Here is a 52119-nt window from a genome sequence, read left to right as displayed (position 1 = left end):
ACAATAGCTGCATTAGGCAAAGCAATCTGGCAGGCAACAAACTGACCAGAGTACTGGCTGCATGAGGTCTGAACCTTGCCTTCACCAAATGAGGAGTGTTTTCTGGATTGGACACTGGACAACTGTTAAAATAAAGATCATGCTCATCAGAAACATGCTTAAAATACATCTATAGGTACATATTATTATCTTAAAAGTAACCCTCAAAAACAAATTAATGGAAATTTACATGCTAGCATACTAGAAGACTGACTTAAAGTGCAGTGTGGTCCCTTCTTTTAATGTTGGTCCTGCTGAGGTTTCAACAAATCAGCCATTCACTAAACATTCACTAAACATTTTTTAGTCAGCCTTTTACTTTAAATGGGAACGGCTCAAATGCTATGACTATATTTCAAAAGCTATTCTTGAATTTCTGAAAATAGTTTCTTGATATTTTAGTGCAATAGTCTCCTTTTCAATCAAATGTCCAGTCAGATGTTTCAATGTTTTAAAAACTACCTTAATTCCAAATATGAAATGTCTTCCAACAAAGCAATCTTTCACTGCCTGGATTAAGAGTGTGTGCACCATATCACCAGCATCCTTCTTTAAATCCTCCATAAATCTATAAAAAAAGAAAAGGTAAACATGGTTTATTGTCCTTTTATGCATTCATATCTGATTTCACAGTATGTACATCATACATACAATTTATTCTTAATGCAAACACCTCTACAGTATCACTTCAAACGTAACAGTAACATAAAACAGAGTTTGTGTCTAATATGTATCCAACTATAAATAAAAATAAAACATGCCACTTTTTAAAATTTGTACTGATGCTCCTAATATGGAACGGAATAAAGTCCTGATCTAACACTAGGTCATATTAAGTGCATAATTTCAAAAACAGGGTGAGATTGACATTTTTTTAGTTAAGTGAGTAGCCAGACACATTAGAATTGCTAATTATTGAAGATATGTAGGACTAGACCCTTAAGGATCTTGTAGGCAGAGAGCTTATGCTTAAATGCATTTCTAAATTTCACTGGGTGCCAAAACTTAAAAGTGTAAACACAAGTGTATTATGATGCATATGTTAATGTTTAAGCATCCTAACAACTGTACCTTGAATAAGCTGTACGGTATGGTTTAAGAAATCTAAGCAAGCAAAATCCCATTAATTAAGTAATTATTTACATTCAGTAAATAATGAATAAAGGCACCAATATTCTAGCATTTGTCTTAGATAAGACGTCAGTACTGCATTGTTAATTAAAAAGACAGTGGGTAAAAATTGTACCTATGAAGAAATCCAGCAGAAACACCAAAGTAAGGATCCAGACAGCTGCCGAATACTGCTACTCCAAATATATCACTGTTTCTTGCGACACCGAAAGATAGCCTGTACCTATACTTGACATCGTCCACTCCACAGATGAAACCACACTTCTTGCAAATACATCTGTGAAATGAAGATAAAAACAATGATTTGCCATTGTAACATTATTTTTCATTTGACACCTCTCATCATTATTTCCATTCTTACCCAGACTTATTTATGAACAACCTGGACACGCAGTTCTGACAGCACGGATACAAAATACAAGGGTCTTGGAGAGACAACACGGAACCACTGATCAAGACCCCTCTCGGATGCATGTGGTCTTGAAAGAGATATCACATTTAAAAGAAAAGTACATGTGTAAAATGGGTGAAAATTAATTGACGTCTGTAGTGAAACGCATAATCCCATGTCTATTACAAAACCACACAAACGATTTGTTAGCGTTTTTTTTCAAATTCCCCCCCTCCCCCCACGAAAAACTGTAACAACCAATCAGAACTTCTCAATGAATACTAGACAAACCAAATTACGATAGGTGGTAGAACCAATCATCATTCGATCTAACGAAAAAAAAGGCGGAGTGTAACCTTGGCAACTAGGCGGTCACTTTAGCAACAGTACTTTTCGACAGAAGTAAAATACTCGCTGAAGGCGTAAGGAACAACTGTTGTGACCGTGTAATGACGCAAGTTTAGTATTTGGAATTGATGCACAACTGAGTTGACGTGCATTCATATTATTTTTAATGCCTGCTATATAATTCTTTATTCAATGTATCGTAAGCGGTTTAACATACTACTTCGACAGATATTTTTTTAGCATTTCTTTTGTGTCAAAAATAACTTTAAGGTTATACAGAGAAACTCTGAATTGAGGAATAAATGAACAAAGTGAACACATAGCTAATTGTCTCCGAATTCCCAGAATTGCTATATTACTCGTACTGATTTAAGTCCCCCACCCCCCACTTTACTAAGGTTAACTACATCTCGTTAGTGATGCCGAGTTTCTTTTCCTTCCTCTTTTTAAACTCGAACTGTCTCTCTCGTCTTCTACAGATAAACCAGGAAGTCTTTTGCGCTGTGATTAGGTCCCATTGCTGCTACGCTTCACTCCGGTTTGTCTATGGAACATGGCATCTCATCTTAACGCAGTCATAAGACTAAATGTCACTAGTTTCCTTGCTGTAGGTCTAATTTGTTTTCACGTAATTTCTGCTTTTAAATCACCGCTTTTATCCAGACGAGGGGTTGTCTCAAATCCTGAAACACGGACAAACTTCATTAATTATAAAACCTACTACTTTGAACAGAAGGTAAGTACAGTATTCCGTCACTCTCGGTGACCATGAACTGTATATGGCCAACCTGACTTGTGTGTGTATAAAGTTAAAACTGTTTTTTGTGTGTAATTTTAGTCTAATGTAAAATATTTTAATGTAGCTGTACGAGTATTGCATTAGTTATCTGGATTGCTTTTCGATAGTGGGTGACCTGTCTTCAGATGTTTTTGTGCAGCAGCATTTCATTAATTTAAATGTTAAAAAATAGTCAGAAAACTTTCATTTTTTAAAATAGATTTTGTTTACTTATTAAAGTAAACAGCAAAATAAACCTGTGCTTAGGAGATGACCAATTACTTGATTATGCCGGTTTTGCTCATTTTGGAAATGACAACCTACCTTTAAATATTTGCATTTTATTGGTCTGTTTTGTTAGTTATCTGTTGGTTACAAATAACATATCTCTGTTGAAATGTATGCATTATCATTGCAATTTACTGTTTGTGCTTTACTGAAATGTAACTTCAAGTGCATGAGCTCCGTGGAGGTTTGACTAATTAGAAAGAGAAGGCGCGGTGTTACAGCAAACTTTTTAAATTAGATTTTAATTTGTCGGAGAGTTGCATAATTAAATCACCGAGACTCCGGAAGTTGATCTGTATGCCTGCTGTAACTATTTCTAAATGGAATTATGGACATTTTGGTAGATTCTTTTACTTTTGAGGGAAAGTATGACGGTAAATTGTTTGCGCAGCTCATTAGTAACTGCTGACATTAACAGGATTTCCCCTAGTATTCTATTTACTACTGCATAAACAAAAGCAGCGCTGATTACTTTTGCATACGATCTATTTCCGTTTTGCCTTCGCTGTGTGGAAGTACAAAACCTATTAAACAGCTTCTGGTTGTGCTTCTGTTCGCAAAATAACACCAGAGCTCGCAACTTGACGAAATAGGTCCTGCACAGGGTGTGTATTCAACTTTCCTGAAAAACTACCCAATGTGGTCAGCATCGTTTTTAGTTGTGCATTTCCTGAAGGAAACGCCTGAAATCACTGTCGCCTGCAAATCACTGATACGAAGGGTGTTTTTTAATATGTGCTTATTTTTTTTTCTACATGCTCCCACGTTGAGGCCAAAGTCGTCTATTTATCACTATCCTTTGCAAAAGAGAATTGCATTTGTAACTTGCCGACAAATAGCGTGTGGTCAGGTGACGTTAACTATAGCTGAACTTAGTCATGTGCTCATCACAAGACACTGTTTCAGCATCGGTTCTTCATAAATCTGTGCTGCTTTAGCAGTCTACAGGAAGTCTGCAGTCGATACGTTTTTGCTTACCAATTGAAAGACCTGAAATATTGATTATATTTCCTCAAGTGTTTTAACAGTGCTTCACTATATTAGTAAGAGGGTATATGTTTACAGAAAAATCTGTAGCTGCCTAATTTCCATACTGTAGATTGTTGCTGTGCCTACTCTATTATTTTTGCACGCAAATAGCAATGCGCTCCCTGTCTGATAGTTAAATAAATATGATCGACTTCTTAAGAGTCCCATAAAAGGCTGTCATATGATACTGAATCACTCCTGGAGGAATTCTTCGATTTCCTTAGGGACACAATTTCTCAAGAATTATTTGTCAGGACTTAATTTGTGACATGTACAGAAAAAACATATCAGTGTGCTGTGCTTCTGTGGACTGGGGTGCCTAGACTCTGGAAAGAATAAGTAGTCTAGCAGTTGTGTGTGTAGAGGAAATCCTGAAACCTGCTTCTGTATCTAGGAGGGAAAAAAAACTACAGGAAATCCTTTTATAGCTTCAGATTTAACAACTTGTAGTAATCTCCTCTATTGAAATGCACGCTACTATGTACTGTTAACTTTTTGTCTTAGATTTCTTAGGAAGGTAAATATTCTGTATTTTATTCGACCTTGTTTTCACACGAGACGTGCAAAATATGATTAAAATGACTGTCTAGCCTGTTTTTTTCAGCACTAGGAAAGAATCATCTCAAAGTCTAAGGCAGTTTTTTTTTCAGACTATATGTAGCGATTGGATTTAAAGGTGTTGCATTACTTTTACATGGATCACGTGTTGTCAGTTAAACAGGTTGTTGTAGGGTTCAAAGTAACGTTTGTGTTATCTTAAGAATTATAAAGATGTATTATTCTATGGAGCCACAAGGGGGCAATGTTTAACTCTTTCCGTTTTGGATCAGTGTTACTGTATAGATGTTAATGCACTGGACCTTAGTACTTAAAAAAGAAAATATTTTAACACCTCTCAGTAGAATGTATGTGTCTTCTTTAATGACGTTTATATGTAGATAATTATACCTCTGGGCGTTTCTTGTATATAAAAGGCCATCTAATCAAATCATAATTTCAGCACTTTAAGGTTCACTTGTTGCAGATTGACAAAAGGTGGCGCTCTCTTCGTTTCTCCAATACGGATTTTAATTTGGCGTGAACGCAGGGTTACTATCACGTATAAAAGGATTATGTACTTGAACAGTAAATTGAAACTTCGCTTCGCATGAATTATTATTAATACATTATTTTATATGCAAATTCCTCTGTTTTTCACGTGTAAAAAATGTGTAGAATTTTTGTTTGGAATTGTAATTTGTAATGGTGATTCTTGGCCTTTCAAAGTCAAAAGAGAAGAGTACTTCATTTTTTCCCCAGGTTATACAGTATATTTGAGTAATTTCATGAACATTTTATTTACATACCTTTTGCCATGTTACTACTGCTTGATATAAAAGAAAAATATATCATTGATATATAGGTTAGAAGTGTTTGCATTTTCAACAGGCTACTTCTGATGGAATCCATAATTGTGCTGACACAATAGAAAGACTGGTGAAGGCTTTGGAAAGAATGACTGCTTTTCTGTCCGAGAATCTTTTTTTTTTACGGATAATATGCTGTTATTATGTAAGCAGCAGAGAAGAAGGGGGGGGGGGACTTTCAGTGAAGGTTATTGGGTGGGTTTCAAGTAGGGAACATCTCCTTTGTAGCACACAGCGGTGGTGTTTCGGTTGCTCCTCTGTGAAGTTATCTGCGGTTTTAATTCCAAATGGGGAGAGTGCAGAAAAAAAGGAAGGGCACTCAATAAGCACTGATGTTTAATGAAAGGATATCACAGAGCTCTGCTAAACTGGAACTAATTTGGCATCCCTGAAACTGGCTCTGGATTTTAATACAAATTGAGGCTAATTATCCTCACACACAACCACGGGGCTGTCTTTTCAGAACGGGGCAATGGCACAGGGCCAGGTTGCTTATATTTTGAAGACACCCCCAGATTTGCACTGTATCCCTTGCAGGTGGTCATACATCGCACTCTCAAAACCCTTTCCTGTACACCCCTTGACGCTAGCTCCACGTTGGCTTGACATGCAAATCCGCTGAAAGGCAGTGAGCGTGAGAAATGAAATGCAGAAACGACTAATGCATTTCTGTTTGGTCATTGGTGTTTCCTTTATTACAGATTGATCACTTTGGCTTTGTTGAAGATGCAACATTCAAGCAGAGGTACCTAGTAGCTGACCAGCATTGGCATAAAGATGGAAGCCCAATCCTGTTTTACACTGGAAATGAAGGAGACATCACCTGGTTCTGCAATAATACAGTAATGATTCTTTCTTTTGGTCTGCACTGTATTGGTAGTATTTGGTGTACACTGTAGATAAATATGACTGTTTCCCATGGATGTGCACATGATCAAATCTACAATCATGCAGTAGGTACAGTATTTTAAGCACTGCTTTGACTTTGGAGAATATATGCTTGAATTTGGTAATGTAGTAGTTAAAACATCTGGTCATCTAATGATATAACTGATAACTTAGATTGCCATGAAATTTCAGAGAAGAAAAAATGCTATATTTCCTGTTATATAGATTGTTTACCATATCAACCCATTCATAATATATTGGAGCCATTTTCTCATGGCTTTCTTACTGGTCACCAAGAGAATACCCAACATTTGGCTCTATTCTAATGAGAGAAATGATTGTTTTCAGCCCAAGAGACCCCAGAAAACATTAAACTTAGGTGGTGATGCACTTCAACCACTACTGACCTGGGTGATGTGCAGCATCCATTACAGAATATATACTATATAGTATCTGGAGAAAATTTCACTCTTTTTGTTATGGGTGAAGTGTATGGAGGCCAGACTGTAGAAGTCTAAAGTGTAATTTTCCCAGTACACAAGATTAACATTTCTACTCTTGTGGACTGCTCCATAGGCTCTTTAATGGCGTGTGCTACCAGCAGAACCTCAGTTTAATGCCTCATCCAAATGGCAGCTCCTCTTACGGCAGTGTCCCTGGTCACCATACTGGGACTGGTTTACCCCTGAGAGAAGACTGCCCACTAGTGATCCATGAACAGTTCTTAGAGCTGTAACTTGGTTGTCTCTGTATGGACCAGCCCTGACCTTGCTAATGAGATCAGTTTACAAGGAGATAATGCTGCGGTCAAATGCTAGGAGAAAGTGTGTTCAGCCTAAACATGTTTAAATTTCTGTTTCTGGGGATCCGCCTCCTGCAAAAGAACATGCTGAGGTTAATTCCATCAACCGAGAATAAAATAAGTGTTTCAGAATAACACAGTTTGGAATTAACCTCTGCTTGCTCCTGTAAATCCTTTTGCATTGTAAATATGCTCAAAGCTCTTTTCAGGAAACATTTCTTGATGGTGAGTAAATGTGATTGAGTCCATTGTTGAGCTAATAGAAAGTAATGACTTTTCTTTTATCTACAGGGTTTCATGTGGGATGTGGCTGAGGAGCTTGGTGCAATGCTAGTGTTTGCAGAACACAGATACTATGGAGAGTCCTTACCATTTGGAGACCAGTCGTATAGTGTGAGTATGTTATGGTTTGTTATATCTGTACTGACCATCCCACTGTTGCACTGCAGAGCATGCTATATATATTTTTTTATAAATCAGGGTCTGGATTAGATTTTCTCAGTCCTCTGCCTGGATTATTTTTTCAGAAAGATTTCGGCTGCAGCCTTCTTCACTGCACTTAGCTGTCTGTGTGACTTCATGAGCGAAAAAGCAAATGGTATAGAAATACATTTTAGCAATGTTCCAAAACATGATTCTTGATTTCTGTGATTTTCCCATTCCCTGTAGTTTTACATAAATTTTCTGGAAAATAAGGACTTGAAAAGTCACAAAATCATTCCAGTTGTACTAAGGATTTAATCATATGTAGGCATTTTGGGATAATAGGCCATTGATGCGTTTAGTGAGACAACACTTCTGTCTTTCTTCCACTTTCCCATTGTTCATCAATTCATAAAGTTCAGCAGTGATATGAATTTCAAGAGCAAGTTAAAGGAGAGGTAGTTTTAAGATGCGTTGTACTTGTGTTCAAAAATATTTTGTGATGGATAATTTGTGTTTCACTCCATTCCTCCTGTATGATCTTCTTTTTGGCTTTTTGCCCACAGGATCCAAAATATCTGAACTATTTGACCTCAGAGCAAGCTTTGGCAGATTTTGCCGTGCTCATTGAAGAACTGAAGAAGACTGTGCCAGGTGCCCAGCAAAGCCCTGTAATTGCTCTTGGAGGCTCCTATGGAGGAATGCTGGCTGCTTGGTTAAGAATGAAGTATCCACACGTAGTTGTGGGGTGAGTCCTTTTAGGATTTTAAAAGCACACTGTAACCCGTTCCTTGAAAGGTAGTGTTTTTTAAGTTGCATAACATTTAACGCGTGCTTTCAGAGTTGCAAACACTGTGCGTGTCATTGTCCAGACTTTGCAGAAAAATTAGTTCTATCATTTTAACTCGAGTCGCACTTTCTCACCCCCAAAGTGCCCACACGTGCAAAACTGATTAAAAGTTTGTTTAGCTTGGACCTTCCATCTGTCCGAACTTGTAGCGGTGAAACAATCCATTGGAGGCAGCAGAGATCGAGGAGGAGCAGTAAGACATCTGCCACTTTGTTTCAGTGCCCTGGCTTCGTCTGCTCCAATATGGCAGTTCCCAGGGCTGGTGCCATGTGGTGTTTTCTACAAGATCGTGACTGATGATTTCTCCAAGAGTGGGAGTGGCTGTTCGGAAAGCATCAGGAGATCGTGGAAGGCAATTGATAATGTGACATCGACAGGTAGGGCTTTTTTCCTCCTTTGCTGGCTGTGATCTGGGCAGAACAATTCACACAGTTTCCAGGACTTGATAGAGCTTCAGGACGGGTTTCCGTCTTTGTATTTCTGCGCTGTTAGAAGTTAGGGAGGACAGGATACTTTATATAATCCTGAAAAAAAATAAGACTTTGTCTATGTACAGTATGTGCAAAATGCTAACTTTATAAATAACAGCCCATCAAATTAAAACTTTTTTTTGAGTTAATATAAAACATTTAACATTTTAGAATACCACAAAGTGTGTCATTGGTCTTCCCCCACCCCCCCCATATAGAATAATCTTACTGATATTTATTTTTTTGTTCATTAAGGCTGCCTGTATGGTACTGAAGCTGATCTGAAGATATTTTAGTCTGCTCTTGATTTTTATGGTTGCATTCTCAAATGCTTTTTGTTTTTCTGCATAGAGGAAGGTCTGCAGTGGCTCTCCAGTGAATTTCGACTCTGCACTCCGCTCAAGAAGAAGGAGGATGCCATGGCTGTTAAGAGCTGGCTGCAAGAAACCTGGGTCAATCTGGCAATGGTCGATTATCCGTATGAAGCCAACTTCCTTCAGCCCCTGCCAGCATGGCCAATTAAGGTAACAGGAAAAAGGAAAGGGAAAAAAAATAAATAAAAGTAAATATAGAAAGCTACTATGTGTAGCTGGTTTTAGATCTCCTTCGCTGAAAAGGTCAAAGGTGGATAGGATATGAATATATACAAAATCGGTTAACTTGCATAACACAAAATAATGACTCGTTCGTTATTATTTTAGTAGAGTTTGGGATTTGGTCCAATTGCAAAGCCTTTTGATCTCTGTGGGTTGTAGTATTTATATACTTAAAACTGGTCTCAAACTGCTACCTGAACTGTACAGTATTATTACTTTTTTGGAATATCTCCTCAATCTTTCACTTTTTTTTTCCCCTTAGTCCAACAATCCTAATGAATAGCTTCAGGAAAGACAAACGCAAAATGGTAATTTTCAGCTGTTTGGCTTGGTCCCGGTAATGTATGCGACCCCTATGGGTGGTATAAGCGGTTTAGGCAGTAGCCGTAAAGAGGAGCTTTTTAATGACAAAGCTAATGTGATTATCTTAGTGACTGTGAGAGGAGGTATTGAGGGCTTACGGGCTAGAAATGTGTTGGCAGAGCTGAATGTATCAGTCTAATCCCATCTGAAAAGTAGGTGGAAGATGCTTTGGAGAGCAGTTGCATTTTTTTCATGGTGTAAATTGCTGGTCTCCAGTGGTAGAGCATGTTTGTAGCTTTACTCAGCCATTGGCCTCCTCCTTCAGTCACACACAAAAGCACTGTGGAGAAAACCTGTGCAGATAAAGTATCCTTGCCAACTTCAGGAATCCCCTTGAGACCGTGAAGCATTAAAAAATGCAATTGTCTCTACCTTTTTGCAGAGAAGTCATATAAAAGATTAAATATACTGTCTGAAAATGTTACCTTTCTGATCTGTTTTAACGAGCTGTGTTTTTTTTGTGTGGCTCCTCATATTTGCTCTTAGGTTGTCTGCCAGTATCTTAAGGATCCATCTCTGCCAGACACAGCTTTGCTGCGGGGTATTTTCCAAGCCGTGAATGTGTACTACAACCATACGGGAAATACCCAGTGTCTCAATACTTCACAGACTGCCACGGGAAATTTGGGTTATGTTGGCTGGTATTATCAGGTAGTGACTAATTTCAACTTCAATTCATGCTTTCAACATATAATTTTTGTAAAAGTCATAACATTCTCCGTGTAGATAAACCTCGAACAAATGTATTATCATTTGTTAGTAATAACAATCAATGTTTTCAAGATCATTTTTTGGTTGATGGAAACGCAACTTTAAATGAAGTTGTTTTACTTAGCATTCATAACATTGAGCGGAACCCGATTGTGGCACAAAACCTTTAGGCACCTACAGTCATTTTTTTTAATTCACGTTTTCTCAAGTATGTTCTATTAAAATCTCTGCTTGAAATAGCCCTTTGAGTATTCTAAAAAAAAGTCTAATGCAAGATTTACAATGTCTGTAGTTGCATTTTGCTTTCTTTAGTTGACAGTTTTATTAACTGCAAGAAATGTTAAGCTGTTATCTGAACACTCCTCAGGCCTGCACAGAGATGGTGATGCCCATGTGCTCCGATGGTATCAACGACATGTTTGAGGCCCAGATGTGGGATTTCCAAGTCTTCTCTGATGAGTGTTATGGGCAGTTTGGGGTGAGGCCTCGAGCCGATTGGGCCATTACTGTATATGGAGGGAAGAACATTAGCTCTCACAGCAACATTATCTTCAGGTAAATACCGAGAACACAAAACCTGTTCCCTTGCTTTTCAAACATGTTCTAGTGGACCTTGCAAACTCTTCTTCAGCTGGCAGTCCTCTGAGGCCTATAAGCGTGAATTATGATGTTGATCTACACAGGAGGATGGCCCAAGATACGTAGCTGCCATTGTAGTATTTCTGTATCCCAAAGCCTGACTTTGCAATACTAAGACAGACTGAACTGTGTAAAATTATCGTTATGCATACTAAGGAATAAAAATGTTGCTTAGCGTGTGTTCCACTCTTGAATGACTGGAATATAAACTTTGTTTTGAAATCTTCTTCCCATTAAATTTTCTTCCTTTTGCCCCCCAGCAGTGGGCAAAGTTTTGACCCACTTGGTGTGTGTGTCTGTGTGTGTGTGTGTGTCTGTGTGTCTGTGTGTCTGTGTGTCTGTGTGTCTGTGTGTCTGTGTGTCTGTGTGTCTGTGTGTGTGTGTGTGTGTGTGTGGGCAGTATTCTTTTCACAATGAAGGCTTGAAAACGAATGCTAAAAAAGCTCCTTGAAAAGCAGTGGCTTTCTATTGTGAATTAGGAAGATTTAACAGGAGTTTTTTGGCCTGGCATATTCCTTTGATTGGCTCAAAGCCCACTGCATTCATTTACCACTATTTGTTGTTATGCTGCTTTGGTCCCAGCAGGGCAGGGGCTTCATGTTAAGTTCTGGGCGGAAGAATTCACCCCAGCCTAATATTTTCCGGTATACACATTTAAGTTAAAAAAAAAATCAGAAGAGCTGACCAAAAATACAATGTTGTTATTATTAACAGTCCATGAGTAGAGGTCAGTTCTATGTTGAAAAGTAACAATTAAGAAGCCAAATTAATTTTGGCTGTGGAGCCTTGTGAACTGAAGAAGCCTCCGCAGCTGAAATGTTTTTTTATTCGTGCCTCGCTGGCTGACACAACTCTCTGCTCTCACTTTTTTTTATTAGACTTCCTTGTGAAGCTCAACCTTTACAGTTTCCTGAATATGAAATGTTTTCTACATAAATACAAAGTGCATGTTTACGATGAGTACATTATGTAATGAATTCCATGTACTATTAATACAGGTTATACATCCTGCCATGTTAAAGCACATGAAGAAAGGATAGTTGTTGCCAATGCTGTCTGTTAACTGGGAACATTTTGTGTGGAATTCTGTAACTAATCTGAAGTTTTAGATGCCAAATGTTAGGTCTAGGGATGTGTAATTTAATAAAACATCATTGATTGCTACCAATGGAAAGCTCATTTTTATGACTGGTTAAAATATGCTTCTTCACTGAAACCACCCACCTCCCATGTGATCGCTGGTTAGACTTCAGCAATGTTAAACAAACTGTAATACTGTCCCGACTTACTTGAGAATGTTTTTGTTTTTCAGCAATGGAGGCCTAGATCCCTGGTCAGGTGGTGGGGTGACCCAGAAGATCTCAGGATCGCTGGTGGTCATTATGATTCCTGAAGGGGCTCATCACTTGGACTTGCGTTATAACAACGCCTACGATCCGCAATCTGTGCTAAATGCTCGTGACTTGGAGGTGCGATATATGAAGAAGTGGATAAAAGAAGCAGCAGATTCCAAATCGCCCAGTAATCACCTGCCTTAGGGTGATTAGAACTTAGCTTTGCAGTCTCAGGTCTATGTAATGCTGTGTTGGTTTTGACTTTACTAAAGGTCTCAAATATCTGTTGGAAACAAAAGCACAGAGTTGCAGTCTTAAGAAGGGAACAACAGTGTGGCACAGTCATACTTGAAATTAATTTGCTTTAATGTTGGTGTTTGTAAATGCATAATTTCATATGTGTTCAAGTCTGGATCTACACCTCTTACCAAAATGTCACCTGTAAAACAATGATTTGGACAAATTTTCTGTATAAAACTTCCTTTATGAGAAGGTGTAACACTGTGATGTGTTACAGTTAAAAACACAGCCATACCGTTCTCATCTGTTTTCTCTTCTTTTAAGGCTTTATCTTTCAATAGGATTTCTTGTCTGAACATTTCTTGATTGCACTTGTACTGTTTTGTGGTTCCTTTTAAAGAGACCGTTATAGCACATGTAGGGAATTGGAGTTGTCATGACTATTATTTGTAGGTTTTATAGGCTTATTTGTAATGTTTTTAGTTGTATGCTGGCAAACTCCTTTGCTAATAGTATATTTAAAATATCTATTTCTACTACAAGTGTAAAGCACCGAATCATGTAAAATTTCTGAAGAACCTCAAGATAATCAAGGATGAAGAATCATAGTCAGGCGATAATGTACTCGTGGATCTACTATGACAGTTAAGATGTCATCATGCATGTTTTCTATCACCTTTTGTCTGAACATTGCGCAGAGTTATCCTCATCATTAGTTTCATAGTAAATCAGGAGTCCTAAGTAATAGTCATAATGTACCCACTGGATTTCTGTTCATGTCCTCTTACATTGGCTGCCCTTTAGAATCTAATGTTTGGTTCGTGGCTGGGGTTCATCACTTACCTGCTGAGTCCTTTAGAACATCCTGGTGCCTTAAGAAGAAAGGGCTGTAGTTGTGCTGCATTCTGGCACCAACTGGAATGATGAAGTGGCTAAACTTGGTGCTCCCTTGATTTGCTGCATGGTCATTTGGAGTATCATCAAAAAAAATTATGAATAAAAAGATCATTCACAGTGTGTGAGTTGCTTAGATGTACTCCTGTTCATCAGACCAAAGGGCACTTTTTTTAAACATTGGCAGTGGTGATGGTGCCTTTGTAAGCCTTTACTTAGACAGCCAGGATACACTTTCATTTTAAGCAAGTTAATGATAAATTCACAGCCACAAAAGTATTCAAATAATGATGATATTGTTTTACTGAAAGGAGAGATTTAATGAGTTTATTGTACTAATTTTGTACTGAGTTGAATATTTCTTAACCTCTAAATGGACAAATGCCTTCAGTTATGTTATATTTTATATTGAGATTTTTAATGGAAATTTAGAAGGGCAGGACCCTACCATTTTATATGCATTCTTTGAGAGAATTATGCTTAAACCAAATCAGATTTGGGCAGTTTGTGCAAAAATAATTTGTTCTCATTGGGGGATTATTTGCATTCACTGCAGTGTCTGTCTTCAATTGGAATTGATGCCTTTCTTCATTTGGAGTGGTTCTTTTGAGAAGGATTTATGTCTGTATAGACATCCAGAATTTCAAATTTGAAAAAATGGCTTGCATAGAATTATAGTGACTCATCTTCTTGAATGATGCTTACAATGAGTATCATTTCAGTAATGCTTCATTAGGTGTTTGTAGCATGTCATATATTAGATGTTTTATGATTATTAATCTGTGCCTTCTAAGTATCACATTAAGCATACTGCATGTTAGTCATTATAACTCACACTGGCAATAAAACGATTAGTAACTGACATGTACATCTTCAAGCATCACAATTATTTTCTTTTTTTCAGTCTGTTGAATCCCCTGTAGAGCCATGGGAGTAAAATGCTGTGGTTTTTTGGATGCCGTTTAGGTAATTGAAATGATAAATTGTAAAGTTTTCAGACATCATTTCGAGTTCATTTATCAGGGATCCTCTAATACTAAATGTGTATTGTTCTAAAAAGAGCAACACAGATTTGTTTTTGTCCTCATCTTAGATGATACAGAGTACCTATAAATTGTGTATGGAAATGGAAGGACAAAGTGCAGTGTGGAAAACCATTAAAATGGTCACAATTTCATATATTATTTTATATTGTTCTACAAATAAGCTATATTAGGATACCTGATGCATGCCAAACTTCTTAAACTTTCTCTACATGATTTACCTAAATCTGTGTTGTTTTTATTCATTGCATTTTTTTTGTCCTTGCATTTAATTTTACTGCCTTTGTTTGAGTTTCATGATCGTGTCCTGTCATGGATTTGATTTTCTTTTCCTCCCAAATAAAATTGTGGTCACACAAAGAAGTTTTGAAGATGCAGTTGTAACAGTTGTTCTTTGGAGTGTGAGAGAAGGAGCATAATCAGACAGTTAAAATGAATGTCGTCTTCACTACAGAGGAAATCCCCAAAGGAGCTTTTATGAAAGCGGTCTCCATGGCAATTATTCTGGTCAAAGTCACTGGCTGATGCAGAAATAGGAACTAGGTAACCACACTGATAAGAGTAGATTAGGGAATGGAAATGACAGGATCTGCTAATCATACCGAATGCATTGTGAGGCAATTGCAGCTCAAACAAAGAGAAATCGTCTTCTCATGGGAGTAACTTTTGACTGGTTTGAATCCTTCCTTTGTTTGCTACATAATGATTTCACACAAAGCAAACAAAATGGCAGGCAAGTTCCTTTCACACTCAGATTTTTTAATACATCTGTGTTATTTTCCCCCTTTTCATATGAATGTCCAAAATTAGCAGGGATAATAACTGTTGTATGTACCTAATGAAAGGTAAAAACAGGTGCTTGTAGGAAAAGAGATTCTATGAATAATGCATATATACCACTGAATACATAAAACCTGTTTTAGCTTCCATTCTTTAATCCTCCTACAGTACATTGTGTTGAACAGTACAGTAATATACAGCTATCCCATTTGGCTTTATAGACAACCTAAATAGTACTCACAATTAGTTCTTTTAGATTCTAAAACAGTGAATTCTCTGCTCTGCTTTCGAGTGGTACTTGTAGTTATTCATATCTGAAATCTGTTGGGTAGATGCAATCAAACACTGTATAAATTGAGGTTGGCACACTAAATACTGCATCATGAAGAACATCAAGCCCTTCATGTTCTTTTAGGGACTTTATTTATCGCTTGCCAAGTGCTTAGAAAAGAGAGTCAGCCTGCTTTTGACGGTTCCTTGCAGGGTTGTCAGGCCTATAATCTTGGATGGACGTGTTTGGCTTTCAGAGGATGAAAGAAAATACCATAAAATATCTGGCTTCCCTGAGCTTGTTGAATAAGAGCTAGGGAAGTTTTAGAAAAGGTCTGCTTCACTTAAGAGTTAAGAGCTGGAGATAGAAGGATTGTTATTTGTTACTATTATTTTTGCAGCACGTTTTATTCCCTGTTATTAAACAACAGTTCATTTTTAAGGATGACTCGCCACTTTTCGAATCAATTGGAGCCACTATGGGTATTAATTGAAAACTGATATTATAGTCATTCCCCATGAATGATCGTTACTGATACAGTTATATAAATTATATATTGCAGTATTTCATTGTACAGTATTATTATAAATTAAGATTTCATTTGTGTAACTTCAAACATTTTTGCGGGTTGCAACTAGAACATCAGTCCCACCACAAGAAAGTAGACTGTTCATTTTTCTACTTATTTAATTCTTATTCACCCCAGTCTTAGCTGCTGCAAATGTGAGTTCATCATAGTTCACGGCTACATCTTTGCCAGATTCTTGTCTTGCGTTTTAAATTGAGTGCTCTGAGGGTGGCGCTCACCAGGACAAGTGGACTGAAAATGGATGTATGGCTTGATCGAGTGGCAGCCCGGATGTCAGGAAAGTGCAGCACACTGGCAGTGTAAGATATGCAGCCTCCCCTCTGCATGTGCAGTTAGTTTTTGAACACTAAGCCTTCCTCTCCCTCATTAAGGGTCTCATACACGCTAGTGATTTAATAAGAAAAAATCTGAGAGAACTAATAAAAAGACTGGTGGGAGGTGAATGCAATAAATTGAGAAAACCTGAGTCATGTTGGTAACCTGCGGGATTCTTAGGTCACAAAGCAATTTACTGGGGAGCCTCGATGTCGTTAAATTGCTATATCCAGACAGACCATGCCCTTCGGTTTATGGCTCCCTGCTAATAGCATTATTAATACTATAGACAGCCAGCATGGGGGAGACAGAAGAATGGAGGAGAAACAGATGAGAAGTGGAGAAGTGATGCTTGATGTCCAATAACCTTTACAGTACACAGTCTAGTCAGTCAATTCCTTTTTATCAGCATGGTCCTGAAGCAGACTATCTGGGTTGTATTTGTTTGAGGAGGCACTGTGCAGAGGGTATATAATATACTTTACATGCGTTTCTCCTTGTCTGAGTTATAGTGGTACTCATTTTAATAAGGTGCAGTTCATTCCCCAGCATTATCAGCAATAATCTTTGGCTTGACTGTTTTTTTGTACCCAGATACTTTTCTTTTACTGACAGATGTTAATGGGATGGGAAGAAAAAAAAATCCCTATGTGTTGTTCATGTGATGTTTTTTTCAATCAGCTGATTCTCATCATTTTCTTGTGCTGTTTTTGAGCTTACATCATGTTTTCTTGTAAATTATAATTAAAAGAATAATTAATTAAAAGAAAAGATTCCTACAGTATTTCATTAGTGATGTTCCTAGATAAAGAATACATTAAAGAAGTCAGAAGGACCGGCAGGTACCAGGGTCAGTTTCTTGCTAAATATTGTGCACTCAATCAACTTTTAACAGACGTTCTGGAAGTAATGTACCACCACTGTCTTTGCATACCACCAAGGAATCAAAGCGTGGTCTCTATTTCGGCTATGCACACTCACGATGTGTACCTTTCAAGGTTCCCTTTAGGTTAAATGTTAAAATTTCAGATTATGACTTTGTCCTCCAAAAAAAAGATGGGGAGGGGACCGAACAGTCAAAGTTCTTTTACAACTTTCCACAGGACTTTGCAGAAGTCATTAATTTAGTTGCCTTTTCTTTTTTGTCTGACACTCCCATCAATCAGATTTCTTATTAGTATTCTGCCGACCTCTTGACCCGAGTGCTCAGCCCTGTCTGTGTCAGAATGCAGACAGAGACCACACACCAGAGGAGAGAGATTATGCCTCAGTGTGTCACATCATATTGGCCCAGGACGTGGAGACAGGGAGACTTGTGAATTTAGCAGCATAATCAGTCCCACTAGCATGCAAAAATACATATGGCAAAAGATGTCTGATGAGCTGCAGAAGAATCAAGAAAGAAAAGTTTCCACATAAAAATATACCCCCTCTCTCTCTCCAGCTGTATGTAACTCAATTCTAAAATGTATTTAACTAATAAGCAATTATTTTAATTTGTAGTATAAACAAAACTAACCTATTTATCTGAAGGTCTCATTGAACAGTTTAATTTAAAATATATTACTGTAGCCCTGCAGAAAATAAGCTTACATGCTACTTTTGATACTTTTTATATAATGTCCTGATTTAACAAAATAAGTATTCTGGGATTCAGTTAAAGATGTGCAGCTGTCCTGAGAACTTTGGTCATGTGCTTCCCTTCTTAATGACATTGATGCCCTGCTTGGCATCACTCCTGCAGGCGATGAAATTACTATCTGAGAAGGAGCAAGAGTGGATCATCTAGAAAGGCATTCGGTTAAGCAACCTGGTTTCAAACAATTCATCAACTTATGTAATGTTATGCTGAACAGGTGCTAAACAGGATCTACTGAAACACATAAGGGTAGCAACATAGTGATGTTCACAAGGTGGAGGAAAATTAAGTCTGAGTACCAGAAATCTTCAGGAGAACCAGATCATTTAAACTTCAAGTCCAGAAGGTTGAAAATGGTGGTATTCTGATAATTCAGTGAATGCCTTTATAATGTGCTATATTGTCTATTGCAATTCCATATTCAGTGAACTCTTCATACAGGTAAGTCCATCTGATGAAGAACGCTTTGGAAGTGTCAGATCACTCCCAAACAAGAGATTCTTCTTTCGGTAAAAGGATACACTGGCAACCTAATCTTTTAGACTCAATTTTAACAATACTCCTGTTGACTAAAAATTATTTGTAGAATAATATCGTCTAACCTGACTGAAGTGATTCCAGAATAAATTGCCCACAGAACACAGCAGGATTTATACATTTACCCTAACGTTATGTAAAGGTGGTAGGGCAACTCTTTACAAGAGTTCTTGAGAGACATAACTTGCTTAACTTAACTTTTTAAACCTTTAAGTAGGTGGATTTCTTTAATGTTGTTTCTTTAATGAGGTTTTACATTATGCAGAATTTTTTTTTTGGGGGGGGGGGATCCCACTGTAAGCACCTTAAAAATGTTGCATGCTCCATCCATCATGCATTTTAACTGCTTCTTCCAGTTCTGGGTTGATGGGGAGCTGGAGCCTATCCCAGCAAGCAATGGGTGTAAAGAGGGATGCACCCTGCAAAGGATATCGATCCTTTACAGGGCAGACACACACATTCACACCAGGGCACCTGAAGGAAACACACACAAACAGAGGGAGAACATACAAGCTCCACACAGACGGCACCACACGCCCAGAATTGAATCCAGGGTCCCAGCACTGTGAGGCAGCAATGCCACGCACTGTTATATTCTAGTAAATGAAAACGAAGACCAGATTAATACAACAGGGAGCACAGGATAGAGTTTGTTAAACACTCAGCGACCTTCTTGAACCCATTTCAAATGGGATACAAATACTAGCAAAATTCATCTTAACCCAACATGCCAAAAAAAGGCTGTTTCTATTTTCATAAACAAAATAGAAGAACTTTTGTGTCAGTAAAAATGCCAAAAGATCATCAATGTCTAAAGTATTTTGAGAGAAATCTAAAAGTGCAGGTTCTTTGAGGCTTTTCTTGAACATACAGTCAGTGACAAGGCCCATTGTATTGTAAAATACCATTTGCACACCCCCTTCACTGATCCTCAAACCTGTGAATCCTTTTTTGCAGCTATGGAGGCTTGTTTCCGGAATTGGAGTGTCAGGCTTATTAATGTGAGTGACCAGGCAGTACAATGGTGGGGGAGCATTCAATGTGGTGCAACCAAAATGTCAGATATTTTTCTGCTGATGTCATTTGTTGGACAAAAAAGTGGACTAGTTTAGATGAGACTAAGATGTGTGGCTCACAGAAAATATTGCCGGATACAGAAGTAAGTGGGAGAGCAGGGCTAATGATTAAAATAAGAATAAAGGCTTTTGTTATGGCCAGAAATGTTTAAGATGTATGTAATACAAAGCTAAATAACTTTATTGATTTCTTATATATTAGTTTAAAAAGCTCATCAGATTATATAATAGGCACTTTAATCTTTATGAATCAGCACATTTTATAATAACACTTGAAGATGAATAAAAGGATCATTTTGAATCCAGTTATTTTCATTGGTTTAGTTCTGCATAGACATGCAAAGCAAAAACTAGTACTGTATGTTGCGGGGGACAGTAAAATGGTTTCTATTTTTTACATTTCTCCGGTTATACACTCTTTAAAATTCTAGTTATTATGGACTTTGAATGAAAAGACACAGAAAGAAGAAGCTATCAATAGTTCTTTAAGTCTCTCTTTGTGCTTTTTGTGTAAAAAAAAATGCTCATAAAACTGTTCTTTGTGGGCAGAGAAAAGCTTGTTTTTGCACTGTTGCTACGTTTCGCATTGTTGCATGGCTGTTTATTGTGTGTCGATGGCAGGCTGTCTGTGAGTCTCTTTCAGGGCAGAGACTTGTATTGGGCAGCAGATAATTAGATCAGTGCTATCAGTTTCACTGTCCCCTTTCTCCCGGAGGATTTACATGATAATGACAGTTTGTGCTGTTCACTCTTTCTCTTTAAAACGCCTTCACTTTTTCCCAACACTGAATGATTCACTACATCACCTTGAAATGCACTTTCAGAGCAAGACCAAAATAGAAAATCCTGGGAATACTGTCAAAATAACATTTAAAAGAACCTTAATTCAGCAGTCACATTAAAAACTCAAGGTTGCTGTATTGTAACCTTCATTCTCTGTAGAACTGAGAAAGCATAACAGATTGATTCATGCTAGAAAACGATGAGTTCAGGAACTTCAGTTGTTCATCTTTATATAAAGCTCTGGAAATGTTTTTGAAATTGCATTTCTACCATTTTTCACAACAACGTTTTAGTTTTATTTACTCCTAAATGTAACAGAAAAGTTGTACCTTTATAAGTAATAATGTTCTCTTTGATAAACATCTTATCATTAACATCTCTTTATCATAGTAACTTTAATTTCAGTGCATTAGTTTTGTCGGTATAATCGCAACTGAGTAAATATTAAATACCTGAGCACTTTAAATATAGAAACTTTAATCAATGGTTTTTATTCAGCAACTTTTTTTCTAATATTATTGTTGTAAATAAAATGATGCAAAAATAAAATGAAATTGTGCTATTTTTCTTCAGCAATCTCAACATTCAATCTAAATAAATACAGTGTACTTTCCTGCCTTCACCTCTTTAAAATCTCACTGTAGACTTGGCACCTGGCCTCCCTCTTTTCTGTGAAAAGAAAAATCCTTTAGAGTACTTCATTGCAGGAACAACTGATAGATAGCCTTTTACAAATGATCAAGCATTGTGCATTCTCATTTCACTGGCTAGATAGCCAATTAGTACAAGTATTCTACTTGTAATTAGCAGGAACAAGCCTAAGAAATTGCTATATTGCAGAAATACGTTAGTCATAAAAAAGAGCTTAGATTGCAATTACCAGAAACTCTGTTACTATAGCAATGCTAGTGGTGACCAAAAAGCATTTGGGTACCTAAATGATAAAGCAATTTTAATGTGTAGTACAATAAGGGCTGCTGAGTCTCTCATCAGTAAATGCTTGTTAAAAATTACAATTACTGATCAAACATTCAATATCAAATAGTGCTCTTTATTCGAATGTTTTCAAGATGCATGTAGAATATTTAATATATATCGAGAAAAATGTAGCCCCTCTTTTGCAGAGTTCTTCCATGTGCTTGTATAAATCATTAAATGAACCTGATTGCCAGTTACAGGTAGATGATGCCACACAACAGTAAAGGCCCATATTATTTAACACCTCCTTATGACAAGGAGAATATCTTGATAAATTAATATTCTTAGCAGCACAGTAAAACTGTTTATAAATGAGCCACTTTCGCGAAATGTCAAGTCTGATGGAGAAGGAATGGTTTTGCATCTACAGTATGTCTTTGTTTAGATTCCTTGATTATTTATAGAGTCACATTTTAAAGTCTTAATAATATGTCAAAGATTTTAACAGAGGTGTTAGACCTGTCTAGATTCTAAATGTTTCTCTCCTGCAAAAGCATCTGACAGCACACGTACACACAGAAATATGCAGGTCTCCCTGGTTCTCAGCTAGTCCTGTGCTTGCAAATAAACTTCCTGTAAATGCATCATTGTTTACAGGGTAGTTTCAGTCATACCGTGGATTTCTTAAGGTCAACATTTCTTCTGGCACACTGAGTTTGAACTGCACTTTATTCCCCTTTAATTTAACAGCTCCGGCAGCTTTTCCAGTTAAATCGACTGTTCATTATTGAGCCCCATTTTACGAAGGGCTGTGAGGTGCAGTTTAATGAATCTCTGGCACAAAGCTCCCTTTCACTGCTGGGGAAGAATAGGAGCTATTTAGACCCTGTAGGGCTGTACGTCAAAGGCAGCCCATAATAGTTGTCAGGCCAGGGCAGAAATTCCCACTGATATGGGAATGCACAAGAAATCAACTTTCACCATGAGCAGATTAAGACACAATCGAGAAAAGGGAGAAGAAGCTCTGAAACAGTGGCACCTGTTGGAGTACAGAGATTTTCCCATAGAAACTGATTCTCCCACATGATTTTACAAACCCTATCCATTGATAGCAGTGTTTGGGTTGAAGAGAAGGAGGCAGATTACCACTTGTCTTTCAGGCTGTGAAAAAGTCACTCCCAAGCAATGTTCTGATAATTTGAATACAAAATAATCAATGTTGAAAAACATTTTGAAAAGCGATTAAATATTGTTTTCAGTTGACGTCTTTCTTTTAAATGATTATGAAATATTTGAACTCTGGGAAAGGTCTTATGGATTACCTGTCCTAATTTATAAATATCAGTACTTACGTCTTAGATTCCTTGTTGGTTTGCTGCTCTCTTTTTGAGAGCAGACTCTTAATCCTCCCATGTTTGAAGAGCTATTTTAATGACAGCCACCTTTCTCTCTGAGCTTTACATTTAGATTTTCTTTACTTTGGATTTTTAGTTATAACTTAATTTTTGTCCTATCACAGTGTATTGTATGAGGTACAATATAGAGTACAGGTCAAAAATAACTCCTGCTCAAGTCTATAATTTATCTATTTAAAAGAAGAAGCTATTTCAGATTTAGTTTACAAATAACTATATGTTAATGTAAGAATATTTCCCCCTTTTCAGAGGTCATCCCTAGAGTCTTGAAATGTATATATAAAAATAACACTAGAATAACACCTTATAATACAAACATTTATTCTATAATACTGAATCATCCCTGATGATATATGAAATATTGTGCTACAAGTCTAATAAAAAAAAAGAATAAAAATACTTTGTTAATTTTCTTTTCATAAAAGTAATACATTTTCTTGAATGTTGTCTTTGGACACCAATTTAAAACTATTTAAAAAATAAAATAAAAAGTGAATGTAAAAGAAATTATGCAAAATAAGCTTAGGTCCGAGCTGCTATGAGTTTTAGGATGTGATAAAGTGCTCCACCAAACCGTATCTGAGCTTCTTAAGCCATTTAATGGCATGAATTCAGGACAGCATAATAGGATCTGGATCTTTTAACCCCTTCTTAAATTCACCGGATATTCATTTACTGCAAGTCAAATGCAGTATGCAGCCATTAATCTGCTATTCAAGAAAAACGGGGAAGAAGGACAGGAGACAGGAAATTTGGAAAAAGAGTTCCCACATTTGAAAAGACATTCATTGACATTACCTATCTGACACATGTGAGACCCAAATTGTATTTGTTCTAACATGAAGAAAATTTGACCAAATCTGAGACGCACACAGTGTAGGTTACACGTGTCAAACTGGAGAACGCAATAAGTCAAATTCCTCTAATATAATTGTTTTCTTAATTGAATACATGAACATATTATGGAGAATTCTGAATGTTAGAATCAAATTCTTATAAAAATACAAAAAATGCTTTTTGTTGTGATTACTACAAAATGACTACAAGACAGAATTTTGTATATCATTTTCTTAAAAAGCAGCTTCTGCATGTTGTTTTTTTGTGTGCATGTGTCCAAGGCCTTCTCTCCGATCAGTTGTGCTACCTGTTGAAATATTACCACAAGATAGCAATTCTACTGATTAAAAACCCCATGAAGGCCTGCAATTTATAAAATAAAGCTTCAATAAATACAATCATAAACTATCTTGAGGCAGCTTTTTAACACATTTTTAAGAAAAATTAACTCACCTTCTTAAACAGAAATTGAATTGGTGGAGTATGGTGCAGTATTTGTTTTTCTTGAGAAGTCACATTATAATTGAATTTAACTATGTGAGGTTGCTTTTGGTAGTAATGTATCTATATTTTTCATGTTTTCAGAACAACTTTTAAAATTGTAATGAACAATTTAATAAATTCATATAAAAAAGAAAATTCTCTGCATCTGTACAAACCCCAGTAGTGTAAATACATGATTTTCCTTATTGATGGCTTTCAGTTTTAACCTGTTAAAGCATCACAGCATAAATTATGTTTTACCAGTCAGGTAATCTTTATACTTGCAAGCATAATGAAATAAAAATAAGAAAAGGCGCTATTCTAAGTAGCTATTGTTTCTTGTCACAGCAGGACTTCTTGGACAAATCCCTCTAAGATGCAGGTGGTCAAGCGTGAGCAAAGAGTTAAGTCCTGGGGTCCTCCAGACCCTCCCCTTTGATGTTCTGACATCATCAGTCCAGCCCCCTGAAAAATCCCTGAGCTTTCCCTCACACTGTCAGTTAGACATCAGCTTGGGAGAGTTTCAAAGTGTTGAACTGCAATCGCCAAGACCAAGGGTTTGTAATCCCACCCTGGAGCAAGAAAACAAACAATAAAAATGTCCGCTTAGATTCCTACTTTTTTGAGGGATGCACTAGAAAGTGTAGGAGGAATAAGTCACCTTTTTACAAGGAAATGGCTGTTCAGGCTGCGATCATGACCCCCCACTTTATGCATTTTTGTTTTCCTGGGTCTGTCATGGAATACGAAATGGACAAAAGCTTTGACGGGGGCGTCCTGGGTGAGATGGATTGTGAAGGAGACTTCAAGGAGACCACCAGGGACCTACTGAGCTTTATTGACTCAGCTTCCAGCAACATCAAGTTGGCACTGGACAAGCCGGTGAAGTCCAGGAGGAAAGTGAACCACCGAAAGTACCTGCAGAAGCAGATCAAGAGGTGCACAGGCATGATCACACCTGGGAGTGGAGGGCAGGAGGCTGTTAAGAGACAAGGTTCGCCCCAGTCCAACCCCGGCACCAGCTTCCAGTGTAAACCTCCACCGAAGAGGGAAGGGATCCAGTCCAATTTGCAAAGCAAGAGCCTGGCTGCCCTTTTTGACTCAGTAAAGGACATCAGAGCGGAGAAAGGGAAGAAACTGCCCCTGCGACACCGCAACCTCCCCCCTTCCTTCTTCACAGAGCCTGCCAACAGCTCAAAAGTCACGTCCACTTCCGGCATGACCCTTAAGGACCTGGAACGAGGCAATCCCGAAGCAGCCGAATTTTTCGAACTCCTTGGTCCAGATTACAGCAACATGATCGCCGATCAAGATGCCTTCCAAGGTGCGCCAGTGAGAATCCAGCAAGAGGCGGCTTTGGAACCTGGATCTTATGATCCTCAGCATTTGGTTGGGGGATTCTTATACACAGAGCCCTGGAGTACTTGCAGCAGCCCCAGTAAAAAAACAGGGATCTGCAGCTTAAATTTAAATGAGAATATGAGGACTATCCCGGTGCAGCCCCCTGTATATTGCCATTCTGACTCGGCTGTAACGTCGCCCCAAGAGGAAAATGCTTCGGGCATGCCTACGTTCGCCCATTTTTTCACAGATTGCTCCCTTCCACAGTACGACTACAGCAGTGGATATAACAGAACCAATTTTTCTTCACTTTGAAATAACATATTTATTGCATCTTGATGAACTTCCTGCTGTGGAAATAAAAAAAAATTGAAAAGTCAAATGGAAAACAAAGTGCAGATTAATAACAACAAAGCATCAGTTAAATTCTGTCAGTGCATTAGTTTATATGCACTTAAGGTCTCATATCTTACACTGGCCTGATCCTTCATAACAATTAATTTTTTATTAAATTGACAACCTCTTTCAATAATCTACAAATAACACCTAATCATCTCCTTGAGATTTCATTAGTTAAATCTTAAAAAAATAAGACATTTTTTCTTACAAGAAAAACGTGCACAGTGCAGTTTAAGTTTTGCTTCACTATGCTTGTACAATACTGTATTATGGGCCTATGAAGTCTGAAAGTTGAAGGTTTCATGTTTTATGAAATTTGATGTGAATGATTTAGTATTGGCATTTTGAAACAGGAACTTGCTAACAGGTTATCAGCCATTTTATTTTTCCTCAGGGAGTTGCAATGGTGACCATAATTTTGTAATCTGTTGATTTTCATAATCATTGTCTCAGAAATACTGCTATCTTATGTAATTAATCTATTTTTTTGTTTAATCCTTGTGCTATCCTTGTAATATAATGGAGTTGATGCATTCTATCAAATATTTTCTGCATCACAGTGGATCCCACCTATTAAGAAGGAGCTGCAATGTTTTTCTTACATTAGTGTTCTGTTAAATATATTTGCAGATGTTATATGGTAGAGTTTTAAAGTTTTAATGGCATCCCATTATAGGTTTGAAGGGTTGATGTCTAAAATATTATCAGATGAGATGCACTTGACGTTATTGCATAACTTTATAAATCGGTGAGGTGGTAAATTTAACTTACTTTCAAGGAGAAACATTGAAACTGCTGGCAGTAACAGCGTGAGAGAAATCTACAAAACAAGAAGTTAAACAGTGGCTAAGAAGTTAACTGTGTTTCATCCAAATTTTATCACTCCAAGCTCCAGTATCTTGGGCAGAGCAAACAACGGACTGACCCTTTTTCTACCTGTGTTGCTTTCGTTAGTTAGTGGTCAACAAATATGATTGTGTCCTGAATGGTATACATACAGCAAAACTGTAGGAAGCAGAAGTCTTCTGCAGTGCAAAGAGGCAGTTCATCCAATGTCCAGAAATAAAAAAGATTTTATTTGCACTGCTGCTCAGAGTAGATTGTTTTATGTATCTAAAAAAATCTTTAGTAAAATAAAGCATCTGACAAAGCATTTAATGTTGATATGTTGCCCTTAAATTATTTAATATTGAAACCTACCTTTGAAAAAAGGTGAAAGTAGCAGAAAAAGTAACTCAACACATACTATTCGATGGAGTGAATTGACTAAGATAAAAGGTCTTTTTTTATTTTGTCATTTTAATTTGGAATATTAGCCCCGTGAGGAAACTGTAAATAACAGATGAATTCAATTAAAGATGTAAAAATGGGTTGCAATTAAATAATAAGAAGTTTAAGTATGTGGGAGGCATAAAACTGTATAAACATATTCACAACCCATTACATTTATTTATTAAATTCGGGCCCAAATACAATTGAAGGAGTAGAAAACAGTTTGTTCTATTCTAAATTAGTCTGTTTTAGTTCTTAAGCTGACAAGGATTGTCGTCACTATATTCTTAATTTGTGAAAGACAATCTAACTTCTTTTTAAACATCTCTCTATTCTCACTTAACCGTCTCATAACATAACTAATACTTGTTGCTCTGGCATATATAATTAGCAGATTTGATTTGCTAATGTATGTGGCTTGCTATCCTTTGCTCTTAAAATAATTTTTTAGGTAAAAAAGTATGTTGTGATCAAGAAATGGAGGTTAAATAGACATCCTTTTGGTAGTGTTACTCAGCTGAAGAATGACTTATCCAGCCTCTGAGGAGAGTTACTGACACTGAAGATTTTTTTGTAAAAGTAATTATTCAGCCCGTGTTTTCACTTCATTTTCCCCCCAAATATATACCATTTCTTTTCTATAGTATTTTAACGTATTTGAACTGGAATTTCAAAAACATAATCACTGAGGTTATTGCTTGTTAGAGATTCATAGATGAAAGTAAACTAATGTCTTTTTCTATTGTATAAAGAAACAAGGCTTTCAAGTTTCAGGTTTAATATTTTTAAAGTCCTAATTAATGCTATATTTACCATTTATGGCACTGTCTTCCACATCCCAAGACTGAACAGTAAATGTCCACCTGGATTTCAGAGAATACCTTGCAACACTTCATGAATGTACACTAACATAGGCTGATATCTCAATATAACATTTAACCTAATAGTCAGCCTCATGTAATTAATTGACTGGGGAAAGTACGTTAAGAATACATTGCGCTTTATTAACAGAACTTTCTGAAAGCGAGAAAAGTGAAACAAAGAGAGAAATAGATCTGAATAATGAATACTGACACAAAATAATTTATCTGAAAAAATTTTCTCTGTAAAAATGGCATCTTGACTGATTGAATGCTTCTTTATGGTAATAAAGGAGTGGTATCTTGATTTTGCAAAAGTTATAAGATTTCTGCAGTTGCTCGTTACTCTTAATTTGTAGGCGGATTTAACTGTTTTGTAACCTGGAATTACTGGGCAAGAGTGCCAAGAATGGTTTTGAACAGTAAAATGTACCTGTTCCGGTTCTGATGACTGCAAATTGTATCGTTGATTTGAAGACTTACGGTATCAGTGAAACACAAACATATGTGTACTGCTGTAATCTGATCATACCAGAGAACAAAATAAAGCTGGTCTTTATTTCCATCGCTGACTGTTGTATTGTTGCATGTGAGCTTGATGGTATTTAAGGATGCAATTAATGACATTAATGCATGCCTCCATGAAATCTTCACCTTTTATTGTCAGGTTATTGCAGAAATTACATATCTATTAGACTCATTGTATAAAATTTTATGAATCAGAATTTGCTTTTAAAACAGATAAAACCGTATAAAACATTCCTGATTTCATGTACTTGTAGATTCACAAAGCTTTGAGGTGCAAAATGTTTCTAGTGCTAACAAACCCATGATATCTTAATAACTAAGAAACTTTAAGATAGAATACATATGATTTTAAATCAAATAATGAAAAATAATCTATAAAGTTATAAAATAGATTTTAAATAATATTAGTGTTCATTGTTTTTTTTAATTTTTTAAAATTATTTTAAATAGCTGAAATGCTAAAAACATGGTATTTAGCATGGTAAAATTAAATAGTCTATGATGCTTTCCTTTGATTTATGTCATACTGAATAAATGGAATGATTAAGCTAATAAAAATACTTTTATTAAGAGCTTCTACCTGATGATTTCTGGCCGCTATATATATCTTCATATCCCCCCCTAGTGGTCTGTAACAACAGATACTCCATTTTTCAAGAGCAAAAATGGAGGAGCAAGTAGTTTAATTTTGGTAGAAAGCTTTTGCTTTTTCTGTCTAAAAATGAATAAATATTTTGTGTATTTTATTTTTTGTTTTTCATTTTCATTTTATTTTTATGAAGTGTTTTTATTCACCATTTTAAATACTGCTACTACAAAAAGTTAACTTATCATTAATCACCAGTTGTTCCTTGCACAAAGATGATCTCTGTGCATAACTATCAAAATTCGATAAAAGCAAACAATTTGTTTTTTAATGGATCATATCTTTCTTTAAAAACATTGTCATTGTACAGTTGTCTAACAGCAACAGTATCTTTAAAACGGTGAAGAGAGACACAAACTTTTTCTCACTACCCCTTAAATAAAATTGTCAGATTTTAATATTTTACCTCTACAATTTTAAGGGCCACTTAAAATATGAATAGCCCTTTTGAAAAAAAAATCAAGGTCCATAAAAATATGGCTAATCCATATTTCAATCATTCTTAGTTAAGTTGTAAACAACCAGCATTGTGGTTAAATGGTTTTGCAGAACCCTTAGAAATAATATAAATGAATCTATATGTCATAAGGCTATTGTGTGCTATTACAGTTGTGCTTATCTGTAAGTAAGTTAATTACTGTAGTAACTACAAATATCTTAAAGTTAAGTTGACCCCTTCATTGTAAAGATGATAATACAAAAGTACATTTAAATAATGTCAAGTATTTCCCCATACAATTAACCAGAAACATTTAAGTTCTAACATCATTCCTGGAGATAACACTATGATTACAGTCTATGATTAGGATAAAATCTCTAGCAGGCAGCAGAATTCATGAATCATACAATAGAGTACATTGTATTTAACCTAAATAAATATCAGATTTCAAATGTGATTCCAAAAGTCCCAGCAGTAATTAGTAAGAAATTAGTTCAACAACACACACAGATCATGTGTTGTCTGTGTAACGGTTAAAGCTGGTATACAGCACAATGTTAAATAAAAGTACGGTTCTTCAACTGTCAGCAGCTTCAGTTTTCGTTGTTGTTCTCCTTTCCCCTGTTCACCTGCTGCAGGAACAGATCCCAGTCTGGAGGGGTCAAGGGTAGATTTGTCTGGAAGTGGTTCCAAAACCTGTACATGGGATAGAACATAGCACCAACAAAACATTTTGTTTTTCTCATCGGGAAAGAATCCTCCACCAATCAAAAAAGATACCCAGAACACAGGAAGGTGAACGTTTGACCCAGGAAGAAGAAAAAAGAACTGGAACAGCACTGGCACAGCTGGAAAGCAGCAGAGAAAACCACTAAAGGGATTCAAAGTCAGTTAAAATGCAGTATTTTTGCTGGACGCAAATCCAGTGATGATATGTTCAGGAGTCTAAAATTCCCTACATTCTATACTACTAGACATGGATTTTTAGTACAAGATATCAGTTTCTAAATGTGACTAACATTATTTTTACTTTTTGAATGCAGTTTTTAAATACAGCCAAAAGAATCACTTCCAATAGCAATGAATTTCGTTCTGATAAACGTAGGAAGACGGGGAAAACACAGTAAAGCTCCGAGAAAGCAGATGAAACACAAACATTCTTAGGCACATTTTGGAAGAATGCAGTGTGTTTTACTGTTGAAAAAGATTTCTAGCTGGCTGGTAGAATGTGGTTCTACAGACCTGTGGTGATAAATGTCTGGGTCTCGGCTGAGTCTGTTCTGGAAGCCAATGTAAAGATCATCCCATAACAGTCCATTTTTAACCACATGGCGCATGACTCCTGCTCTGTTCTTTATCTGAAAGAGTTACAAAAGATATGCTCATTGAGTGACGGCAATTCACAACAGGTGTGAGTACTGGGAGGGGTCATTATGATCTACTGTGGAGTGTGATCACACACCTTAATAAAGTCTTTGTTTGCTTAGAGTTTTTAGCTTAGATTTTTTTTTTGCTGTTAAAAAACAAGACAGGAAGACAGGATTTTTCCAAAAACCCCTTCCTGTATGTTCTGCATCTTTAGTGACTGGAATATCTTAAAATGATTCCATAGGATATTGTTATGATTTCCACTATATGTGTAGCATGAACAGTTTGCACCCAGGTATTAATATCCACCCAGATATTAATATCCATCTCAAATTTCGGAACTCCTAAGCCATAATAAAAAGAGTCTATAAAAGACTCATTACACACTAAGATCTCTGTTACTACCCTTCGCATTAAAAAATCTTTGTATTAGGGCAGAAAATCAAGACAGCGTTACTATAACTGTGACTATATTTCAAGATTATTTTACTATTAAAAGCTGGTGAACCTCCTTATAATTATTGGATGAGCAGAATTTAATGTTGTGAACTATATTGTATGGTGGTGGTGTGGCCTCAGACCTTCACATATTTAGCTATGTTACTGGGAACTGGATTTCCCAGAAACAGCATCTTTAACGAGTGGTTTTAATCAAAGATCTACTTTTAAAATTAGATCTAGTTTTCTTCCACCATTCTGATTAAAACACCATTCATTTTGCCTTAGTCAAGATTCACAAAATATGAAATTCTGTGAAAGATAAAAACACTTTCTGTGACTAAGGTCAGTCCATGGATTTTTCTCCTTCATTCTGTTTGCGAGTTCAATCACTCATGAATGTTTTAAACAGTCAAGAGCTACTGCCAATGAAACAGTATGTCTCCTTTGCTGTGGCAGGTGTGATCTGTTTGAGGAACAACAACCATATTCTGAGGAGGAATGCATACTGCTGAGATGAGCAAACTAGTGAAATTAAAATTCCCACATGAAAATGTGCCCCGGGGACGAAATACACCTCCAAGGTAAATTATTAACCATGTCAGAAATCAGCCAATAATGACCTCTAGTGGCTGTCTTTTAGGTACTGCAGTTTGTTTTTCTTGCCTATTCTGCTTTCTTTCCAATTAGATATTCCTTTAGATCAGGGGTTCGCAACCTTTTCTGTCAGCTGAACCCCTTCAACCTAAATTATTTGCCTCAAGCACCCCCTTGAGATTTTAACTAAATCAAACTATTCAGTAAATGTAGATAAATGCTACACCAACCATCTTAACATGCTTATCTTCTTTGTAAAATGTTAATATTACTACTGTTGTTTTTCTTATTATTACATTGTTATTTATTAATAGGACTATTTAATTTGACATTGACGTTTCCATCACAATCTCACGACCCCCCGGTTGGGAACCCCTGCTTCAGATGATTAGAAATCTTTAATTATTTAATGTTAAGGTCATTTTGTGAAGAAGCCTTATCTTTCACGCATACGGGAGGCTTCTAAGGTATGCATACAGAAATCAATATAATAACGATCTATTACAGTAAATAACATTGTGAACCGGGAAATAAAGCTGTAATTAGAAAGGAATAGTCAATTCAGAGGCAAATCGGACCTGTCTAAAATACGCAGTAAAATCTTTTGTTTGGAGTTTGCGTACATGAGCGACGAGCTCTTCTAAGACTTTATACTGAGTATGTCAAACTAATTTTTCAAAAATTTAATTCAATCGATTTTTCTCGTTCGTATTTGTTTTAAATACTTAAATGGGTGAGTAGAATGCTTTATAAACTTTCCAAGTGGCCGATCAATCTTTTTATGTCATTGTTTTATAATCACAAGATGGTCATGCACAATTAGGAACCCCAGCAGTGGCAGAGTACAGAGAAAATTGTGTGAGAGTCGAAGTGACCTGTAATTTCTAAAATACGAGTGATTTTCCCACAGAGATTTTGTTTACACTTGGCTCCGTGGGAGCTGTAGCTATAGCGGAACTACCCCAGGATGCCGCTATATTGCCTTTAATCTTTGTAATAGGCTACATGGAGAATTAATTATTTACTTTTTGGCGAAAGGTTTCATATTCTTAAATGCGTGCGCTTACACTTGGAAGGAAGGGTGTATTTTTGTTGAGTGTTGTGGTTTTTTTTTTACTTGAAAAAGCCCTAGGATAAAGCTTCCTGGACTTTATTTTGTAGCCGTTGTGAGTTTTTGTGTATGCAGACTCTTAGGACCACCTGTTTAATGATAGGGTCTGGCACATATTACAACTAAAAAGTTTGAATTTTAATAGGCATTATTTGTTAAGGTGTGTATAACTAAATACGCCTGGCTTCAATCAAGTAATTAACATGAAGTAATATTTGTTTTTAATTGCAAAGCTAAAATACGAGCTACAGTTACGAAGGGGAGGAATTCATGATGTGATGAAACTGCAGTTGTATTTATTAGACTTCTCCGTTCTTCTTTTATGGTGTATCCTTACAGTTCAAGTATGCCATAATGTCCCTGCAATATAGGACATGTAAGTTTCACGTGACACAGACACGGTTTAAATTGATTGAAATGATTTGAAATGTTGTTAATTATGGAACTGGTGTCTTCAGCTGGAACTGATTAATGACCCATATGGTGTACAATGTTTTCTTTCCACCAGGGCAAGCAGACTGAAACAGTAGTCCTGAAGTGGCTAACCTGTGTGAATATTGTTGGAGCTAACGTATTTATTGATTTTTTTCCCACTTCGAAGAAACCGGCGTGAGTGGTGAGTGTCAATACTGAAAAACGCACAGATGATCCGACTTTAATCGGGTGCTTGTGAAATGGAGTGTGATGGTAACAATGTTGTCTTGGGATTTGCTTATAAAGATTAACTTTAACGTTACTTTAAAGTTAAACTTTAACGTTTAACTTTACTAACGTTACAACCTCCGCTCTTCAAATTCTGCCCTCCTTACTGTCCCCCAAGCCCGTCGACATTGTATGGGTGACAGGGCCTTCTCCTGTTACGCCACCAAGCTCTGGAACTCTTTGCCCAAGGATATCAGAGAGTCACCTTCTCTAAACTCCTTCAAATCCAGACTCAAAACCTTCTTCTTCAGAAAAGCCTTTTCTTAACTGGTCCCATTCTTCACCCCTCTGCTCTTCTTAGTACCACCTTCCACGGTCTCCTCTATTGTTATTGTTGTATTGTTGTAATTGTGTCTTATCTTGTGTATTCTTCTTATTTATTGTTGTATTCTTCTTATTTATTGTTATTGTCATCCTGTAAAGCGCTTTGAGAAGCCACCTTTAAAGGTGCTATATAAAATAAAGTTTTTTATTATTATTATTATTATTACTTTCTGGTTGAAACAATGTCAATAGAGATATTCAAAGACAGTGGGTCATTATGCCTCAATTTCCCCTTCTAGCTTTACTCAGCCTAGATTATAGGACATTTTATGTAAACTTCTATATTTTATTTGGAGATATTTGTTTAAAAGAAGAGGGTTGTCTATGATATTTTAATATCTGATTTCAAAATGTTGCTTTTTCTGCATCCTTTGAGTTTTTTACCTCTGATTTGTGTAGTGGTGAGGACATGGGGGAGACTAGCCAACAGACGCTTACAGAGAGCACCCCCTACTGGTCACCAGCAACTTCTACTTCAGTAACCTGGTTTTCCTTAGATCTTCAGTCTTTCTGCTGACCTTACTTAATCTCTGAGTTCTGATGAGTCTCCAAGGTCAGAATTTTAACGGGTGCTGCTAACAAGCCTCGTCAGCTCAACAGCAAGTTTATCCCTTTATCACAGGACTACACCTATCCACAAAGAATATGCAGGACCAGAATAAAATGATATAATAAGAAGTATGAAGCGATAAAGGCCACGTGTTATATTATGCCTTTGATATATAGAAAAGATACATCCTTGTATGAGTAAGAAAGCATGCTATTTCTAAACCTTGCTACGTACATTTGGAGTTTGCTGTCAAAAGAAACCTTTTGGCACAACATTACTGAGCATATCTGGCAGCTGTGCACATGATGAATAGCTAGCAAACATCTATGAGTTTTAGAGCATGAGAAACAAATCTGCTGTGGTCAATGGTGGTGATGAGGAGCAATTGTTTGCTACATGCAAGAAAGCAATGCATACAAGAAAAGAGGAGTTCTAAAATTCACAAAGTATTTGTCATTATAGTCTTTGATTATTTTCTGTATGACTGTAAAAAGGTAAACGTTTTGTATAATATTTTATACAGTACATTTTTGCGTGCAACAGAATTAGTTGTTAATCTATGGTTAAACTCTGATCTCTCGATCTGTTGAAGTTGCTTTCTTCCTGTTGTATTCATGGGTAAATAACTATATAAAGATTCAGTTTTATGACTTCACAGTAGTAAAGCACAATATAGAAGAATTGTTTGTTCAGTCATTAGAAACATTCACTGACAGCCATGGAAATGATAACAGACACTTTTAAAATCTTTGCTTCTCTAATGCCTACCTCCTCATAAGGGTGCTCTCGTTCAGGCCTTCTGCTGGGGAAAGAGAGGTCTAGGAAATCTACATAGAAGTCGTATCCATCGGGCAAAGCATTAAAATCCTCATCTGTTTCGATCACCTGAAACAATTTTGTGATTGTTAGCACCTTGGTATCTTACAAAAAATAGACATTTGGGGAAAAAAAACAACCCTAAAGCCCTTTTCATTAAGTGTTCATTCAATAGAGGCTCACCTGAAAGACCAAAGCCAGGAGGCAAAAATAAAATAACTTTGGTATCATTGCTTTCTAAAGAGAAAAAAATAATACTTTTTCAACTTATTTTGATATAATATATATAAGAATGAAGAAACTTATGGTAACATTTGGATGTTATTTATAGTGTTTTGTACAGCTGATGGTTTGTTATTGATCTGGAAATACTGTATTTTCGCTTTAGCTGTAGAAACCTGACTCTGTTTTGGTTACTATTCTTCCGTTGTTTGGACATTTGCTTCTATTGTTTGCACATTTCTTGCAATATGGTGACTAGGATTGTGTGTAATATCTAAGTGGGATATGACAAAGACAAAGTTTGCAATTCCAGCATTACATTCCTTGATTTAACTTCTAAGTGTTACGGTCACCATCCTCTCCTACAGAGGGCTCTTCAACCTCCTCATGTTAGTCTTTAGGTTATTACAGGGTATCTGCATTATTTCCTGGTGTGCCTTGTTTTAGCATCCCTATTTAAGTTTACTCCTTCCTGCCTTCGGGGGCCAGCTTTGGTACACGGTAGCTTGATGGCCTGCCTAGTACCAGGTCGCCCCACGTTTGTGGCTTGAGGGCACAGGCCTGTTAATGCTCCTCGACCCACTGAGCCTGGGGCTTGGAAGGGAGCCCCGTATTTCCTGGACTCTTGTCTCGTCTGTGTTCCTGTTTGTCTGCGTCTCCTGATGGATCTCCCAGCAATGGACTTATGGACTGCTTCCTGACTCCCCTTTGAACCTCCTTGGATATGTTTGCCTTTGGATATTCCCCGCACTTCTGCGTGAACTTCCCTACTTCACTGTGAGCACCAATAAACCCTGTGTGTCTCCCCTGAACGCTGTCTATGGTCCTTTTTCTGGATTTACTGCCTCGCATAGGGTATAAATATCATCCTCCATGGGAGACCAACACGGCTTCTGTGACACTAAGGGCTAATTGCAACAAACTGAAATCTGTATATACAGTAGCTGGGGATGATGCAGTGTTTACTATGCAGCTCTGTATTAAATCTGCAAGTCTGTTGCTATTGACCCAAAATATATTTACAGCATATCTAAACTGCCGATGGGGAATTGATACAAGCACATACCCGTACAACTAGATCATAGTTATTAAACCCTGCCCATTGGAAGTAAAAATGTATCCACTCTTTGTGTTGGAAGATCTGTGCTTTGATAGCAGAGTTGATCTCATCCAAATAAAGTTGAAACTCCCAGCTGTCCTTGTACAACTTTGTCCCAGCAGGCGGGTCAATTATGGCTTTACTGTAATAAAAACAAAAAAAAAAATTCAACATACCCACAGTATATCATCCTTGTGTCCATTAAAAACTCATTGGCCACATTCAATCTATACCAGTAGTTTCCAAACCAGGTCCTGTAGAACCTGTAGGCTTTGTAGGTTACAATTAAACCATTGTTTTAGATATGGAACAATTATATTGTGAGTTACTAATGGGTGATTTGCTGAATTATGCAATTTAAAGATTATTTAGGACAGAAAGCTAAATATTCTTCAGTCCTCAGATGTCTCTTAATTGAACAGATCACTTGCTTTATTCATTAGTTTACAGCTGTTTCTAGTGTGTAGTACTCATGACCTACAGTGCAAGACTGGGGCTGTCCAGGAGAACAGTGGATTAGTTAAACACTTGAGTATTTGGGAATTATTGTCTCGGTGTAGTGATTAGATGATAAACAGGTGAACACTGAAGGTAAGTCTGTTGATGAGGTATTCCCACCTGTCTGAAGAATCTTTCAGAATTCTGGAGAGATCCAGCACTGCTCCCGGTTTGGGTGTCCATGTATTAATAGATGCGTCCAGTTTTCTGATAAGCCTGTTGAGCTCATCAGGGCTGTTTTTTACGTTTGTTTCCTTTATGTACCTAGAATGGTATTGAAAACTGATTTTTTTTTCTGTTTTATGCTGATCTTAAAACAATTGTAGGAAGGATTTGTATGATTCAAGCTTTGGAAAATGTAAACATCTAAAAATCGATGATTTTCTTAACATTTAAAATAAATTCAGCTATGTACAGCTCATTCTGTACAACCTTATCTTATCTATTTCATATATCTCCCACTTATTTATGGTCCATATGCATTCATCTGTACTTCATGCTATGGTATACTATACTATCTTATTTCTATATGCTGAAAAAAGAAATGTTACCTGTGTTGTCTCGTCAATTAAGTGTCATTACACATGTTGTATGAAAAAGATTCTCAATTCCCTAATAATTTGAATTTGTTCCAGTTTAAGTGATATTTCCTTTGATTCTCAGCCTATAAATCTTATTAATTGCATTATATATGATGATATAATAACATACATATTTTCTATATATAAACTGCTTCTGAATAGTGACTCCCAAAAAAGTGTTTCTGCAGATTCATGTTTATTATGGGTCCCCTATCATAAAAATGTGAAATTACAGTACATTGTACCTGTAATTTTGCACATTCTTTGCAAGATCTTAAAGCAAAATTCTTACTAGTTTACATTACCACTTCTCAAGGAAAAAGGTATAGGAAACGTTTCATTAGTATGTATGTAAATCCTCATACTTTCAAGGTAGCCAAGGTGGAACACCGAAAACCCATATTGAATATTCAGCAGGTAAGTATAACCATCTGTTATCTTGTTTATGTTGTTTTTATTTGTGGTATAAATGTATTTTAATTCCGTGATTACTGAAGCTTGTTCTGAAATGACTTCATACTATAAAAAAATCCTTCAATAAATATCTGTTTAGAGATTGTAGGCAAATGCAACAATTTGTAATGCATTTTGTACTACACATCAATAATTAAAAATGCAACACATTCCATATTTATTTACTAAAACAATATGCATCAGAATATGTAAAAAAGTATATTAAATAGCAATTAGATGCAAACTGCCTATATACTCATAGCAAAAATGTATAATCAGATACTGTGATTTAATACGTAACTCTAATGGTATTCAGTGAATGGTAATATTACAGTATTTTGTCCACTTTCGGTACTTGTAGTCTTAGAATGAGTAGATCAAAAGTTGTAAGAAAGCCTCATCTGTTAAGTAAACTCTTAACTGTTTCATTTAACATGCAACTAGAAGGACATCTGGAGACATCATTTCATGGTTCTTGAAACCCTAACCCTACAGTGGCAAACACACTCGTTTAAATACCATGGTAACGTATTTTCCTGCTGATTGTTAAATTTGCTGATTTTTATCAGTGGTTTTGGTTGTTTTAGACTCATAGTTTTTGGTTTGAGGAAGATTTTCAAATCTGATGAATGGAGGGCTTCAGAAATGGTCTGCAGAATTGCTCAGCAGGTAGCCCAGATAGGGTTAGGGTTAGCATTCCCACATTACTTAGACACTTTTTATGCTCAGTGCTGGACTCTGGGGCCCAAGGGAACTTTAGGATGAGTGATCATTTGTTCCTATCTTCACTTTGATTTTTGGATAGTTTGGGCTGCTTGTATTGTGTATTGCCTAGTACAGTGCTTGTAGTCCAAAACTGAGCAGATGAAAAGTATAAGAGAATAAGGAATAACTGATCACAAGTGTATTGTCAAATAATATATGATCCAACAGAGCATCTACAATATATGAACAATGTGAAATCTGTTTCTTGTCAAACATATAGATATGTAATTCCAAAATGGACACAGATGGTCTGATATGAAGAAATGTCAAATATGCTTTACTTGACTTCTGTAATAATGTGTTTTCCTTTTTCTACATAAGTTATACAGTACAGTGACATAGGACATGACATAGGAATAAAATAAATACCTGTCCGATGGATGTGCTTCCACAAAATATCCTGCAAATGGACAATATAACTTGGGCTGTAAGTGCTTCACCAGCTGTGCCTTGTAGTTTAGCAGCTTCTTTCGTTCATTCTTTATAAACTCTGCCTTCCATTCCTCTGTAAAAATGTCAGATCCAATACAATGTTAGTGCACAACTCTGAGTTATTTTGATAAGTTAGGAAGCCACCGCAGAGTACACTTAAGGTGTCGTATGACTCTTTAAAACAATTAAGATACCTTTTTCTATCGGTCTGGAGAGAACTGTCCTGGAAACAATACCAAAAGCAACATTAAGATGTGAACAGGCTTTCCTTGTACTAAAAGGTTTGCTACAACAGACAGCTGTAAACAGATTTTTTCAACTGGATAGAAAATTTTTAGTGAAGTGAACGAACAACTGTTTAGAGGAGTAAATTAAAAAGAGAACTGTTATTACTAAATTTCCTTTGGTACTTTTTTCACTTCCCAGATGCACTTCCTATTAAAATGGGTACAGACATCAGGAACAATCCCATTAGGCTAGGTTAAGTATTATGTAGCGAGACAATGACGGTTATAGGCCTGCTTATCTGCAAGTGAGTATAAAACATAAGAACTTCAGTGACTCCAGGAAAGCTTGGGAAATGTTCAGTTGAAAACAAACTGACTATGTAGTAAATAACAAGAAATGTCCACTAAAAATCACTCTGTATTTATGTTCTGTTTATAATGCTCATACATACATGTAATGCAAACTGTTATCAAATTTTATTGTATATTTAAGAAAGTTATAGTAGGAATCTCAGTCCTTTTGTCCAGCCAATATCTGAAAATGGTCACTAAACACAGCTGAGCTCTTTCTCTGGAATAAAATCCCAATGACATTTGTAACTCATGTCTATGCTGCAATATACATCTCTGTTGTGCATGTTTAAATCACCTAGAACATGCTGGTTATCATTTGCCATGGATTGAGGTTGAACATGTAAGTCACAAGCTACTGTAGTAGTATCCGTGACACATTGCAGCAATTATTTTACTTAGGTTTGGTGAGTAAGTAGGGGAACCATGGTGTAACTGTAACATTCTCACCTCACAAGAAACAAGGAATTGCACATAATAATGTGCAGTTTCCTGCTGGAAAGTTGTATGTTAAACTCACAGGAAGGGCCACAAATGAGGATACAGCGTTATGTTTTCAGGTTGTCATTGATCACTAGAGGAGGAGTCTACAGCTACTCGACAATAAGCATATTGTTATGTACAACAGACAAATTATTAAGATACATGAAAGTGTTCTCTTGAAAGTGGTTACATTTGACATTTTTCTTGATTTTCACCAGCTTTCTGATTTATGAGGTGATTTAGTGCTAGGCGATTACCTTCATCACCTTAAAATACCATTGAAGCCATGTAATCAATCTCCAAAATGTGCATCTGTGTACCATGTATGTACTCTTCTAGAAGGAAGACATTGGCACATTTACAGATCATACACTGCTTAATACACCTTATATGTATAACAGCTGGTTGGGGTAAGTACAAAGATCATTGGAGTACACATTACATTTTCTTTTGACCAGTTTTAAAGGAAATAATTTAGACCCCCAGCTTTGTTCTGTGTTTTTTTAACATCCTGAAAGGGACTGTGCATGTGGTGACTGCAGATAGTCTGCTACCAAGATCTGATGGCAGAGTTTCAGGCACCTCACAGTAATAAGCCATAGGGCATAAGGCACTCAGACAGTAAATTCAAGTATATCGGGAATTTAGCTTCCTGCCACGGGAGACTCCAAGGTTATCTTAAGCATCTGCATCACCATCATACTGTAGACTGGCAATGGGGCAATTCTGAGGGAAAACACCTTGAAGTAAGGGGTTTGGGAGAATGAAATAATTTGATTGTTCCTGTTTACGTTTTCCTACTAAATGTTCAACAAGAAAAAAGGTATATACAAATCAAGACAACATAATTTGGAAGCCAACAAATTAAAAAATCCAAAACCTCATATTATGAGCATTCAGGGAATATTCCATATTGGCAAGCTAAAAGAACTAAATCTTTTTAATTGTGAATGGTGAAGATGACAAGGAGTTTGAAACATCCTCAAGGGTGTTGGGGGGGGGAAAGAAACAAAAAGTCTTTTAATATGTACATACAAAGTATTTACATTGCCCCCTCCCAAAGCCCGTTTTATTGTGTTGTACAGTAGAATCAATATGTAGGTGCTGTGCAAGTAACAGCAATTTTAATGCCCAGTAACACAGTTCCACTTCATACCTGTGTATTTTCCCCCAGTGAAGGTCATGGGAAATCCGGAAGCACCTCCTGCAAAGTCACTCATGAGGACATCCACATTGCGTGGCAAGATTCCTCCATTGGGTCTCGTGCAGTCGACGGTGTTCAGAATCAGGTGACCTAGATCGAAACAAGTCCTTCTTTTCAGTTGCATCCTTCTTTATTGTTTTATTGTGTATCTGTTGATGACCACAAGGCCACGTTCTCATAATGACTAATCAGAAAATTGGTAATCATTTATCAAAAAGTAATCTTGTAAGAATTTGTAGATTACACGACTAATTGCATGACTCATGAAACTGCGTAAACATTTTCAAATCGATGTTTTTTTTTGGCTGGAAGGCTTTTCTATGTGCTGTTTTTTCTTAAAAATGTATGATTACAAACGTGGAGTTTTATGGTCCTTAAAAATGTGCTTTTTAGCTTTCAGGGGACTCCCCTTGGTTGTGTAATCAAAGAACTACTTTAATGTAAAATGACCTTGCAAATCATACCTTTATAATCCACAATAATGCAAGTGTCCATTTCAGGATGTATGCCATCCATTAGAATCATAAACCGCAGATTCTCATCAACCTATGATTTAAACATATAAAATATATTCAGGGAAAAAATGCAATCTTAAGAAAACCATCTATTTTAGTTTGACCCACATGTAAGGATTCATTGTCAAATTCAACTTTCATGGTGTTAAATGGTGTCAAAGTTCTAAATGGATTTTAAATACAACATTAAAGTATTAAATACATTTCATTTTGCAAGATTAGGTAAACGGATCTTTCAAGTTTAGACAGGCTAATGGATTTTTGTGTGATCAGCCTATGAAGTCGGAGACAACTCAGTTTGTGTGGGGTTTTTATGTCTGAGAATTTATGTCAAGTTTGTATTAGTTGACTTATGGAAGAAGAAAACCTTCTTAAACTATATCTGGATTTTGATGGCTTAAACATAATATGGAGCTCAAAGAAAATTAACTACATCAGATGACTTTATTCTAGCAGCATACAGAGCTCTTAGCTTTAATATTTTGCATTTGCTCAAAGAAGATATAACATAGTAATATCATATTGTAACACAATAAAAGACAAAAGCTGTATTATACTGCTAATTGTTTCTGATACATGTGCTAAACTATCCTCATTAAATTCTAGGTAAAACAAGTGTTTACTGATGAGACAGGCATCATAAAATATACAATACTCTGTAATGGCTGAATATCTGTGCCTTACTGTGCAAGGCCAAAGAGCCAACTTTGATTTTACAGAACAAACACTTTGACCTTACAGGGTAGGCAAAGCAAGATGAAGTCACCTTTTGCCAAACTCCAAAAGGAACCACATTTATATTGGTCAGCTTCACTCCACTTCTGTCCAGATACCAGAACACAGGCCTTGAGGTGTCTCCAACATATATTGGTAGATCAGGACGCTTGTCTGACAGCTTCTTCAGGGTGGGATAGCTGGAATAGGTTTGTATTATATTTAGGGAATTGGTCTCCTAAAGAGCAACCTGTCAAGCAACCTTTATTTAACAAGTGCTTAAAGTTAGACTAGCATTTTTATTTTCAGAAACCATTGAACAGACACATGCTTTTCCAAGCTCTATGAGATGAATAGGAAGGAATCCATTGCAAAGTATTCATCAAAGCAGATCTATTGCTTCCCAAAGTGGCTGTAAGTAATATACTGTACGTATATCATCTGTTGAAAGATAAGAAGTTAGTGCATCTGCTACAAAAACATTTGTCACTTGCCTTATAATTTTGTGAATTCGTTGAATTTATAAGTAGTATGTTTTCACTTGTGATTTCTCAGAAGTAATTAATGTGTAATTTATGAGGTGCTGGGGTTTATTGTGAACGTGAGAGACCAGAGGTACAGTAATGCGAAAACTGAGGTACTTTAGCGCGTAATGGTCAACATCATTTGTAATGCACTTTCAAACAGGTTAACTCAAATATATATAGTAAGTAATTTAAAATACCGGAATCACACTGTATGTTCTTAGGCTCTACTCTATTTTTAAAACATTTCCACTTGAATGGACCTGTCATCGCATTCGTAGGATTTCATAGTCTGGTTGATCTCCCACTTTCCTAACCCATTGGTAATTATATTAACAAAAATACATCATGATTACAAAGATAGAAGTGTTGTATTTTTAATTACTCTTATTATGTTTTATAATAAAAACTGTTTTCATAATATTTTGGTTTCTATACGAATAGATGGGTTATACAATGTTGTTCAAACTATTACACCGGATTTTAGGAGTTTTTTTAGTGCTCTTTTTTAAGAATAATTCACTCCACATTTCTTAAGAAATTAGTAATTGAATGTTTGAACGTGCAACACTGGAATACAAAAACAGCTTCAAGTCTGCACGCCCACTGCGTGGCAACGTGCCAGGCTCTGTGTCCTGTTCTGTTAATAGTAACACTGAACAAATAAGAATTGTTTGCAGAGATGTAGTCAATATTATTGAGATAAGAATTACTGTCAATAAACGTCCATGTTAAATGGTTAATCTCACCAGGAAACACCAGACATGCGAAAGTGGGGTAATTTCTGAATTTTGGAGGAGGATACAGATTTCCCGGGCACATTTGCACAAATTAAGCACAGAAACTCCACAGTGTATCGTAGCAAGAAGCCTTCTGATGCGTGTTGTGATGTGCGTAGTGTGTTGATTAATCATGATTTGAAATTTTCGAAAGGAGTATTACGCAGGGTAAAACCAAGTGAAAAAAAAATCAACAATGCACAAAAACAATTCATGGTGTGAATAGATATTTTTCACAGTTTCACCGTACTTATACACAATCATTTTCACATGGCTTACCATTATTTGCATTAGAGTATCACGCTATCATGATGATTATGATATATAACTGAATGACCTTCTATTTCTACCGTATGGTGATTTTGATCTCGAAGAGCTCCTTAAAGCTTTTAAATGCAACATGTGGCACAATTCATTTACCACTGCAGTTCAGCTGGATCTACAGCACTACACAGCAGATCTGATAGAGAAATGAGAACTTAATTTACAACTGAAATGAAGGCAAACCCTAAGTTGGCTAAACCGTGCAATTCAAGAGTGGAGTTTAGCCAGAACGCTAGGGTTAACACCCCTGCTCTAATGAACAGTGCTATAAAATCTATTTAATGACCAAGTAATTAGGACCTTAGCTTAACATCTGATGCAAATGATGGCAATACACTGGGATGTTAGTCTGGAAATTCCAAAGAGTGACACCTACTTGTCTACCAATACCACTGACAAGTTTTCCTTGGAGGTATCTCATCCTAGTACCAGAAACAGCTTGAGCTAGATCTTCTGAGATCCCTGAAAAAGTCTGTTATTGTTGCTGTACTTTCACCATGTTATACCAAAAGTAAATGGTAATAAGGAGGAAAGAGAGAAGACATTGTAAAAACATTAAATAATGTGGACATGCAGAGACAAGCATGGCTTGAGAATACTGTATCATCCACATCGTATAGACTGGTTCTTAGAATACCTGAGGTGGTCAGAGTGCATGTGGCTTATATATATTAAATCTGCATTGCAAAGTGTTTCTAGGTAATTTGCAGGGGGTTCATACAGAAGCCACCATCCTCTTGCAAAAGCAGGGCCTGTTAGCCAGGGGTCAAACAGCATTCTCTTACTCCCAAATTTCAGCTCCATGCATGCATGTGTTAGATAGGTAATCTGAAAAAAAAAAACAAGTACAATTTCAGCAGTTTTGCAAGCTTCTGTTTAGCGTGACTGCAAATGTGTAGATTTTTTTCAGAAAATAAAGGATTTTTATGTTTAAGAACACCATAGTTGTAGGTATTAATTTTATCACACTCTCATTTTTATACGTTAAAGATATATGCTTTCTTTCACATTATTTTGTAAAGAAACATAGAGCTAGAATTGATGTTTGTATAGGTTACATTTAGTTTAAATGTTACAGAGTTAGACTGAGTAGATTAATTTTTCTTTTCTTTGGTATGGTCAAATGTCTGCATACAGTAAAGCAGATGTTCTCGGGCTTAATGGTATGTAAGATGAGATGTGAGCATATTTGACAATAAGTCTGCATATCTGACAAATATAAATCATATTTATTAGTGCAACTTTATTTAGCATTTTCTTAAATTTACCACCTAAAATAAGATCAACATATGAATGTCACATGTTCTAAAATATTTGCTGATGTGCGACATTGATAACGCACCAACACTTCTCCATATTCAAGCTCTACTGGAGTCCGAGGGTCAGACAGCCAAGGTTCAGGAGGACTCAGTTCGATGAGCTGAATTCCCCCACTTTCGTTAGTTTCAACGGCTGCACAAGAACAGTAACAGCACAGGTGGCACAATTTTACAAAATAAAATTAAACGGAACACAAAATAAAAACAACAACAATTATCATAAGAGGACAAATGTATTGTATGCTTTAAAAAACCATACAGAATCTAAATACTAAGATTGATTACTCAGATTTTTAGTTCTAATCATTTTCCCAAGTACTAAGTGATGACATCACACCCTGACGCCTTCACAGCTCATTAAAATAAACTGTTCGGTTTGCTGATAGTTCTCTATGTAAAAAAAGTCCTTCTGAAGATTGGTTTGAATTCTGTAATTATGTTCCTGTGCTTACTAAACTTGGATTGATTATTGTAATCAACCTTTATGAGTCTCTTTCTAACTCAAAATCTGTTTGCTCTGCTGTAGATTTTCACTGAAGATTTTTAAGGTCTTTGTAATGTGGAGACCAGAACTATATGTAATACTCCAGATGAAGCGTATGTAGTATCTAAAGATACTACAGCACATTGCTGACACCAAGGAAAAAACATTCGCCCCTAACCTCGTAATAAGGATAGCATGATCATAATATAGATAGCAACGATTAGGTCAGTGTATGTACAACCTGTTATGTTGTGCTCTGAACGCATGTAGAAGCTACCGTGAACTTGGCTGGCACTTTTGGTTTAATGATCGTATAAATGTCCAGCGCTGCAGAATTTGTACGGATTTACTTTCGGCTTGCATTTAGTCATAATGAATTCTTGCAATTTAAAGCAAATCTGAACAGAATCATTACAAACACGAGGACCGGTTTTGTGGAATTTACAGATCAAAGCAATGATGGTTTCGTTATGAACAGTTGTACGTGCAGTTCCACTGCTTAAAACTGTAACTCTGCACGTAGCGATATAGGTATTGTATGAGAATTGTGCTATCACATAAAGTACGCGAGAATTACTACCTCGTAATTACGAGATAATGGCGAGGATTTTTTCCCCCCTTAGTGCCAGCAATGCGCTTTCGTAAATTTCAGAGACCACCACAGCATAAGATACTCAGCTAGTCTGTTCTATACAATGTTGTAAGATGACTGACAAAAATATGAAATATGAAAATGAGCAGTACCAAGTTCCTCTTGTGTAAAGCTGTCCGGAGGGTTCACATATTTCATGGTGGCGACATTGAGCTTCCAGTTGTGTTTGGTACAACGTACTGTTCTTTTAAAGAAAAGAAATGGAAATGGAAACCAAAGGAATGAATAATGATAATATTAGTAATTAGATACCAGTGCGAGAAGTATTTAATGGGTATACATTATAAGGCATCCAAATGGCAACAGCTTAGTTCAGAAGGTGAGTTGAATGATTGGGCAAAAACTAACTGAAATTCTAATGCTATGAGGCAAACAAGTAAAGAGAGGACAGAAACAGAGTAACAGTGAATATTAATAGTACTAATTACTCTGTCATATAGCTGTAGAACTGTAGAGTTGTGTAATGGAGTGGATAAGTATGGCTGCAGATTGAGCAGCCATGAAAATCTGATTATTACAGCTGTTACTAGTGACCACATACTGTAGCTGGTTTACTGAAGTATAACAGGAAAGCTGGAATCTTTTCAATATAAAGTGAAATGGATACGTCTTAATCGAAACAAAATACCAGTTGTGCAATTTCAGGGCGAGTATTTTATTCAGTAAAAACACAAACACTTAACTTTTCAGCTAAATCTTCTATGTCTTTCATAAATTATTCCCCCTTGATGTTTACATTGGTTCTTGCATGCCCGGAAAGACTGCTTATCCTTGTAGATGATGTAACATCTGCCATCTTCTTTACTTCTCACAAAGTTGATGCCTTCTTTAAGTGCAGATGCAGCATTATGGTCTAAAGTCAAAAGAGTCTTTGATGTCTGGGCCATGTGTAGTACTGTAAAAGTATTTTTGGGGAAAAAAAATAGTGTTAAACATATCATGAGTAGGGTTATGTTAATTAATGCATTCATTAAAGATATTTAAAATAATAAGGAAACGTTAGTCTACAAAAGTTTTAGCTTTATTGTATTTTTCTACCCTTCTAAAAATTATCCTTTTTTCTTTAATGCTGTCTTGGCAAGTGGGACTAGAGTATTAGAGTATTAGAGTAGATTGATTTGAGTAGCCTACTGCTACCAAGAATTGACTATTGGTCAAGCAATCTGTGACCTGGAAATTGTGACCGTGATTACACGATTAAATGAGAACAACAGTCTTAAAATCATAGTGGCAAATGATGAAATTGCAGCAGAGGCAGCAGCAGCTATTTAATTTAACATTTATTAAATTATAAAATTAACAATTTAACATTAATTTAACATTACGGGTTAAGCATTAATTGATTTTGCCAACACCCTGGAACATGACTTGAAGGTTTTACATTAACTGTGATTTAACAGTAGAGGTACAGTAGAGGCAGTGTACTGCCTTGTCTCTCTCACACCTGAAGAATGCTCCACGGCCAAAACGTTGTTCTCTTTCTTCTTTTTTTCAGCATGGAATAAACCTGGAATAAATACTTGTTCCTTTGCATCATCATCATCATCATAATAATTGCTTACACTTATAGCGCTTTTCAGGACACTCCACTCAAAGCGCTTTACAGGTAATGGGGACTCCCCTCCACCACCACCAATGTGCAGCCCCACCTAGATGATGCAATGGCAGGCATAGTGCGCCAGTACACTCACCACACATCAGCTATCAGTGGGGAGGAGAGCAGAGTAATGAAGCCAAATCATAAATGGGGATTATTAGGAGGCCATGACTGGTAAGGGTCAATGGGAAATTTGGCCAAGACGCCAGGGTTACACCCCTACTCTTTTCGAGAAACACCCCGGAATTTTTAATGACCACAGAGAGTCAGGACCTTGGTTTTATGTCTCATCCGAAGGACGGCGCCCGTTTATTTTTATATTTGGGAGTTTTGTTTACTACTTACCAATTTGTATTATTTAATACATAAAATGCAAAACTTAAAAGGCAAACGCCAACATATTTAAGAGCTGAAAATGGTCAAATGCTTAGCATTAATCCTATTATTAAGTCAATGAACAGTTAGATTGTGGAACTGAGAGCCTGAATGAAACAACCAACAGGGGTGTGTACCTCCTAAAAATTTTCAGAACCTTGGTACGTGACTCAGTCTTGCTGTGAGTTTGGATGTCTTTGAAGAAAAAGAAAGAAAGGAAATGAAAGGACGTTAACTTGTTACAGAACCTGTCCATTAGCTAGCTGAAGGGAAAAGGGCTGAGCCCCTTTTAGGTAAAACCTACAAGATAAGGCTAGTCAACTTGCAACCTTTGCATTACACTCCATTATACAGTTTTGCCTACAGGCATTTGGTTTGACAGTACTGACTTAAAGGCTGCTGAGATACGCCCAAAGTAATCCTCAATCTTGGGGAAAAAATAATCTTTTTTGGTGGTTTATATGTTCAGATCGCTGGAGCCATGCCAGTATATTTAATGTCCAGGACTTCAAATTTCGACCTAAATTTCTACATTAACACTGGTGTAATGTTCTCAAGTGTTAATTAAATATGCGATGCAGTTACCAGAATTGCAGTTCATCTTTTTGAATTTGTTTTTTTTTTTAGTCTGATTCTTTGACTTCTGTTTTTTTTTAAAGTAGTGTTGCTTTCATGGCATGCCAGCACAAGGTGTATGAGTGCAGGATTACTTTCACAAAGTCTGATAACCCCTGGCAATGGAATGATTGCATGTGGCATGTAAATGAGTAAAAACCATAGTATCCAAGTAATCCGAGGCTCTTCTTCACCCATTTCTTGAAAGAAATCAGGGTGTTGGTTCCAACAATCAGGCTGGGGCCTTTGAGACTACAAAATGTTTTGTGTACAAATAAAGCCCCCTGATCTTGGCTTTAAAAGCTCTTCCTCCTAGTTCTCTGGTCCTGTGATTCATGGTTTTTTTTTTGGTTCTGAAGGCAATTGGGTTAACTGTCAATGCCCTTGAGAACTTTAAATACTTGAATCAGGCAGTGTGTCTGTTTCATGATTGTCTCTCTCATATGTCCTCCATTTTATAATTCAAAACAACCAGGTTCTGTAAACATTGTAATATTGCTAGGTCTGTTGGTATTTTTGATAGGCTTTCTGTTGTTGTAACATACACCTGAAGAAGGCTCCACAGCCGAAACGTTGTTTTCTTTCTTCTTTTTTTCAGCATGGAATAAACCTATTACTTGATCCTTTACAATAGGTAACTCATTTGTTTTACAGCCTTTGTAATCTCTGAACTATTCAAATGCCACCTGCTACCTATAATTCAACAGACTAAAAACAGTGTTTGCCTAGCTGCAGGTGACCATAGAGGTTTTCTGGTAAATTACTGTTGTTAAGCCTAGTAAAGTATAAACATTGTTTCCTAGAACACAGCACAAAACAGATAGAAAGGGACAGAGTAGAGACATATCATCTGTGTTGTAAAAAGGAGGATCTAGCTCTGGGTCGTAGGTTTTTTATGTAGGACTCAGGATATTTTTTGATAAGTTGGCCTGTCAAGGTATTGCATAGTATTTTAGTGAATTCGGGTTGGTGCAGAAAAAGAAACCAGACAACGCTCTTTTTTGGCTCACAAACAACTTTCATTAGACCTCCACCACCCAGCTATGGGCAAAAGAGACCAACTCGAAGGCAAGGTTGACAAATACACCGGTGGGGTAAACAGGACACGTACGCAGAGTCAGGGTGGTTAAAGAGGTCTAACAGAATCTAGATCTGTGGGACTCATAGTTTTGTATGTAGTGGAATGTTTAATGTTTTGCTAATGTTTATTTGTAATAAATATCTGAAGTTTTGACTTAAATTGTATTACTCTTTTTCCGGAGCTATAACTGAGAGTATAAAGAATTCCTATGGCTTTCTTACCATGTGAGGTTCTTCTACTCTTATCAAGAATTTCTCATCAAATTCTTACCTGCCGCTAAGGTTCATTTTTGACATTTACAGTTTACAGTAACTAATTGCTCTACTGATCTCCTTAACTCCCTTAACTTGAAACCATACTCATAGACATTGAAACCCTCTAGCAAATGACCATTGTAACCAGCAGAAGTTGTTCCAGTTATATCTCTCAGTACATGTTACACTTTTAGTGCCTGCAAGCAGTTCCCTCAATCTGAACAATGGTGAGGGACAGTAAAGCTTATTTTACATTTGCCGTCCATTTTCATCTGCAGGGACGTGCAGAACGGGGTGGCTACAGTGGCTAAAGCCCCTGCCTCTTTGCTCTCATTGGCCCAAGTGCCCTTTTTGGCTTGAAGAAAAAAAGTCCAGCCAATTTCAATTTTTTTTCTCCACTTGACGATTCTCCTTCTGTATTTAGTACGGATCTCCCGTTAAGAAAAAAAAGTTGGACCTAATCTCATCCGAGCACAAGTGCTCCTTTGAGCGGAGCAAAAAGCAGCAATAGGCAACGTAGGCTACTACACCTGTGGAGGTCGTGTTAAACATTTTTGAACGGTGAGATGATACACAGATTTTTCAGGACTACAAAAGTAACACACCAAGGGTGTCGTATTGACACTTTGTGTTTAAGAAAGACTATTTTCATTCACCTATTCTACGTTTGCAAACTGACGAACATGCCACGTTATTGTCTGCATGGCTACTTAGCTAGCTAGATTTGAGATTTCCTTCAGAAAATTTAGTTAACTGAGTAGACAAGCCAGTCTTTTTGTATTTGATATAAACAGCTAACATGCATATTCTTTGTTGTGTATATATATGGTTCAGTAACAGAAACAGGAGAGCATTCCTTCAGAAAAAAGAATTT

General features: G+C 36.6%; 3 protein-coding genes across 3 annotated transcripts; 2 read left to right on the top strand and 1 right to left on the bottom strand.

The window, feature by feature from the left end:
• Positions 1 to 2380: 2380 nt before the first annotated feature.
• Positions 2381 to 15035, top strand: prcp (prolylcarboxypeptidase (angiotensinase C)). The gene is made up of 9 exons (XM_088921494.1): positions 2381 to 2645; positions 6112 to 6252; positions 7392 to 7493; positions 8090 to 8271; positions 8593 to 8750; positions 9195 to 9367; positions 10289 to 10453; positions 10881 to 11068; positions 12465 to 15035. The coding sequence occupies exons 1-9, from the start codon at positions 2463 to 2465 to the stop codon at positions 12688 to 12690; spliced, it is 1518 nt and encodes a 505-aa protein (XP_088777620.1). The 5' UTR covers positions 2381 to 2462; the 3' UTR covers positions 12691 to 15035.
• A 9928-nt stretch (positions 15036 to 24963) lies between these two features.
• Positions 24964 to 28741, top strand: fam181b (family with sequence similarity 181 member B). The gene has a single exon (XM_088922055.1). It carries the CDS (start codon positions 24982 to 24984, stop codon positions 25960 to 25962), a length of 981 nt encoding a protein of 326 aa, XP_088778181.1. The 5' UTR covers positions 24964 to 24981; the 3' UTR covers positions 25963 to 28741.
• A 1643-nt stretch (positions 28742 to 30384) lies between these two features.
• On the bottom strand, positions 30385 to 48213 carry cmah (cytidine monophospho-N-acetylneuraminic acid hydroxylase). Its single transcript, XM_088922314.1, is given in 14 exon segments — positions 30385 to 30487; positions 31034 to 31149; positions 35650 to 35766; positions 36986 to 37160; positions 37637 to 37780; positions 39685 to 39820; positions 41965 to 42102; positions 42477 to 42558; positions 43294 to 43441; positions 45506 to 45696; positions 46211 to 46320; positions 47416 to 47507; positions 48007 to 48038; positions 48040 to 48213. Coding segments are annotated over 14 exon segments (1755 nt in total). The 5' UTR covers positions 48211 to 48213.
• Positions 48214 to 52119: the final 3906 nt, after the last annotated feature.

Source organism: Atractosteus spatula, chromosome 7, assembly GCF_055471065.1.
Source record: "Atractosteus spatula isolate fAtrSpa1 chromosome 7, fAtrSpa1.hap1, whole genome shotgun sequence".
In the NCBI taxonomy this organism is placed as follows: Eukaryota; Metazoa; Chordata; class Actinopteri; order Semionotiformes; family Lepisosteidae; genus Atractosteus; species Atractosteus spatula.
Note: the sequence above shows the minus strand (reverse complement) of the source record. Positions and strands in the feature narration are given on the sequence as shown.

Excerpts from the sequence above, each read along its gene's own strand:
- prcp (XM_088921494.1), top strand. The coding sequence starts at position 2,463 with ATGGCATCTCATCTTAACGCAGTCATAAGACTAAATGTCACTAGTTTC. Across the intron at positions 10,454-10,880 it reads ATGTTGGCTGGTATTATCAG|GCCTGCACAGAGATGGTGAT; the intron begins GTAGTGACTAAT and ends AACACTCCTCAG. Across the intron at positions 11,069-12,464 it reads CACAGCAACATTATCTTCAG|CAATGGAGGCCTAGATCCCT; the intron begins GTAAATACCGAG and ends TTTGTTTTTCAG.
- fam181b (XM_088922055.1), top strand. The coding sequence starts at position 24,982 with ATGGCTGTTCAGGCTGCGATCATGACCCCCCACTTTATGCATTTTTGT.